Source organism: Muscardinus avellanarius, assembly GCF_963383645.1.
Source record: "Muscardinus avellanarius genome assembly, chromosome: 4".
NCBI lineage: Eukaryota > Metazoa > Chordata > Mammalia > Rodentia > Gliridae > Muscardinus > Muscardinus avellanarius.
Genome location: NC_137789.1, coordinates 45,282,411 through 45,354,499, shown reverse-complemented (window position 1 = coordinate 45,354,499; position 72,089 = coordinate 45,282,411). Strand labels below are relative to the sequence as shown.

Here is a 72,089-nt window from a genome sequence, read left to right as displayed (position 1 = left end):
GTACTATGATTTAAATAGATTAGAGAATGAATAACCAAAAAAACACAGTGTCAATGATTCTGTGTAGCTTTACAAACTGGAACTATAAAATACACAATTGAAAAAGCAAAAGACCAAGACAGGCTTAGTGATGCACACTTGTAATGCCAGTACTTGGGAGGCTGAGACAAGAGGATCATAGGTTCAAGGCCAGCCTCAGCAACTTAATGAGACCATGTTTCAAAATAAAAGGAACAAAAGTGAGACTGGAGGTAGCTCAAGACGTCCTTGGGTTCAATTCCCAGTACCACAAAAAAAAAAAAAAAAGAAAAGAAAAAGACCAAGAATAAGTCAATACAAATTTGAAATCAAACAAGTAAGGTTTTCTGTTCAAATGTCAAGACTTATTATAAAGTTATGTTACAGAGAGCATAATATTTCTTGAAGGTTAGACCAATAAACCAATATAGAAGACAGGCGACAAAACTTATCCATTCAACTGTGGAAACTTCAAATATACAAAAATGGCATTGCATTCCAACCTGGTGGAAAGAATGAATTTGTTCAACTAATATTATTAAGAGAAGCAATTATTAAATCATTAAAAAAAACAGACTCCTAATTCATATCACTTGCAAAAATAAATTTCTAGGTCAATTTAAGAACTAAATGTGGAACAAAAAACTTAAAACTCGCCGGGCGTGGTGGCACACACTTGTAATCCCCGCGCTTGGGAGGCGGAGACAGGAGGATCCTGCAGGTTCAAAGCCAGCCGCTTGCTCTGGCTTAAGAGACCCTGTTTCCAAATAAAAATATAAAAATAGGTCTGGGAGTGTAGCCCAGAGGTAGAAGGGCTTCCAGGAACCCCAGTACCACCAAAAAAAAAAAAAAAAAACTTAAAACTTTAGAAAAAAGTATAGACTCTTTGTGACTTCAGAACAAGAAAAAAAATTTTCTACAAGTAAAAATATGTAAACAAAAACATCACATACTCTAAAAAGAATAGATAAATTTTACTATATTAAATTTAATATTTTTAAGGCCGGACGTTGTGGCAAATGCTTGTAATCCCAGCATTTGGGAGGCAGAGACTAGAGGATCAGGGTTCTTGGACAGCCTCAGCTACTTAGCAAGGCCCTTCTCAACTCAGTGAGACCCTGTTTCAAAAAAATAAAAAGTCGCCGGGCGTGGTAGCACACGCTTGTAATCCCCGCACTTGGGAGGCGGAGACAGGAGGATCGCACAGGTTCGAAGCCAGCCTCGCTGGCTTAAGACCCTGTTTCCAAATAAAATATAAAATAGGTCTGGGAGTGTAGCCCAGAGTTAGAAGGGTTCCATCCCCAGTACCACCAAAAAAAACAAAACAAAACAAAACAAAAACCCTACATATGCCACACTAAAATGTACAGAACTAAGAAATAAATTCACCAAAGAAATAATAGGATAAAAAGTTGACATATCCCAAAAAAGAGAGCTGCATTTCTATAGATTAACAATGACTTCTGAAAAGGAAATTATAAAAACAATGCTATTTATAGCAGCACCAGAAAATGACATACTTAGTTCACTTAACCAAGGAAATAAGATTTATACCATAAAAACTACAAAACATTGCTGAAGGAAATTAAAGACATAAACAAAGCCAGGCGTGGTGGTACACGCTTGTAATCCCAGCATTTGGGAGGCCGAGACTGGAGGAGTGGTTCACGGAGAGCCTCAGCTACTTAGTGAGATCCTGTTTCAAAATAAAAGAATAAAAACTAGGGCAGGGGGTGTAGCTCGGATGTCAAATGTCCCTGGGTTCCATCCCCAAACCCACAAAAAATAAATAAATAAATAAATAAATAAATAAAGACATAAATAAATAAATAAAGACATAAATAAATAAATAAATAAAGACATAAATAAATACATAAACAAATTGAAATGCATCCCACATTAGAAGACTTCATATTGTTAAGATAGAAATTCTGCCTAAAGTACAAGTCCAAAGTAACACAATGCCCATGAAATTACCAAAGTCCTTCCTCACAGACATAGAAAAAGCAGTCCTTAAATTTAGTTGGAACAACAAAAAACCCAGAAGGGCCAAAGTAGTTCTCAGCAACAAGAACCATGCGGGAGGCATCACAATATCTGACCTCAAACTATACTACACAGCCATAGTAATAAAAACAGCATGGTACTGGCACAAAAATAGACACATAGACCAACAGAGCAGAATAGGGGACTCAGAAACAAATCCGCACACTTACAGCCAATTGATTTCTGATAAAGGGGCCAAAAACATATACTGGATAAAAGATAGCCTCTTCAACAAATCATGTTGGCAAAACTGGTTAACCATATGCAGAAAAAAATGGAAATAAACCCCACTTTCTCACCTTGCATAAGAGCCAATTCAAGATGGATCAAAGACTTGGAAATTAGACCAGAGACCTTAAGGCTCCTTGAAGAGGATATAGGTCCAACACTGCGACACATAGGCACAGATAAAAACTTTCTCAACAAGACCCCAAAGGCAAACATTGCATTAAACTGAAGAGCTTCTGTAAAGCAAAGGAAACTATCAAGAACCTCAACAGAGAGTCAACAGAATGGGAAAAAAAAATTTGCCAAATATTCCTCCAATAGAAGACTAATATCTAGAATACCCAGAGAACTCAAGAAACTCACCACTAAGAAAACAACCTGCCAGGCATGGTGGCGCATGCTTGTAATCCCAATATTTGGGAGACTGAGACAGGAGGATCGTGGTTCACAGCCAGCCTTAGCTACTCAGTGAAGCCCTTTACAACTCAGTGAGACCCTGTTTCAAAATAAAGAATAAAAAATAGAGCTAGGGGTATATCTCAGAGGTAGAATGCCCTTGGGTTCCATCCCAAGTACTGCAAAAAAAAAAAAGAAAGAAAACAAATAACCCAATCAAAAATGGGGAAGTGAACTAAATAGACACTTAACAAAAGAAGAAATTCAAATGGCCAATAAATGTATAAAAAATGCTCAACATGATTAGCAATCAGAGAGATGCAAATCAAAACTACTCTGAAATTTTACCTAACTCCAACTAGAATGGCAGTCATTCAAAACACAAACAACAGCAAATGCTGGTGAGGATGTAGAGAAGTGGGAACTCTAATACATACATTATTGCTGGGATTGTAAATTAGTGCAACAACTTTGAAAAACAGTATGGAAGATTCTCAAAAGAATGGGAATGAACCTACCATATGATCCAACAATATCACTTCTGGGTATTTATCCAAAAGAATGCACACCAAATTACCAAACTAATGTGTGCCTGTTGATAGCAGCACCATTCACAATTGCCAAACTATGGAACCAGCCAAGATGTCCAACAACAGATTAATGGATTACAAACTATGGCAATATATACACAATGGAATTTTGCTCATCCATAAAAAAGAACAAAAGTACATCATTTACAGGAAATGGATGGAACTAGAGAACATTATGGTGAGATTAGTCAGTAAAAATAAAATTAGCTGAGGGTATAGCTCTGAGATATAATACCGCTGAGTTCAACCCCCAGCACCACAAAAATAATAATAACGATAAGTAAATAAGATAAGATCAACACAGTAAAAGAACAACCCACAGAATGGAAGAAAATATTTGCAAATTATGTAAGTGATAAAGGATTAAAATACAGAAAAAATAGAGAACTATAACTCAACAATAAATAAATTCCAATTAAAAATGGACAGAGGAAGTGACATTTCTCCAAAGACAAATGAATGACCAATAAGCATATGAAGAGATACTCAACATGAGATACCACTTGACATCCACTAGGATGGCTACAGAAAATAATGTGTTGACAAAGATGTGGAGAAATTAGAACTCTTGTGCACTGTATGTTGGAATGTAAAATGGCACATCCACTGTAAATACAGAAAGGCAGTCTCTCAAGAAATTAAAAATAAAATTACCAGATAATCAAGAAATTTCACTTCTGTGTACATAATCAAAAAAATGTAAAAAAATGTAAAAAAATGTACATAATCAAAAAATGTACATAATCAAAAAAAAAAAAAAACTACTGACCTACATGCTTGCCAGTGGTTAAGACTGTAAATGTTACATAATTTTAACACAATAAAAAGTTGAAAGTTTAAGCAGATAGGCAATGTGCTATTTGATTATTTGATAGAATTATTAACAACGTATTTGTAATCCCACCTGTGTTTATTGCACCTGTGTTTATTGCTGCTTTATTCACAATAGCTAAAAGATGGAAGCAAATGTCTATCAGCAAATAAATGGATAAGTAAAATGTGGTATATACATACAAAAGAATACTATTTAGCCTTAGCCAGAAAGTTCTGACACACGCTGCAGTATGAATGAACCTTAAGAACATTGTGCTAAGTAAGACAAAACAGTTACATTCACCACACACTCACACACACACACACTCACACTCACCACACACACACACTCACACACACAACACTGTATTAGTCCACTTAGATGAGGTACTTAGAGCAGTCAAAATGAGAGACAAACAGAAGAATGGTGGTTGCCAAGGTTGGGAGGAGAGAGAAGTAAAGAGCTGCTGTGTAATGGGTATGGAGTTTGGGTTTTATAAAACGAAAAGCATTCTGGAGATAGACAGCGACAATGGCTGCACAATGTTAAGAATGGGTTTAACAGCCGGTCGTGGTCACACACACTTGTAAACCCAGCATTCGGGAGGCTGAGACAGGAAGATCGTGGTTCGCAGCCAGCCTCAGCTACTTAGTGAGGCCCTCTGCAACTCAGTGAGACCTGATTTCAAAATAAAGAATTAAAAATAGGATACTGAGTGTAGCAGCTCGGAGGTTGAATGCCCCTGGGTTCCATCTCCAGTCCTGCAAAAAAAAAAAAAAGAATGCGTTTAATACTACTGACCTACATGCTTGCCAGTGGTTAAGACTGTAAATGTTACATAATTTTAACACAATAAAAAGTTGAAAGTTTAAGCAGATAGGCAATGTGCTATTTGATTATTTGATAGAATTATTAATAGTTAGGAAGATCACTCTGAGGAGGCAATGATAAGCAGAGATACAAGCCAATCAAGGGATTCAGTGATGATCAGCAGTATCTTCTTTTTTTTTTTTTTTTTTTTTTTTTTTTTTGGTGGTACTGGGGGCCCTTCTACCTCTGGGCTACACTCCCAGACCTATTTTTTAAACAGGGTCTCTTAAGCCAGCACATCTGGCTTCGAACCTGCGCGATCCTCCTGTCTCCGCCTCCCAAGCACGGGGATTACAAGTGTGCACCACCACGCCCGGCTGCAATATCTTCTATATGAGGCAAACAACAAATTTTCTACAAACATGAAGAAAATGAATATCTAAGGACACATACCAGACTAATACTGTAAATAAGTCATATTTTTCTCCAAATTAATTGACAAAATAATTCTCAACTTATTCAGAAAATTCAGATAGTAATCAATAAAATATTGAAAAAGAAGAGTACTACAGATGAATTTTATCTATTAAATATTAATCTTATAAAGCCATAGTAATTAAAATGCTGCTAAAAAATAGACAAATCAATAGATAAAATAAGAAGTTCTGAAATGTGGGAGACCGAGGCAGAAGCATTCCAAGTTTGATGCCAGCCTCAGTGACTTAGCAAGACCTTTTCTCAAAATTAAAAAAAAAAATACAAAAACATTTAAAGGGGCAGAGAATATAGCTCCCTGGTATATCACCCCTGCACTCAATCCCAAGTACCAAAAACATTTTTAAATTAAATAAACCTAATGTGAAACGTAACCTGGTGACCTGTTTCCTAGGTGACATTTCACATTAATGAGGGAAAATGAATTATTTTAAGTGCTGTTGATACAATTAGCAATTAGACATTTTCTTTCTTTTTTTTTTTTCTTCAGTACTTGAGATGCAACCCAGGGGCATTCTACCTCCAAGCTACACCCTCAGCCCTATTCCTTATTTTTTATTTTTGAAACAGGGTCTCACTGAGTTGCAAAGGGCCTCACTAAGTAGCTGAGGCTGTCTGCAAATCCAGATCCTCCTGTCTCAGCCTCCCAAATGCTGGGATTACAAGTATGCACCACCACACCCGTCTGACAAACATTTTCTAAAACATTGATTCGTAACTCATTCCTCACACCAAAATTATAGATGACAGAACCCACAGAAATAGAAACAATTGGCTCAAAACCTGGGTGCTTAACAAAAATACCGAGAATATAAGCTCTCAAACACTATATGACAAAGAACAAATAAATGAGCATATGCTCCTTACTGAAGGAATGAAAGGGAGTTTTCTCACATTTTACTACTTGTTTGACTCATTCATTTGCCCATTTAACCCACTCTGTTGAGCACGTGCTTGGTGCCAGCATCATCCCAAGGTACAAACTGAAGGCTCCATCTGTCCTGGGAATCAACCCCATTTCTCCTGAGACAGAGCTCTGTCCAGGTCCAGCTTGTGGGCACACCCCCTTTCACCTACCAGGTATTCAACAACTTCTCAGCCTCAGTATTTGTTCTTCCCATCAGCAGAGCCCACATTGTAGTTGGCTGCCATGGCACTAATAGAACAGAGTGTCTCTTCAGCCAGGCATGGTGGTGCACACCTATAATCCCAGGACTCGGGAGGCTGAGACAGTTTCCAGGACGGCCTTAGTAAATAGTGAGTCTCTCATCAACCTAGTGAGATTTTTTTTAAGGGATAAGGATGTAGCTTGGAGGTAGAATGACCCAGTTCAATCCCCGGTACCTCAAAGGAAGGAAGAGAAGGAGCTAGGGAGGGAGGAAGGGAAAGGGAAAAGGGAAAATGGTAACTCTTCTATCTCATCTTCCTCAGCAGAATGAGCCCTTCCCTACGCTAGAATCAGGAAGCAGGCTCAGGGGTAGAAACGTCTATGAGCCTGAGGTGCCCAGAGGGAAAGCAATGTCCAGGTCAAATAGCCTCACGGTACCACCACATGAACCTTCTACACAGGCCTCCGGCGCTCTGCTGGGAGCGAGACGGCTCCGGCAGGTGACCCGGGCTGCCTGTCATTAAATGCTGCGGCAGTCAGGAACTTCTCTTTATGAGCAGTTCCTCGGGCATAAATACCGCAACCAAAACATATCTTCATTTTCTGCTACTTATGGAATAAACATTGTTTTGTGTTTTCAAAGCCATTTGACAGTCCAAAAAACAAAAAACCTTTAATGATATTTATGTAGGAGAACTGAAAAGTCATCACTGGAGGTCTCCCAAAACAATCACAGTAAAATAATAAATGGTTCATTCTATGTAACAAATCAGCTTATTAAGCCTATATCCATCTTCTGACAAAAATCAGAAGTTAGTAACTAAGGTGTTACTGACTCAGTAGACCATTCCCATTCATTTTAAAAAGGTTTACTCACTTTTCATTTAATTAATAATTTAAAACCCATCCATCCTACCCACAGAATCCCTGGGGAGAGAGAATTAGTGTAAAACTCTGGCAACATAAAATGTTGTGGAAAATAACACTGTCAATCATATTGATAGCTCAAGTGATTTGCCAATTTTTATAGCTATCATAATGGCAGCCTGTGATTTAAATTATAAAATCAGGAAGCCTTGTGCCTGGAATGCCTGAGGAGAAACAATTGTTATCTGCTGCTGCCACCAGCAGGTCAGCCTCACAAAGTGGTATTCTCCTCTTTCATTATTTTTTTTATTTTTATTTTTTTTCTTTGTGGTACTAGGGATTGAACCCATTCTACTCCTGAGCTACCCTCCCAACACAATTTTTTAATTTTTATTTTGAAACAGGGTCTCATTAAGTTGCTGAGGCTGGTCTTGAACCTGCAATCCTCCTGTCTCAGCCACCCAAGTACTGGGATTATAGGCACGCACCACCACACCTAGCTATCTACAGCTATTTCTTAGCCACCCAATTGTTTAACCAGAACAATCAGATAAAATAACAAATCTTTTTTATCCTCAGTAATGATTGCTTCTTTGTGTGTGTGGGGGGGGGCTGGGGATTAAACCCAGGGGTATGCTACCTCTGAGCTATACCTCCAGCTTGATTTTTAATTTTTTAATCTGAAAAATTAAAAAATTACTAAATTGCAGAGGGCCTCACTAAGTTGCTGAGGCTGGCCACAAACTTGCAATCCTCCTGTCTCAGCCTCCCATGTACTGGGATTACAAGTGTGTACCACCATGTCTGGCTATGACTCCTTCTTTTAAATATACTATACACAATCTTTTTTCTTTTAGAAATAGGCCTAATAATCTTTTTCCTTGTTTTCTATTTCTACAACTTATCCACATACCCCCAAATCCTTGCTTTTTTGACATTATGTTTCTGGTAAATATATCTTAATATAAGTGATCCTGGCAAAGAAAAGTTTAGGCTCCTAGGTCATCACACTGATGACTCCTACGATATAGTCCCTAACTTTTCATTTAGCTTTGAATCTAAGGTTGGTACATACAAGCAACTTTTAAAATTGTATCAACCTGGAAATAAATCTATCTTCTAAGCTGGGCACCATGGCACATACCTGTAATTCCAGATTTGGGGAGGCCGAGGAAGGAGGATCATGGGATCCAGACCAGCGCACACTAATTCAGTGAGAATTTATTCAAAAAGAAAAAATAAAATAGGGATACGGGTGTGACAAAGAGGTAGAGAACCTCTTGGTTCAATCCCCAGCACAATACATGTATACATATATAACCCAGCTTCCACCATGAACTTGAATTGTGCTCTTAGGAAGTATTTAGACTTCCTGGGCCCCGAGTTTCCTCTCCTGTGAAAGGAAAGTAATAATAATATCTAAGTCTTAGCCTTGTCAAGAGGAATGATGAAACGCTGCACATAAAGCATTTAGCAAAATGGCACAGAGGAAGCGATCGATGCATGACTCATTGTTATTACTTCTATTATAAGACAGTGCAAACTGTGACTTCCATATCTTCAGAAGCCTAATCACTGACAGAGTTCTGAAAACTTGCACATCTGATTATTTCAAGCCAACGGCTTGGACCATCAAATGCATTCGCGTTGGCCTTCTATTTCCTGAATTAATATAAAGGCTCTGGTTTCCTTGGGAGAGGCCCGGAATTATGAAAACGGGATAGCCCTCCCACTGCTATAAACTTTCTTCCCATTGGACGACAAAAGTGGGATTCCCGTGGTAATGTTTCTTATAAGAAACAAGTACATGAGATTTGTCTCTCAGTTCTGAAATTTTCTTCTTTAGTAGAACTTCAAAGAAATAAAGCAACTGTCTGTCACTTGTTTCTGTCAAGTGATGCCGTAAAATGTATTCATGGTGGGGTACAACCCGAGCGTCACTCCCAGTACAATCCGAAATGATTTCCAGTCAAGGCCAAGGCAGTAGCTGAAGTCACAGAGCCTCCTGCTTGAGACTGGGTGACGCTCGCTGCTCTAACATCTCACTGAGGAAGCGTCTATACAGCACAAAACAGGACACTGTGGATTTACAGCCGACCTTGTTGCTAAAGATTTGTGGATTCGGGAACATCAGAAATGCCAAAAAAAAAAAAAGGTCTACTTAGCTCACAGAGAGAGGGAGCGGAGTGTTTGTGCCTTAGTAACTCTCATACCGATACCTTTAAAACAAAATCCTATAATTAGATTCTCATTTTATCTCCTTTACTGTGTGTGTGTGTGTGTGTGTGTGTGTGTGTGTGTGTGTGTGTGTGGTACTAGGGATTGATTCCAGGGGCATTCTACCTCTGAGCTATACCCCTGACCCTATTTTATTTTTTATTTTGAAACAGGTTCTCATTAAGTTGCTAAGGCTGGCCTCAAACCTGTGATCCTCCTGTCTCAGCCTCTCAACTGTTGGAAGTACATTCATACACCAGTGTGCCCAGATACTTCAGAGGTTTTTAACCTTCTACATGGAAACTAAATATTAAAGGTGAGTGATTTGCAAACCTTGAGAAAGAATTTACAGGGTTCACATCCCACATTAACTTGGGTATGGAGCCGGGTGTGGTGGCGCACGCTTGTAATCCCTGCACTTGGGAGGCTGAGACAGGAGGATCGCACGGGTTCGAAGCCAGCCTCAGCTACTTAGTGAGGCTCTCAGCAACTTAGTGAGACCCTGTTTCCAAATAAAATATAAAAAAAGGTCTGAGAGTATAGCCTGGAGGTAGAAAGCCTCTGGGTTCCACCCCCTGTACCACCAAAAATAAATAAATAAATAATCGGGCTGAGGCTGTCACTCAGAGAAAGAATTCCCCTAGCTTCAATCCCAAGCACCACAAAAAAAAAAAAAAAAAACCAACTTGGATATGTGTATATATGGTACTGGGGATTGAACTGAGGGTGGGTCTACCTCTGAACTGTACTCCCAACCAATTTTATTTTTTATTTTGAAATAGAGTCTTGCTAAATTGCCAAGGCTGGCCTTGAAGATGTGCTTGTCCTGTCTCAGCCTCCCAAGTATTGGTATTACAGGTGTGTACCAACACACCCAACTCCAAATTATCTACAGGGACTAGAGAGCAGTATAAAGGGATGTGGGTCGTTAGCAAGTGATAGAAAAATCTGGCTATTGATCTCAACCCACCTCAGCACACAGCACCGGAGTCTTCTTGTTTCTCACCGTGTTCTTTGAAGGCTCTAGTTCTGCACAATTAATGGTGGAACAAAGGAAAAGGAAGACAAATGAGCGGCTGCGCCCTTGACGTCAGCTCTGGTCCACTTCTGAGCCAGTTCTCTTTCCTAATTACCTTGTAAGCACACAACCACACACCTCAGAACGCTGTCTCCAGAGACAATATGACAGTATATATAACGATATCAAAAGCCATGTTTGAATGTCTTCACTACAAAGAATACTCTTGGAATGGCCTTTTCCTGTCCACATTTTTTGTTTCATCAAAAGGTGAGACATCATTGAGCACTTTCTTTTTCAACTCAATTCCCCCAACAAGTTGCTAAGCACCTACTTACTGTGGGCCCGGCCCCAGGACACCATGGGAGAAACTGAGGCAGAAGCATGCCTAGCATTTAAGGAGTGGCCAAGAGGGAGAGTGGACATGGAGTGAGAGGGAGATGAGATCAGGAAGACAATGGGACCAGACCATGCCGGGCCTGCAGGTCACCGTCAGGAGTTTGATTTCTTTTCTAAGTGAGGAAAGAGTAAAGTTGGGATAGGAAAGCTAGTAAGTAAATATTTCCATTTGTAGTTAAGAGCAAAATTACCAAATAATTAAAAGTGAATGCAACAGTATTAGGGACCATGCATCCATCACCCCAGCATTTGCCACAGACTTTCTACAGACACCCCCAGGTGCCTTAACTAAGGCACCCACATCTTAGTCTTATGAGTTAGTCCATGAACTAGGATCTGAACAGGAGCTTTGGCCCTGCACTATTCAGCCCTTCTTGCAATTTCTCATGAACCCCGGTATTGAACAGGTAATAGCTGCTTGATGGGACAAGCTGAGTCCTTCATGCCAGCTGGGATGCCCTTGACTTTGCCCAAGTGGCAGGCTCTCCCACTGCCTGTGAGCCCTGGTGTGACCTTGAGCTGCCACATTTAGCTTTGCAGAAGAAAGTGCAAATTTCAGGATTAAAGGAAAGAACAAGCCGGGCGTGGTGGTGCACACTTCTAATCCCAGCATTCGGAAGGCTGAGACGGGAGGATCACGATTCACGGACAGCCTCAGCTGCTTAGTGAGGCCCTCTGCAACTCAGTGAGACCCGGTTTCAAAATAAGAAATAAGCTGGGCGTGGTGGCGCACGCTTGTAATCCCTGCGCTTGGGAGGCAGAGACAGGAGGATCGCGCAGGTTCGAAGCCAGCCGCGCTGGCGTAAGAGACCCTGTTTCAAAAATATAAAATAGGTCTGGGAGTGTAGCCCGGAGGTAGAAGGACTTCCAGGAACCCCAGTACCACATACACACACACAAAAAGAATAAAAAAAAATTAGGGCAGGGATATAGCTCGGAGGTCAAATGCCTGTGGGTTCCATCCCCAGACCCACAAAAAATAAAATAAAATAATTAAATTAAATTAAATTAAAAATTAAATTAAAAAAGTAAATAACAACACTCATAGCAGCCTTTATGCAACTTTTTTTTTTTGGTAGCCCCTGAATTAAAAACTTTTCCAAGGCTGACTCTGGGGGAAATCTGGCTACATTTCCATCATGATCATGTTTAATGAGGCCTTAGGATGAAACACAAGGCTTCTCTTCAATGATTTCCTCCAGGGGTAGAGGGTCCAAATGGCTAAAGGGAGAAAGACTGGAACAGCTGGCTTAGTGTAATAAAGTTACCAGTGATTGAATTTTAAGATAGGAACAGGATTCAGGGGATAAAGGTTAATATGACACCCTATTGCAATGGTTATTGCTTACAGTAGAAATCAGTCATTACCATGTTAACATTTCCAAAGTGCTGATATAAGCCAAAGGCTATTAGCATTACTGCTACTCTCATTATGACAGATTAAATAACAGTCCTATAAGTAATAACACAGCCTAAAATTTGAAAACAAATACAACAATGCCAAAAAGAGACAAAAATTAAAAAATATTTTAGCCTAAATGTACAATAGCCTCCTTTGCAAAGCTCTCTTATGCATTATCTTTTCAAATCTTCCTGCATACCACAATGCATTCCCAATGTGGGAATACCACGCCATTCCCACATTGTCCAGTGAGTGATTCTACATACAGTGATGCTCTTTGGGATTGCTCTGCTGTCCACGATGCAAAGGACACGCTTCCTACCCACGCCACTGGTGAAGAGGGCTCATTTCACGTAACCTCTGGCCTCCTTAGCTCCTTTGTTTTCCCTAGCCCTCAGAAGGAGGAGTGACTATCTCACTGGTAAGTTTCTCAAGAATGAATTAGAGCTGGGTGCAGTGGCACATGCCTGTAACCCCAGGACATGGGAGGCTGAGACAGGAGGATCACAAGTTCAAAGCCAGCTTCAACAATTTAGCAAAGCCCTCTGCAACTTGGTGAAACCCTGTTTCAAAATTAAACAATAAAATAGGGCTGTAGGTGTAGCTCAAAGGTAGAATGCCCCTGGGTTCAATCCCCAGTACCACAAAAAGTTAATTAATTAATGGGAACTAAGTGAAAGGGTGGTATGCGACTTTGAGAAGGGAAGGCTCGTCATTCTCTTTCTGTTGACTAATATGCAGATGGGATTGTGGGAGCCGGTCTGGGCAACAAGTTTGAGGCCAGCACATGATAACTTGTTTTCAAAATAAAAAGAGATGAGTATGTAGCTCAGAGATAGAATGTCCCTAAGTTTAATCCCCAGCACCACAAAAGAAAAAATAAAAAAGAAGGCACAAGCTCTCCTCCACGCCACCTCACTATCTGGTTTACCCAGGGAAGCTTCTCCTCATGGGCAGGACAGAGTTTAGTATCAAAAAAGCCCTCTTGGGTAACAGACACGAAGCCAAGTCCATCCTGGTAAGCTGTTAATAATGAAAGGGATATTTGACCTTCATATTTACTCTTGGTTTCCCAACCTTACATGGTATAAAGCTAAAGGAATCCCAGAACCTATAACATCAGCAACTGAGGTTGTCCACACCCAGCCCTGTCTCCCATAACCACATGTGACCCAAGCACACAGTCACGGGGACATTTGAAAGCCTTACCTGGAATCGTAAGACTTCCATTCAGCGTTGGCAATTCGTGCTTTCTTGATGCCAGTTCTGTGTGTTTTCTTAACGATAAGTACCCTTAAAGCTGGGTGCAGCCCACAGTATCTTATGAGTTGACTGGCAAGCTGAACAGGGTAGGTGATGGAACTGAACCAACCACACCAATTGTAAACTGTGATTTCTATTATTCTGTGACAAGAGAAACACTTTTGCGTACCATATATTTCCAACAAGATAAAAATTAATATCAAGATGAGGGAAAAGATGTTGAGGTGGTCTTCTACTCCCAACCTGCTATATTGCCACTCTTCTCACCTCTGTCTTATAATGTGGCTCACCCTTAAGAGGAAGCTGGGTTGTCACTGCCTCAGTAAACCTGTCCAGAACCCCACAGCCATTGTTAGGTGCCCTTGTCTTGTGATTTCAGAGTTGTCTGTGCATATCAAAGCCATATATAAGCACACTTGTAATCCCCATGCTTGGGAGGCTGAGACAGGAGAATCACACAGGTTCAAAGAAGCCTCAGCTGGCTTAAGAGACCCTGCTTCCAAATAAATATAAAATAGGTCTGGGAGTGTAGCCCGGAGGTAGAAGGCCCTTGGGTTCCATCCCTAGTACCACCAAAAAAATAAAAAAATTAAAAACCATATATATATATATATATATATATATATATATATATATATATATATACAGTCTGTCCACCCCAATAAAATGTGAGTGTTTTTGTAGGGAAAAGGCTATGTGTTAGGCATTTTGGTATTCCTGGAACACAGTTCAGTACCTGTTACTTAGACAATAGTCAATAAATGTTATCAGATTAGTAAAAGTCTCAAAAATAAGGTAAGTCCATTACAAATCAATATTTTTTAGACGGGCGTGGTGGCGCACGCTTGTAATCCCAGCATTCCGGAGGCTGAGACCTGAGGATTTCAGTTCACAGACAGCCTCAACTACTTAGTGAGGCCCTCTGCAGCTCAGTGAGACCCGGTTTCAAAATAAAGAATAAGAATAAAAAACAGGGCAGGGGCTGTAGCTTGGCGGTCGAATGCCCCTGGGTTCTATCTCCAGACCCGTCCAAAAAAAAAAAAAAAAAAAAATCAATATTTTTAAAAGACTTCTGAAAGTTCACTATCATCCTATTCCCAAAGATACTAATTTACTTATGCAAAATCATTTCTCTTCTTCCGTCTGGTTAGGACATGAAAGGTGTTTTTTTTGTTTGATTGTTTGTTTTGTTTAGTTTTACAGGTCTGTCACTGAATGGTTTCAAATAATCATTTCAGCTGTCTGAGCCTTCAACCTATACAATGGAGATAGCAGAATACTCATTAATTCTCACTCCCAGCACGATTGTAAGAAGCAAAGCAGATGTAAACTTAAAAGAGCCAAGTAAGCCGGGCGTGGTGGCGCACGCTTGTAATCCCCGCGCTTGGGAGGCAGAGACAGGAGGATCGCGCAGGTTCGAAGCCAGCCGTGCCCGCTGGCTTAGGAGACCCTGTTTCCAAATAAAAAAAAGTATAAAAAGTAGGTCTGGGAGTGTAGCCCGGAGGTAGAAGGGCTTCCAGGAACCCCAGTACCACCAAAAAAAAAAAAAAAAAGAGCCAAGTAAATGTAGGTTATCACTATTTTGCAAGCACACTCTTTTCAGATGTCCATTTTGGTCTGTTTTAGAAAAATTAAATCCCATCTTGAAGTACAAACCTCTCATTTATTTACATTAGTGCATAATGGCTATATAACATACATAATAAAATAGAGTTTTATAAACACTAAATTCTAACTTAGTACCATTATTTACCTGAGAAACAGATGCATTAGATTGGCATTTCTATACATTTTCTTTTAAAAAAAAAATAACAATTACAGGCAGGGCGTGGTGGTACACGCTTGTAATCCCAGCATTTGGGAGTCTGAGACAGGAGAATCCAGGTTTGTGGCCAGTCTCAGCTACTTAGTGAGGCCCTTTGCAACTCAGTGAGACCCTGTTTCAAAATAAAGAATAAAAAAAAATAGGGCTGGGGGTGTAGCTCGGAGGTAGAATGCTCCTAGGTTCCATTCCCAGTTTTGCAAAAAAAAAAAAAAAAATTAGCAATTATAAATTTGCTCTACTCAGATGCTAAACAATAGTATAATTTATATTAGAGCTTTCCAAAGAAACAGGACCGATATATATATATCATATGTATACTATATATAGTATTAGTATTTGTAGTATATAGTAATAGTATATATAGTATACACATACTATATATAGCAATAATATAGTAATATATACACATATGCACACTATTGTTTCCTTTTATCTGGAAAATTCTAGATAGATGATAGATAGATAGATAGATAGATAGATAAACAGACTTATTATGGGAATTGACTTACTTGGTCATGGGAGCCAAGAAGTCCAACAATCTGCCACCTACAAACATGACAGCCAGGAAATCTGGTGATATAATTGAGTCTGAGTCCAGACCTCAGAACCAAGACAGCCAAAGATATAAATTCTGGTCTGAGTCTGAAGGAAGCCAAGAGGTCTGAACATGTTTCCCCAAAATTCATACATTGAAATCTAATTATCAATGTGATATTGGAAGGGACAGCCTTAGGGGTAGTTAGATCATGTGGGCAGAGCTCTCACAAATGGGATTAGTGACCTTTCTAAAGAGATATGAGAGCTGGGCATGGTGGCTCATGCATGTAATCCCAGCATTCAGGAGGCTAAGACCTGAGGATTGTGGTTTGCAGACAGCCTCAGCTACTTACTGAGGCCCTCTGAAACTCAGTGAGACCCAGTTTCAAAATAAGAAATAAAAAACAGGTCAGGGGTTCCATCCCCAGACCCGCAAAAATAAAAAATAAAAAATAAAGAGATACGAGAAACATTCCTTGCCCCTTCCCACCATGTGGACACAGGTAGAAGGCACTGTGAATGAGAACGCAAGCCCTCACCAGACACCGAACCTGTCAGCATCTTGAGGTTGGACATCCCAGCCTCCAAGACATGAGAAGTAAATTTCTGTTTTTAACTTAAAACTAAAAAGCCACTCAGTGTATAGAATTTTTTCAAAGCATCCCGAACAGACTAAGACTAGGGTGATGGTGCCAATCCCAGTCTGACTCTAAGGGGCCGAGAACCAGGGGCTCTCCATCCAAGGGCAAGAAAGATAGATAGCCCAGTTCATGCAGAAAGCAAATTTGCCCTTCTTCCTCTTTTCAGGCCTTCAACAGATTGGATGATACTCACCCACATTGGTGAGAGTAATCTTTACTCAGTTTACCATTCATATGCTAACTCTTCCAGAAACACCTTCACAATCATATCTAAAAATAATGTCTTACCAACTCTCTGTTCATCCCTTAGCCTAGTCAAGTTGACACATGAAATTTACCATCACAACATCCTTGTTTTTCAGTTAGATGTGGCTCGGTTTTCCTCACCCCATCAGGGTTAGTGAAAAGTTGAAATCTCAGTTACTTGAGAACACTCCTTTCCCTACCTAGCCCCATCAAAGAATCCTGCAGGCTCATATAACTATACAAGAAGAAGGAGGACTAATGATTACCATGGTTCCCTTACTTCCTACCATAGGGAAAGACAGCTTTCTTCCTGTTGATGACCAAAAACTACTATTCTCTGAATACATTATATATATCTATATTTATATATACTGTATACTAGTATATTTACTATATACTAGTATATTACTAGTATATTTACTATATACTAGTATATTACTAGTATATTGGTTGTATTTCCTCTGGACAACTCTAAGATTTGAATAGATGGAAGATAGATAGATAGATAGATGGATAAAAGGAGAGAAAAGTTTATTGTGGGGATTGCTTCCATGATTATTCCTCCTAAGTTCAGACATGGGCCAGCCTCCACAAGAGTCCTACAGTCAGACACTCTCAAGATCCATACCCATATGAACTCAACATTTTGTCATTTCTATAAACTTCCATAGCCCGGGCCAACTTTCTAGGGAGCTATCTCCTAGTATCAATTTTGTTTTCTGGCATTCAGCTTCCTTTTCCACCCCTTCTATTTTCCCCCTAAATAATAGGATGTCAGTTGGCTAAAATCATTATTCCTCAAACTCTCTTATCTCTTGGATTCTAGATGTGATTTTGCTTCTGCACTCATGGGATTTGTAAGGTGAAAGAGACAGAGATCACCCTTCTTTCTATGACAGTGAAATTGATGGGTGGACTCGCACTGACTAGTTCTTGAAGTAGCCAAATTCCATGATCCACTGACTAGTCACCAGCTTCAAGCATGTGCTGCAACTGTGATGCCAGCTGTGGTTTTCTGAATTTTCCTAATGCAGGCAGTAGAATGGCCCCCAAAAGATATTCACATCCTAATTTTTGGATTCCTGCAAAAATGTCATTTCAGGAGGAAAAAACTTTGCAGATATAATTAAGATCTTGACTCTTAGGAGCACCAGAGCACACCTATAATCCCAGTATTTGGGAGACTGAGACAGGAAGATTGCAAACTCTAGGCCAGCCTCAGTAACTTGGCAAGACCCTTGGCAACCTAATGAGGCCCTGTTTCAAAATAAAATAAGGCTGGGAGTGTAGGTCAGAGGTTTAACGCCCCTCAGTTCAATACCCAGTACCTCCAAAAACAATACAAAACAAAACTTTATTCTTAAAATTAAATTATCTGGGTGGCCCCAAGGTAATCACATGAACCCTTAATATCAGAGAACTTTCTGTGGCTGGAAATAGGCACAAATGTGGCAGAAAGCAAGGTCTGATTCAAATTGGAGTGTGATATAAGAAGCTGTGCACATGGCTTTAAGCAACTGAGAGAAGCTCCCAGCTGACAACCAGCAAGGAAACAGGCTCTATGGAATTCCGTCAACAGCCTAAATGAGCAAGAAAAAAAATTCTCTTGAGAGCCTGTGAGACCCTAAGGAGAAAATCCGCTGAGCTGCACTATGCCTAAACTCTGCTGTGTGTGTGTGTGTGTGTGTGTGTGTGTTGCTGAGGATTGAAGCTGGAGGGGGGCATTCTAGCTCTGAGCTGTACTCCCAGCCTTATTATAATTTTTGGAAACAAGATATGGCTAAGTTGCTGAGAGCCTCACTAAGTTGCTGAGGCTGGTTGCAAACCTGTAATCTTCCTGTCTCAATCTCCCAAGTACTGGGATTACAGGTGTGCACCACCGTGCCCAGCTATGCCCAAACTTCCAACTAAAAAAACAAAATCTGAGTCAAAATAATTGGAGTCAGGCATGGTGGCCCATGCCTGTAATCCCAGTACTTGGGAACTGAGACAGGAGGATTACAAATGCAAGGTCAGCCTCAACAACTTAGCAATGCCTTCTGCAATTTAGACCCTGCTTCAAAAAATAAACAAATAGAAGAGCTCGTGATGTAGCTCAGAGCTGAACCACCCCTAAGTTCAATTCCCAAAACCCCTCCCCACACACACATGTACACACAAATTGGGTGCTGCATTAAGCTTCTGAGTTTGTGGCGATTCACTATGGCAGCAATAGAAAATAATACCACTGATATCTGGGCTGCAAATGCAGTTTTGTGATTTTTTTAAATTTGTTTTGGTTTTTTTTTGGGGGGGGGGATTCTGGGGATTGAACTCAGGCCTTGCACTTGACTAAGCCTGCACTCAACCACTGAGCTACTCCCAAGTCCCTATTTCCTGGTTTCTGATCAGCATTGGAAAGACCCTAAAACTTAGCAGTAGCCTCCTAAAATCTACTCTGCCCTTCCAATGAAAACCCTGTATTAAATCCCTTTCTGCTTGAAATGCCTGGGTGGTTTCTGTTTCCATCACTGACTTCTGGCTACTACAATATTTGGTTCAGTCTCTTCTGCATGTCCTTGAAACAAGGATCATCCAAGGTCTTCTGGTCACAAACCCGTCTGTCCTAAGAGGGAGGGTTAGAAAAATACCTCCCATTATTTTTACTCATTTCCATGAGGCTTCATAATAGTAAGAGTACATTTCCCCATCAGGCTGTCATATCATAAAGTTTTAAAATTATTTGAGGGGATCTAGTCATCCTAGATCTAACCTGGATCTAGTCATCCTAGATACCAACCAAATATTTTTAATTTCTGTACACAAAAAGAAATGTGTACATTTTCATGAGCCTAAAAAAATGTACAAAGATTAAATTACATTTAACACTTAAGGTTCACAAGTAAGTGTAACAAACCCCAAAAGGCTTCCTCTACACACAATTTTTTATCATAAAAGTTGATCTGAATTGGTATTGATTTTGTGGACAACAAAGAGTCTTAGGGATGAAAGTTTGTAATGGCTAGAGGCAAAAAAAAAAAAAACAGGCTAGCTATAGAAAAGTGCCACAGGAAACTAAACTAAACCAAGAAAATATATATCATACAAGGTAGAATAAAGCAATATCCCTTTGTACCAAGCCAGGTTGAATTCTTTCTTGAACATCAACAATAGCATATCTACAAACCCCTCTAGGACACAAGATAGTTATTTGGAAACAAATCAGAGAAACAGCGCCATCTGCTGATTATTTCTACTTATTACTGCAAGTCGCAGTCAGAATTTCAATCCTGCCAACATATATTAAGACACTAAGTCACCCAGGCAGTGTGACTGTAGACCATGATTATACCACTCAAATAAAGTGCCAGCTGGGCTTTTTTATTTGATCCTTTATCATGCACCCTGTTACATGGATGCATAAAGGACGGGCTGTCCAAACGTTGAATTATGTGCAACAGATCTGTTCACATTTTAATTCGTTAGTGATTCAGTCCTAATGAGGACATGATTGAGATATATTTACATTGTCATTTAGAGCACGAATGTTATTACATAAAGCTGTGTTAAAGGTGTATTCATATAATTAGAAATGAATTATGTATGTGACTGAAATTATTACCCATTACACTGACAGCTTTGTTGTTTTCAGTGGTGCACACAAGCCTATGCTCAGGATTGACCTAGTAAACACCTTGACACTGAGGTCTATAGGCAAGGAATCTAATCAAGGTAGTTGAGGAAGAAAAAGGTAAACTACCGCATTCATTCTTTTTTTTGGTGGGGTGCAGTTCTGGGGTTCCTGGAAGCCCTTCTACCTACAGGCTACACTCCCAGACCTATTTTTATTTTTTTTTACATTTTTCTTTGGAAACAGGGTCTCTTAAGCCAGCGAGGCTGGCTTCAAACCTGCGCGATCCTCCTGTCTCCACCTACCAAGCGCAGGGATTACAAGCGTGCACCACCACGCTTGGCTCATTTATTCATTTTTTAAGTTGCTGTTTTGCTCCAGAGATCATAGAAGGTCCTCAGAAATCTAGGATGAGTAAAATGAAATCCCTGTCTTCAAAAAAATTTTAGCCTAGTAAGACAGGAAGGAAAATATACCAGAAGTTACAGACAACATGCTAAGAGCTACACAGCAGAGCTACTGGCTGGAAGTAGAAGGGGAAGGGCGGAGAGTTCTTAAACAATGAGCAGCTGTAAAAGAAAAGATGCCTTTGTATACATAACCCAGATGTTAACTGGGATCCCCTTAACATCTGGCTTGAGTCTGAAACTCCACAAGTACCTGGCCTATCAAACCCCAAGCCTTCCATGATTCCCAGAGGGCTGACCGCCTCGGACACTTCTCAGCCTGTAGGCGCTAGTGTCACCTGTGTGACCTTTGGGCCACATGGGTTCTCTCATGAAACTCAGCATCTTCCAAAAATTCTACTATAAATATCACTAACATCCAGTAGACATGAGATCGTATCCCTTGGAGTCAGATTGGGACTGTGACGTAGCGAAAGTGACTTCCCAACTACTTAGCATGCAACTTCGTGGAGGAAAATAGGCATCTCAGTTATTGAAACATCTCCCCTGGTATGGTTTGAATATGAAGTTTCCCCAAAAGACCCCTCTGCTGGAAACTTGGTCCCCAGTGCAGCAAGGTGTTCAAAGGCAGGCTCTGGGGAGTGATTGGATCACATCAGTAGACTAATCCAGCGATGGCGGAATGGACAGCTGGGAGCTGGTGGGACCTGCTGAAAGAAGTAGGGCACTGTGGTCACTCAGGGGCCATATCTCATCCCTGGCCCCTCTGCTCTGCCTTTCTCTCCCTTGCTTCATGGCTTTCATGAGCTGAGCATACTCATTTGCCATGATGGTCCGCCTCACCTCAAACCACGGACTGAAACCTCTGAACCCTGGAGCCACAACTAAAGCTCTCCTCCTTTAAGTGCTTTATGTCAGGGATGTTGGTCCGGCAATGAAAAGCATTAGGAGCTTCTTATCTAACCTAGTCCCAGCCTCCCTCTCCATCCTTTTCTGTCCTTCCTCTTACTCTACCTTCTCAAGTTGTCTTCAAAATTCCAAAGCTTCCTCCCTTGATTGCTCTTGTGTATGAAGGGCAGGGGGTTGCTGAGAATTGAACCAGGACCTCACTAAGCTGCTGAGGGCCTCGCTAAATTGTTTGAGACAATCCTGTCTCAGCTTCCCAGTACTGGGATTACATTTGTACACCATACTCAACTCAATTCTCGTGTGTGTGTGTGTGTGTGTGTGAGAGAGAGAGAGAGAGAGAGAGAGAGAGAGAGAGAGAGAGAGAGAGAGAGAGAGAGAGACAGACAGACAGACAAGGGTTTGAACCTTGAGCTAAAAACCTGTGATCCTCTTATCTCTCCCTCCCAAATACTGGGATTATAGGCATATACCACTGTGTCCAGTTATTTTGATAGCAACAAACACCCAAGGTCTTGAGAGGCTCACTCAAAGTTTTTGTTTTTTTGTTTTTGTTTTGTTTTTGTTTTTGCTTTTTGTTTGTTTGTTTGCAGTACTGGGGATGGAACCCAGGGGCATTCTACCTCCAAGCTACACTCCCAGCCCTATTCTTTATTCTTTATTTGAAACTGGGTCTCAAGGAGTTGCAAAGGACCTCAGTAAGTAGCTGAGGCTGTCTGCGAACTGCTATCCTCCTGTCTCAGCCTCCCGGTTGTTGGGATTACAAGCGTGTGCCATCATGCCCAGCTTCTCACTCAAGTTTTAATAGGATATTTTACCAAATAAAGACTAAGGAGCCAGGCGTGATGGTGCATGCATGTAATCCCAGTACTTGGGAGGCTGAGACAGGAGGATTACAGGTTCACGTTCAGCCTCAGGTACTTAGTGAGGTCCTCTGCAACTTAGTGAGACCCTGTTTCAAAATAAAAGATTAAAATAGGGCTGTGGGTGTATAGTTCAGAGGCAGAATATCCCTGAGTCCAAACCTTAGTACTGAAAAAAAAAGACTAAGAGAATTTTGTTGTAATAAGTTAATATCATTCTATATAATATCATTCTCTATTCAACCTCCCTATACATTTCACGTAAGTTTCAAAACTACCCTTGGACATTTCATTGACCAGATTGGGAAACTTAGTTCATCTACAATAAAACTAAACCTATCTCATAGGGTTGCTAATACAATGCAGAACACTTACAACTTAATGTTAACAAAATCTTATCACTATATTTAGTGGCTTTCTTTTTTCTACCTATACTTTACCATCTAGGTAGTATCATCAAAATCATTTGATTTCCAATACCAGCTAGATGCTAACAACTCCCAAATTTATCTCTAGCCTTGACCAATGCTTCCGAACTCAACTGATATATCAAATTGCTTATTTGACATCTCCACTGGATATCTAAAAGGCATATCAGACTTGACACCATCAAAAATGAACTTCTAGGAGTGGACAGCCTCAGCTATTTAGGGAGGCCATTCACAACTCACTGAGACCCTGTTTCAAAAAATATAAAGACTAAAAAAATAGGACTGGGTCTATAGCTCAGAGGTATAATGTCCCTTGATTCCATCCCCAGTACTGCCCAAAAATAAAAAAAAGAACTTCTGGGACTGGCGATATAGCAAAGTGGTAAAGCACATGACCAGCATGCATGAGGCCCTAGGTTCAATGCCTAGCAACACACACACACACACACACACACACACACACACACACACACACAGATTTTCCCCATAGCTTCTCCTCCTAGTTTTTATCCCATTCTCCCACAATTCCATTCTTCCATTTGTTCAGACCATAAACCATCGTGTTATTCCTGATTTTCATTTTTTTATACCTTAGATTTAATTCATTAAAAAAAATCTTGTTTCTAAGCTGGGCGTGGTGGCACATGCTTGTAATCCCAGTACTTGGGAGGATGGCAGGTTTGCAGCCAGCCTCAGCTACTTAGTGAGGTCCTCTGCAACTTAGTGAGATCTTGTTTCAAAATAAAGAATAAAAAAATGGGCTGAGGATGTAGCTCAGAGGTAGAATGCCCCTGAGTTCCATCCCCAATACCGCCAAAATAAATTTTATTTCTGCTGCCAAAATCTCCAGAATCCAACTGCTTTTTAACAGTTGCATGGCTATTACCAAGCCTAAGCCATCATCGCTCCTTGCCTGGACTGTCATAACAGCTTAACTGTTCCCATCCTCTATCCTAGCCATCTGCTCTCATCAGAGTGCAATTCAGGCCATGCCATTCCTCTGCTCAAATCTAAATGGTTTTCCATCTCCTCAGAGTAGACGCTAAAGCCCTCACGACGGCCTTCAGTGCCCGCAACATCTGATGCCCCACCACCGTCACCTCTCTGGCCTCTTCTCAGTCCTCACCATGGCTTCCTGGCCGTTTCTCAAACATGTCAAATCCTCCTTCTTGAGGCCTTTGTATTTGAGGCTTCTCATGTCTGGAACATTTCCCCAGGGAAAGTCATGGTTCTCAATCTCTTTTCAGGTCTCTGCATAAATCCATAGGAGTCCCTATCCCCACTTTAATATTTGTCATTTTGCTTATTTTTCTCCCTAGCTTTTATCATCGTGTGTCATACTATATGTGTGGCTTATTCCCTCTGCTTCCTGGAAGGAAAGCAGCATGAGAGCAGACTCTGCCTGCTGAACTCCCTGCTGTGTGCACAGCACTTACAATACCTGACATGTACGTGGTGCTCAATAAATACTTGCGGAATCATGAATGGCTCCAATCATTTGATCAAAATTAAGGAAGACAACAGTTTAAATAAGTGATCACCAATGTCTAATGTAAGTAGAAGCCCTGATATGGATTAAAGAGTTCATTGCATTTGTCAACTAGGAAGTCACTGAGATGGGAGTCTTGAATGGTGGGGGATGGAGGTCAATAACTTTGGGTTAGCAATTATTGGAAAGTGTGAAAGGAACCACTGAGGATTTTCTGGAGCTAGATGTGATCACGCACACGTGTAATCCCAGTACTTGGGAGGCTGGAACAGGAGGATCACAGGTTTGAAGACAGCCTGAGTAATTCAGCAACAGACTCAAAAACCTAGTGAGACCCTCCCACAAAATAAAGAATAAAAAGAACTGAAGGTGCAACTCAGAAGTAGAATGTCCCTAGGTTCAAGACCCAGTTTCAAAAAAAAGAACTTTCTGGAAATGTATAGTGATGGTTACACAGCATTGTGATTTATGCTAATCAGCCTTCATTACTATAACAAAAACCTGAAAAATATCAACATATAAAAAAAAAGACTTACTTTGGCTCAGTTTTGGAGGTGCCAGTCAATGACCAGAAGTGCTCTCTCTAGGCCGCACCTCATGCAAGTTCTACTGTCTTCCAGTAGTGCCACTGTAGAGAACAAGTCTTTAACACATAGGCCTTTGGGGGATCATCCAGATCCCAAACAGAGAACAAAGGTACTGCATTGTATGCTTTAAAATGGTTAAAATGAGCCAGGCATGGTGGTGCACGCCTGTAATCCCCATGCTTGGGAGGCTGAGACAGGAGGATCGTGCAGTTTCAAAGCCAGCCTCAGCTACTTAGTGAGACCCTGTTTCCAAATAAAATATAAAATAGATCCGGGAGTAGAGTCCAGAGGTAGGAAGCCCCCGGCTTCCATTAAAAAATAAATAAATAAATAAATAAATAAATAAATAAATAAAAACACCTTTAAAGGAATTATCTGGAATTAATCAGCCAGAACAACTCACTACTATCAGTCCTTTCTGATTACCCACAATTTTCCTGGATCCCTTCTAGAGTATGGCTAATGCAAATTTTTTTTTTGGCGGGGGGAGCTGGCTAAGTACCCTATTTATTCTGCAAACAAGGCTCAGAAATGTACAGACACACCTGCGGGCTCACACCCCTGCTGGCTACTTCACGACTGCGGGCACCACAGGGCAGCAGCGGCTCCGGCTGGCCAGGGCCACGCCTACTTCTCCCGAGGGCCAGCGCTGGCACTCTGGTCTTTGAGGATGAGCAGCGCCTTCACCTGGTCGGCCACCTCCTTGCGGCTGAGATACTCCACGATGGCCAGCGCGAACTCGAAGCTGGTGCCCGGCCCGCGGCTCGTGAGGATCTGGCCGTCCCTCTCCACGCGGCTCTCAGAGTAGCTGTAGTGACCTCTACTCATCATTTTGTCTTTAGCGAGAGGATGGGTTGTGACTGTGCTTCCAAACCCTATTTCATGAGCCAAAAGAGCCGTGGGACCTGCACAGATGGCTGCAAAGAGGCCCTTCCTGCCCTCCTGCTCCTTCAGGATCTCCTTCACGGCGGCGGACTCGGATAAATTCTGCGCACCCAGATTACCTCCTGGTAGGACCACCACATCATAAGGGCCCTGCTTTCTTGCATCTTCAAGATTGGCATCAGGACAGATGAGAACGTCACGGCTACACTGCACTGGTCTTTCCCAGACAGACCTGCAACAGTGACCTTGATCCCAGCCCGTCTCATGACATCCACAGGGATGACTGTCTCCATTTCCTCTGCTCCTTTGGCCAGGATGACCAGCGCTCTTTTTGAGGCCATTTTTATGTTATATTTTTCAAAGACCCAACCTAAGCGCAGACACCGCTAATGCAAATATTAAAACCAAACAATTGAGGTGAATAAAAAAAGAATATGCCATAATGAACATTCTAACCATTAGCAAATCAGTACCAAAATGCCTCCCATCTCCTAACCACACTTAAGAAATGAGCAGACACTTACTGGGTGGTAAAAAGTGCTCAATTTTAAGTTCCAGCTTAGCTGAGATAAGCCATGATGTACACTGAAAATTTTACAATAGAATAAGTCTCACTGAGCCGGGCATGGTGGTGCACACTTGTAATCCCAGCATTCGGGAGGCTGAAACCAGAGGTTCACGGACAGCCTCGGCTACTTAGTGAGGCCCTCTGCAACTCAGTGAGACCTGGTTTCAAAATAAAGAATTTAAAAAAATAGGGGAGGGAGTATAGCTCGAAGAAGTCTCACTGAATGTAAACTGCCTCACAGCCAGGATCCAAATTGTAACAGCTATATGGCAAACCCACAATATCTCAACAGAAACCACTAAACTCTCACACCAGATAGAGAGTTCTATAAGAAAAAAAAGGAATTCCCTTCCAAGAAGCATGGCTCCTCAATACCTTGAACAAATGAGTGCTTACTCAAAAGGCATTAATAGTCAATACAAACTGGACATGACAGCACATGCCTGTAATCCCAGCACTTGAAAGGCTAGGACAGGAAAATCATAGGTTCAAGTCCAGCCTTGGAAACAGTGAGGCCCAGTTTCAATTTTTTAAAAAATAAATAAAAACCCAGCCAGGCATGGTGGCGCACACTTGTAATCCCAGCATTTGGGAGGCTGAGACCTGAAGATCACGGTTTGCAGACAGCCTCAGCTACTTAGTGAGGCCCTTTGCAACTCAGTGAGACCCTGTTTTAAATAAAGAATAAAAAATAGGGCTGGGGATGTAGCTTGAAGGTACAATGCCCCTGGGTTCCATCCCCGGTACTATAAAAATTAACAATAATAAAAATTAAAAATAAATTAAAACCCAGCATTTAGGAGGATGAGACAGGAGGATCACAGTTTGCAGACAGACTCAGCTACTTAAGTGAGGCTCGTTGCAACTCAGTGAGACACTGGTTTTTGTTTTGTTTTGGTTTTGGTGGTACTGGGGGTGGAACCCAGAGCCTTTCTACCTCCGGGCTATACTCCCAGACCTTTTTATATATATTATTTGGAAACAGGGTCTCACTAAGTTGCTGAGAGCCTCACTAAGTAGCTGAGGCTGGCTTCGAACCCGTGCGATCCTCCTGCCTCAGCCTCCCAAGCGTGGGGATTACAAGCGTGCGCCACCATGCCCGACTCTATTCTTTATTTTTTAAACAGGGTCTCACTGAATTGCAAAGGACCTCATAAGTAGCTAAGGCTGGCGGTGAACGGGCACGTGGTGGCGCACGCTTGTAATCTCCACACTTGGGAGGCAGAGACAGGAGGATCGCGCAGGTTTGAAGCCAGCCTCACTGGCTTTAGAGACTCTGTTTCCAAATAAAATATAAAAAATAGGTCTGGGAGTATAGCCCGGAGGTAGAAGGGTTCCATCCTCAGTACCACACACACACACAAAAAAAATAACTAGAATATGTGGCAATTCTTTTAGGCATGGACTATTTTGTAAATGTGCTTGTCTTCTTTCAGGCTGCTATAACAGAAAACCTTAGTGCTTAAACAAGGGAAATGTATTTCTCACAGTTCTGGAAGCTGGGAAGTCTAAAACTAAGGTGCAGCAGAGTCAGAATGGTGAGGACTACTTCTGGTTTGTTTGTTTGTGGTTCTGGGGATGGAACCCAGGGGCATTCAACCTCCAAGCTACATCCCTGCCCTATATTTATTTTTTATTTTGAAACCAGGTCTCACTGAGTTGCAGAGGACCTCACTAAGTAGCTGAGGCTGTCCATGAACCGCGATCCTCCGGTCTCAGCCTCCCAAATTCTGGGATTACAAGCATGCACCACCACGCCTGGCTCAAAGCAAACTTTTAAAAAGCTTTTTTTATATTATCAATTTTTACAATTTGATGCCATGCATTATAACTATTAAAATGCTTTTCTTCAGTGATACCCCTGTGGATGGTATCTTAGGCCAGGTTCCTTGGAAAACAGACCAAAGCAGATTTGCATGCAGCGGATTTATGGGAAAGTGCTCGTAGGAACAGTATCTATAAGAGCATGAAGGAAGCAAGGCTATGCTGAGAAGGTAGCTCAATAGCAATGAAGTTGGAACAAAGGACTTTTTTTTAAAGATCTATGGAACTGGAATTGCTGCTTAGAGTTGCCCAAAACCTTGGGAGAGCCCGTCCCTTTCAGCTGAGGGCTATTCTTGAGGAGAGATTTGGCTTGAAGTGGTCAGCAGCCAACAAAGCAAGCAGCTTGGTCACACCCTAGCATCCACTACGGTTAAGATATGCAGGCCAGGCGTGGTGATGCACGCTTGTAATCCCAGTACTTGGGAGGCTGAGACAGGAGGATCGCAGGGTTCGAAGCCAGCCTCAGCTATTTAGTGAGGCTCTCGGCAACTTAGTGAGACCCTGTTTCCAAATAAAATAGAAAATGGCCTGGACTCCTTCATCTCCTGCCTCAACCTACGACTATTCTCTCTCTCAAACTGCGCTGCAGCAACTATTACATCCAATGCCTTCACTATTTGCAATTCTAGCCTCAGCTTCTTTCTCCCTTGAGTATAAATGTATTATTCATGTAATAATACATTTTTTATTAAATGTATTAGATTTTCACTGGTCTATATCTAATGTTCCTCATCAAATTAGATTTCCCAAAGACAGAGACTACATATTTTATTTTATTTATTTATTTGGGAAGGGCACTGGGGATTGAATCCAAGGACATTCTACCTCTGAGCTATATCTACAGCCCTATTTTTATTATTTGTTTTCAAACAAGATCTCACTAAGTAGCTGAGGCCAGCCTGCAATCTTTCTGTCTCAGCCTCTCAAGTACTGGAATTACAAACATGTATTACCACACCTGGCTTCTATTTTACCTTTTTCTATTCCTTATAATGAAAGTGTATTAATCCTAAAATTATTTAAAGAACAGTTGTAGACAGGCATGGTGGCGCACGCTTGTAATCCTCGCGCTTGGGAGGAGGAGACAGAAGGATTGCGCAGGTTCAAAGTCAGCCGTGCTGGCTTAAGAGACCCTGTTTCCAAATAAAAGATATAAAATAGGTCTGGGAGTGTAGCCTGGAGGTAGAAGAGCTTCCAAGAACCCCAGTACCACCAAAAATAAAAAAATAAAAATAAAAAACAGTGGTATGCTGACAGAAGTACATCTTTAATGTTTCATTTCCAAACTTTAGAAATAAACACAAAAAATTAACTCAAATGATGTATCAAACTATGACACATTGTATAGCAAAATATATAATTTAAATAATTCTATTGACTTTCAAAAATTACACTTAATTACCATATTAAATTTTACACAGGGAGCAAGGGAGTGTCGTGAAGTAATCTTTTTTCATTATTCAGCAGTAGCTTGATTGGTTATGTTCTGAAAGAAGAATGACACGTTTCCTCTTATCCTTTCAAGAAAAGGATCTGTAAGATTTACATTATCTCCAGAAAAATGTTTCCATTGTTTCAGCTGTGACATGGAAAGAGATTTCAGGGAGTCTGATTTCTGGTACTGTGGACCAAGCTGACAATGTCTAGAGACAGCACATTTTTCCAAAGAGTCATCTGAAATAAGAAAACAATAAGAAACGCTCAGGTCAACCGATGGTTTACTGTATGCAGTACTTCTTTGTTTCATGACAATAAGCTTATATGATTTATTACATCTGACCATAGTTCAAGTTAAAACATTCAGTTCATTCTTTCTACAAATATTTACAAATTGTTTGCTATGCGCTGATTTAAAGCACTGTGGGCAAAAATAGTAAATAAGCATAAGCCGGAGCTCTGAGTTAAAAACCTTATTGTCAAGCCGGGCGTGGTGGAGCACGCTTGTAATCCCAGCATTTGGGAGGCTGAGACTGGAGGATCACGGTTCTCAGACAGCCTCAGCTACTTAGTGAGGCCCTCTGCAACTCAGTGAGACCTGGTTTCAAAATAAAGAATAAAAAATAGGGCAGGGGCTGTAGCTTGGAGGTTGAATGCCCCTGGGTTCCATCCCCAGACCCGCAAAAAAAAAAAAAAAAAAAAAAAACCTTATTGTCTAATGGAAGAGACAGACATTAAACAAATAATCATCCAAAGAAATGAACTATAAGCTTATAATCCTTTATCTAGATCTATGGGACCAGGTACGTTTATATAATTGAATAAAGTGAGTCAATGCTCCATAATCAAACTCATTAGAATTCTGCAGCAAATCACAGAAATAGTTTTATAAAATAAAAGAGACTACCAAGAGACTCACATCCATGTAGGTTAAGGGTTTTGACACCAAATAATTTTGTGGCAAAGTTATGAAGTAAAACACTTTTCGTTGTTTGAGCTTTCTAAAACTTCAGAAATTAAGATAAGGAACTGTAGAGTTTCCTTACAAACAGAGATCGGGCATTTAGAAACAATACAAGAGACTGAGCACAGATGAAAAGAGGCTGACTTGGTCTAGAATGTAGGCCCTGTTTTGAAATAAAAGGGATGGGGCTGTTATCTCAGAGACAGAATGGCCCTGGGCAAAATACCCAGTACCCACTCCAAAAAGAGCATATCTTGAGACCTTTTCACATTAGTGTGGGAAGAATTTCCTTATTATTTTTCCCCTTAGCTATGTAATCAGTCATTGTGTTGACATATCATGATTTATCTATCCCCCAAAGATGTGTAAGTAGGGTTTTTGATTCAGTGTGTATTTTTATTATTCATGTATTCAATCCCTATTACCACACACATAAAGAGGGCTACACACAAAGTCTCTGTGGTTACCAAAAAAGCCATATTGTATACACCATTATTTCTGACTACAGTGCAGTAGCTGGAATTCAGTAACAAAAACTAAAGTACATTTTAAAGTACACTTTTAAATAGCTCATAAGTAACAGAGAAGTTATAATGGAAAATATAAAATATTTAGGATTGAATAATGTAAAATATGTTTCAAAAATATGAGATTCGGCTTACAGGGAAATTTACAGCCTTATTCATTTTAAAAAAACTAGACTGAAAATCATTAGGCTATCATTAAGTACTTAACTGAAAAAGAAAAAATAGAGCATCAGAATATATACAAGTAAAAATAAATTATAAATAAGAGAAATATTATTAAAATAAAATTTAATAGGGTCAATTATTAAATTATTTTATTACCAAAATGATTATTAAAAAACACTGAAAATATGTATCTGAAGTTTAGAATATATCAATAAAAATAGCTTGGCATGGTAGCACATGCTTGTCATCCCAGCATTTGGAGGCTGAGACAGGAGTATTGCAGGTTTCCAGCCAGCCTCATGTACTTAGTGAGGCCCTCTGCAATTTAGTGAGACTCTGTTTCAAAATAAAGAATAAGCCAGGCATGGTGGCCCACGCTTGTAACCCCAGCATTCGGAAGGCAGAGACTGGAGGATGGCGGTTCGCGGACAGCCTTGGCTACTTAGCAGGGCCCTTTGCGACTCAATAAGACCCTGTTTCACACAATAAGAAGAATAAAAAATAGGGCTGGGGGTGTAGTTTGAAGGTACAATACCCCTGGGTTCCATCCCCAATACCGCCAAAAAAAAAGTAAAATAAAATAAAATAAAATAAAGAATAAAAAATAGGGCTGGGGATATAGCTCGGATTCAGAATCTACCTGGTTTCAATCTCTGGTACCACAAAAAAGAAAAAAGTAAAATTCCTATGAAATATTTTGCTCATATAAAATATTCTGTTTATATGAAATAGAAATTATTTCATGTAAGCCTATTCAATATAACCTCTTAAACATATCTCAATATACATTTATCAAGTGACTTTCAGCCACTGGGCACTGAGTGCTCAAGTTCTACTGTTCCAGTGGCTTTCTGAATAGTTTCTAATCCTGGAGAGCTGACACTTTCGCTTTACTTAAGCAGCACTAACGCTTCACCAAATACTGAGAAGTATGGTAATCCGTGCTAATGCCTCAGAAAGTCTAGCCCCATTTGAGCAAGTTCTACACAATATAAGCAAACAGTAGGATTATTCTGTCAAGTGTATGGGGGCTTTTGGGGGTTTTGTTTTGTTTTGTTTTTGGTGATGCTAGGGGTGGAACCCAGAGGCCTTCTACCTCAGGGGTATACTCCCAGACCCATTTTATATTTTTATCTGGAAACAAGGTCTCACTAAGTTGCTGAGAGCCTCACTAAGTAGCTGAGGCCGGCTTCCAACCTGTGCGATCCTCCTGTCTCAACCTCCCAAGTGCTGGGATTACAAGCGTGCACCACCATGCCCGGCTACGTGTATGTTTTTTTATAAAACAAAAACAAGGATTAAAAGCATTTTTCTAACTCCAAGCTATTATACTAGGATTTGAAAGATCTTTCTTAAGTTCATTTTTCACAACAGATTCAGAGATAAGAAGCTAAAGTGAGAGAATATGCTTCTATTGAATATTTTTTCAAATATCTCTGACAGTTGCCCTGTGGCCTCAGATAAAAAAGAAAACTAACATATGCAAAGGGTAACTACTTTAGTTCTTCCTTAAATATGTTTGACTGCAAAAGAGAGACAAATTAACTTTACTACAGTAACAGTAACAAAATTAAAATACAACTAACCTGTAAGATCTTCTGTACACATACAGTCGAGCAGGTCATGAGTAATACAATGTGAACTTTCATGAAATGTGAACAAATTTTTAAGTTCCTCTACTGAAAATTGAATATGTTCAGATGTCTTGGCGAGGTCTACAACTGCCCCAGAGAGACTTTGTTTACTAATCTGCCTTTGATATATCTTTTCTTCTATTGTACCTGAAGAGAAAACATACATTGGATTTCCTTCGATCTTTATGTCTATTATTTTTGTATGGTAAAATATGTCTATTACCATTCTAGTTAGGAAACTGAAGTACAGGAAAAACATTATAATTACTCACAATATACAATTTTTGTCACACTGAAATTTTATTACCTGTGGTTAGCAGTCTGTAAATATGTACAGAATGTTTCTGACCATCTCTCCAGACTCTAGACATAGCCTATAGAAAAGAAGTGAGAATTCTGAGTATAATAAAAACTAATGACCCTTGCCATATAAGCAATTCATAAGAATGTATTTTAAAATTGGGAATTCTGGATTTTACTTCAAGTTTCAAAAAACAAACCCAGCCATGCCCAAACATCCCCCACTTCAGATCTTTGTCTGGTATAGAGAAAGCTGAGCACTCATTCACTGAGGTACCCTAAAATAACTGCAGGGTTGCCATGCAACAGTATGAGAGTATATCTTGATAAAGAAAGAGACAATGAGTTTGGGCAGCAAGAACGTAAAGAACCAAGTACAGCAGGAGTATGGAAGGTCACTCCTAACCCAGGCAGCTAACGATTCACCCCGAAAATTCCCTAGGATATAAGCAACCAGCTCAAGATCTATGTAGATCCTTGTGATTTAAGGATTAAAAATAATACTGTGCACACCAGGCGTGATGGCACACACTTACAATCCCCGCGCTTGGGAGGCAGAGACAGGAGGATGACACAGGTTAGAAGCCAGTCACACTGGCTTAAGAGACCCTGTTTCCAAATAAAAATATAAAATAGGTCTGGGAGTGTAGCCCGGAGGTAGAAGGGCTTCCAGGAACCCCAGTACCACAAAAAAAGAAAAAAAGATACTGTGCAGTAAAGGGTTAGTGTTCAAACACTGCACATTCCAAAAGAAGTCTGGCTTCTAACCAGCTCCTAAAAGATCATTTCTAAGCCTTTGCAATATCCTGCCTGATACATGTATATTTGTTTACCAGGAGTCTTGGACCACATTGGACACTTTATGCTAACAGTGTGATACAGGTGAGGGCCATTCATGTAAGTCTGGTCTCTGGAGAGGCAGAACACTAAGCAATTACAGCCATTCATGCAGGTGCTCCATGCCCACAGGACTGGCCCCCAACAAAAACTGCACACCAGAGCTTGGACGGACTTTCTTGGTTGACAATACTCCATATGTGTCACCAGTCATCAATGCCTGCTTCCTCCTGGACTCACCTGCATGCACCATTTTCCTCTGCCAGGTTTAGCAGCTTTTACATAATATGACATAACTGAATATAACTGCTTTTCTCAGTTCTGCGACTCTTTCTAGTGAATCATTAAACCTGAGGGCTATCTTGGGATTCTCTAATGCACATACCATCTAAGTTACATATCTGTAAGTATAAATCTAAAATACTTAAAAATGGTCTATATGCTAAAGAAAATTTGTAAGAATTTTTCCTCAGTTTCCTGAGTAAGTTAATTTTACACCCATACTGTAGCTTATACAAATTGATCATAACATCCACAACACTTTATTGACTTCTCCTGATGATGATGAGCATCAAATATGCAGTGAATTAGGGCCTAGAGACGTTAACGTTTGAGATTAAGTTTTATAAGAGTTCTACCTCTTATAAGCTGTGAGGTCTACAACAAGCCTCCATTTCTTCATCTGTAAAAAGTAGGGCTATTAATATCTATACTTATAGGGATACTGTGAAGATTAAACAGTAAATGAAAAGCACATGACCAAATAAGGATTCACATCATCATCTTTGTATCCTCCAGGCATTCAGTGATACCTAATGCATATATATTCCTACCTGAATATCAGTGGCTGGATTCCAATCAATGTCATAGAGAATTAAGTGAGAACCTCCAATAAGGTTAAGTCCCACACCACCAGCTTTTGAACTTAACAAAAAAATAAAATCAGTAGAGTATTTACTATTGAAGCCATCAACAATTTGTTGCCTTTGAGAAATTGGTGTTTGTCCATCAAGTCTTGTGTAAGCATAACCATGACGCTTGCATACTTCTTGTAAAACATTCAAGGTTTGTGTATAGTTGGATACCAACACCACCCTGTAATCAAAACAAAACATTCTTTATGTATAATATAAAGGCAATATCAAATTTTTTAGTTGAAGGAAAAGACCCTAATAATATTATCACTGATATCTGAAGAACATGCAATAATGACTTTATACAATTAAAACACAAGCCGGTCGTGGTAGTGCACGCTTGTAATCCCCGCACTTCGGAGGCAGAGACAGGAGGATCCCACAGGTTCGAAGCCAGCCGCGCTGGCTTAAGAGACCCTGTTTCCAAATAAAAATATAAAATAGATCTGGGAGTGTAGCCCGGAGAAGAGTTTCCAGGAACCCCAGTACCACACACACACACAAAAAGTAAAACACAAGTACTCCTCCTCCTTCGTTTCAATTTTAAAGTCATTATCTAAACTTCCAGGTTTTTTTGGTTTGGGTTTGGTTTTTTTGTGGCACTGGGGATTGAACCCAGAGGCATTCTACCTCTGAGCTAAACCCCTCGCCCAATTTTATTTTTTACTTGGAAACAGGATCTCACTAAGTTGCAGAGGGCCTTGCTAAATTGTCGAGGCTGGCTTTGAACCTGTGATCCTCCTGTCTCAGCCTCCCAAGTACGGAGACTACAAGCATGCACCACCACGCCCAGATCTACACTTCCATTTTAGAATAGAAGACTAAGCTGGGTGTGGTGGCACATGTTTGTCATCCCAGTACTTGGGAGGCTGAGACAGGAGGATCACAGTTCGTGGACAGCCTCAGCTACTTAGTGAGGCCCTTTGCAATTCAGTGAGATCCTGTTTCAAAATAAAGAATAAAAAATAGGACTGGGCCTGTAGCTCAGAGGTAGAATGCCCCTGAGTTTAATCCCCAGTACCACAAAAAAAAAAAAAAAAAAAAAAAAAAGCTGAATAAAGACCAACTGCCTTCCTCCTTTCTCTGAAGTCACTCTCAAAAGGGGAAGAGAATGAGCAAAATACAAAATCTATCTTTTATAAAAGGAGACATTTATATATGAAAATCTGAAGACAAAAAGAGAAGAGTATAAGCAGTGTGACCTGGTTAGGAGGACAGAGAAGATAACCCCAAGCCCCCAAAGTGGAGGATTCCAATGCGAGTCCGCTCACACCATAGAATCTTGCTACGGCTCCTCAGAAGTAAAGAATCTAGAGGAGAGCTGGTAGAGAAGCATTGATAGAGGAGCCCAGCAGCCCCCCATGTGACCAGGTGGTTCCTCCAATACCAAAGAGCTTTATTCTCTGGAGAAAGTAAACCACGGAAACTTAGACCAGATAGATGTTAAGTATCAAAATATATCACCAGGTTTATTTGTTTTGTTTTATTTTGGTTTCTGGTACTGGGGATAGAACCCAGGGCCATTCTACCTCCGAGCTACACCCCTAGCCCTATTTTCTTTTTAAGTTTTTTTTTTTTTTTTTTTTTTTTTTTTTAGGTTCTGGGAATGAAACTCAGGGGCATTTGACCTCCAAGCTACACCCTCTGCCCTGTTTTTTATTCTTTATTTTGAAACAGGGTCTCATTAAATTGTGGAGGGCCTCACTAAAGTGGCCGAGGCTGTCTGTGAAATAGGATCCGCTAGTCTCAGCCTCCCAAATGCTAAGATTACAAGCGTGCTCCACCACTTGTGGCCTTAATTATTTATTTTGAACCAAGGTCTCACTAAGTTGCAAAGGGACTCGCTAAATAGCTGAGGTGGGCAGCAAATCATGATCCTCCTGTCTCAGCGTCCCAAATGCCTGGATTACAAGTGTGCGCCACCACATGTGCAGCTATCACTAGGTTTTTAAAAATAGACATATATTACATTTAGTTTTTCTTAAGTAAAAAATGTATACATTGTTATAAGTTTACAAAATACTGGCAGCTGACTTTGCCCCCAAAGAAACATGTTTTTTTTTAAGATGTTTTAAAGATGAAGAGGGAAAAAGAAGAAAAAAAAAACAGTGCAAAGTAAAATTCAGTGAGGACTTAGAGGTAGTTATTAAACTGATTACTTACTTTTCCATGGGACGAAGTTCGTGGATAACGGCTAAGAGCTTTGTCAGCACCTGTAGTTTTCCTGAATCCGTCTCGGTAAACAGGAGAGGGTCATAATCCGCAGGGAACACCTTTAGCAAGCCTTCATACAGACTCCTTTCTTCATTTTTATCACAAGTTGAGCTACATTTTTTTTCCTATTCAAAATGGTGATTGTTAACACTGACTTGTGTTCTGTTGTTTTTCAATAAGGAGTCAAAAATGCAAAAATGATAGGGGAGAAAAAGCTTAATAGCTACCTAAAAAGGCCAAGCTAACTCTTAACCAATTCTTTATATATCACGATTTGGCCACTTTTGAAAAAAGTATCATGCATCCTACTACGTTAATTACTGAGCAGTTCTAATGCAATCTCCTAATGGCTGCTCCTGCACCCTAAAATGCAGTATTATATCCCACCATAACTATGAAGAGAGGTAGAGGGCAGAGAAAGAAAAGAGAGGAAAATAAAGAGCAAAGAATAGTGCAAAATTTATCTTCTCCCAAAGCCACATCTCCCATCACCAATAATCACACTATTTACTCTCCTTTCCTCCTTATTACTTTTTTCACCTAATTTATGGGCTATATACAAATCTCCCAGGTGAAAAAATTTTTAAAGCACCATACCACAATACTTTATTTAATCTTATTAGTTTCTTCTATAAGAAGTAACAATTTGGCCAGGTGTGGTGGTGCATGACTGTAATCTCAGTACTTGAGAGGCTAAGACAGGAGGATCACAGGATCAAGGACAGACAGACTCAGTAAATCAGTGAGACCCTCAACAACCCAGTGTGACGCTGTTTTGTAGCTCAGAGGTAGAATGGCCCTGGGCTCAACTCCAAGTAGGAAGAAAAAAAGTAATAATCTTACCAATAATTAACAAAGGAATTTATTCTTACAATGTTTTGTTTATTTTGCCAAATTGTCTCTTTGGTTGGGGGTGCTGGGGGTTGAACCCACATTCTCACGTATGCTAGGTAGGTGCTCAAATACTGAGCAACAACTTCAGCCCCTGTTTTATTAATAGTTTTGAGAGTAATATTATTTCCAAAATCATTATAAGCACCTCTGAAATTCATTCTCCAAAACAACCTAGCTAATAAATGAACATGTAAGTAGAGATTAGAGTTTCTAATGACCACTTTTTAGATTAAATTCCCAAGTGGCAGGTCTCCTCGCTCTCTCCTACATTTACCATATAAATCACTGTTTTCAAAACTGTTCAGTCTACACTCACTGCCTGAAATGCATGCTCATTATTCTGCCCAATTATCTCAATCCTATAAATACTTGAGGACCCCATGCAAATTCCCCAATTGTTCAGCTTTTTTTTTTTTTTTTTTTTTTTTTTTTTGGTGGTGGTACTGGGGTGGAATCCAAGGACTTTTCTACCTCCAGGCTATACTCCCAGACCTATTTTATATTTTATTTGGAAACAGGGTCTCACTAAATTGCTGAGAGCCACACTAAGTAGCTGAGGCTGGCTTCGAACCTGTGCAATCCTCCTGTCTCAGCCTACCACGTGCGGAGATTACAAGCATGCACCACCACGCCCAGCTCTCCTTTTTTCCTTTTCCCCACACTTAAGTTCAACTTTGACCTTATTTAATAAAGCAATAAACTATATACTTCTCCATTGTTTTCATGTGGGTTGTATTACCTCTTTAATAATAACAGGAACACCTAAAGACAGTGAATCCAGCGCGCATGGTGGCGCACACTTGTAATCCCAGTACTTGGGAGGCTGAGTCAGGAGGACCTCAGGTTCACAGCCAGCCTCAGCTGGCTCTCTGTTGTGAAGCTCTCTGCAACTTAGTGAGACCCTATTTCCAAATAAATAATAAAAAATAGGGATGGGGTTGTAGCTCGGAGATAGAATGATGCCCCTAGGTCCAATCTGCAGTATCACAAAAACAAAAGACAGTGAGTGCTACAGTGTAAGATGCTAGGCACAATGTATTAACTTTAATTTGGCTTATTACCAATACATAGTAACATTTAAATAAAGTCCCTTGATTAGAAATATTTAAAAGTCTTAAGATATTGGTACATAGGAGGACAAAGAGAGAGTTCTAGCTACCTCAGCTTTGGTTTGCTACAATGCCCAGGACCTAGAATCACTGAAGGATCAGAGACCCAGAGTCTGGTCCACAACTTATTCTGTATGTGTGTAACCCTGGGGATTGAACCCAGGCGCACTCTACCTCTGAGCTACACCCCTCAAACTACTTTTTACTTTTTATTTTGAAACAGGGTCTAAGTTACCGAGAGTTTGGGTAAGACTGGCCTCAAACCTGTGATTCTCCTCTCAACCTTCCACATATTAGAATTACAGGTCTGCATCACCACACCTGGCTAGAATCCACAACTCTTCATGTTTAAAAACTTGAATATAAGCTGGGCGTGGTGGCGCACGCTTGTAATCCCCACGCTTGGGAGGCTGAGACAGGAGAATCACACAGGTTCGAAGCCAGCCTCAGCTACTTAGTGAGGTTCTCAGCAACTTAGTGAGACCCTGTTTCCAAATTAAATATGAAATAGGTCTGGGAGTATAGCCCGGAGGTAGAAAGCCCCTGGGTTCCACCCCTAGTACCACCAAAATAAATAAATAAATAAAATAAAAACTTGAATATAGCCTGACATGGTGGCACATGCTTGTAATCCCAGTACTTGGGAGGTTGAGATGGGAGGATTGCAGGTTCAAGGCCAGCCACAGCAACTTAGTGAGGTTCTCAGTGACCGAATGAGACCCTGTTTTCAAATAAGAAATTAAAAAAAAAAAAATTGGGCTGAGGGATGTAGCTTGGAGGTAGATTGCTCTGGGTTCAGTACCCAGTTCCCAAAATAACACACACACACACAAGCAAAAAACTTGAATATGTTTAAGCTCTAAGGAATTGATGATTCAAATGAACAAATTAAAAGAATGAGTAAATCAGAATTCAATGTTTTCTGAGAAATGTATTGACCTACAAATGAGATACGCCTATTTAAGTGAATTGGTCTGTGCAGTCTGTCCTATGAAAAGTAATCCAAAAGGGAAGCCCAATTGCTAGCAGAAAGCTGTCTAGTGAATCAGAATACAAGGGAGATGGCTAATTGCGACATACAACATAACCAGGACCATATAATCAAAATCATTTGTGAAAGCTTTAAAAAAGTCCTCATGTCTGGGTCCTACTTTCAGGGATTCTGAATCAGTCCATATGTATTAAGGCCTGGAAAGACAACGGTTTTAAAGCTTCCCATAACAGAATATTTACCACTAACCAATAATCAACTAATGGCCAAAATCTTTATGCTATGATATCTTTATGCATCAGCTCCATCGTAAAGGCTGACCAGTCAGACTTCTCCTATCAGGTAACTGAGACACTCCTGACTTTATGCAACCCTTTGATGATTATGACTACAATACTACTATTGGTTACAGTTCATTCACCTTTCCTCAGGAGATCCATCACCTTGATTAAACATGGGAAACATCCTAATTTCAAAAGGAACATATTTATATTCATAAACTACTGCTTAAAGTTTACTTATACATATAGAAGCCTCGCTTTAGGCCTTGCATATAGTTTCTTATTTGCTATACTGTTAGAAGAAAGGCTCAGCCAGCTGTGGTAATCCCAGTACTTGGGAGGCTGAGACAGGAGAATGACAGGTTTGAGGACAACCTTAGCAGTGTAGCGAGACTCTCAGTAACCTAGTGAGACGCTTTTTCAAAACAAAAAATAAAAAGAACTAGGGGTGTGGCATGGAAGTAGATTTCCCCCAGGTTCAATCCCAGTACCAAAACAGTGTGCGCGTATGGGGGTGGAGGGGTCTTCTGACTATGTCTCAGACCGTAACTGAACTGACCGTAACCTAACTGAAGCCTGTAGTATCCTCGGCCTTTTATTAGTGGCCATATGGAAATAATGGCCCCGTTTTCTTTCTTTAAGAATGGGCAAGCCAGGTGTAGTGGCGCACACTTGTAATCCTAGCGCTTGGGAGGCTGAGACAGGAGGATCGCGTAGGTTTGAAGCCAGCCTCAGCTACTTAATTCGGTGAGGCTCTCAGCAACTTAGTGAGACCCTGTTTCCAAAAAGTATGAAATAGGTCTGGGAGTGTAGTCTAGTGGTAGAAGGCCCCTGGGTTCCATGCTCAGTACCACAAGGGGGGAAAAAAAAAAGAATGGGCAAGGATATTCTAAATTAACTGGTACATTCTGAGCCAATCATAAGGACTTCCTTTTAAGGAAGAATTTCTACTTCATATTTTTGCTGGGCTTCATGCCCAAAGGATTGTTTTTTTATTTTTAACTACTATATATAGAATCTGTTCCTTTTAGATCTGCTTAATAAATTGTTATAATCCTACTTTCTGGAAAGTTACACAAAGCTGACTTCTCCTATGATAAAATAGGTAAATATAATCCACTGTAGGATAAACTTGGAGAATTCTGGTAGAATACTCCATTTTCTAAATATATAGTTAATGACCTCAAGCATAAAGTAGCACCTATCATAGTTTTTGTTTGAAGGGCAGTTTTCTGGCCAAACTTTGATTTTACTATTAAGGGAAAAAAAATTATCAAGGTAGGTTGAGAATAACAGGGAATTAAAGGTTATTGTGAGTCAGGTATGATGGTATACAACTGTAATCCTAGTCGTTGGGAGGCTGAGACAGAAGATTGCAGGTTCAAGGCCAGCCTCAGCAACTTGGCGAGGCCCTCAGCAACTTAGTGAGACCCTGTTTCAAAATAAAAAACAAGGCAGGGCTGGGTGTGGTGGTGCACGCTTGTAATCCCAGCATTTGGGAGGCTGAGACGGAGGATCACCGTAGGCAGACGGCTTTAGCTACTTAGTGAGGCCCTTTGCAACTCAGGGAGACCTTGTTTCAAAATAAAAGAATACAAAATAGGGCTGGGAATGCAGCTCCGAGGTAGAATGCCCCTGGGTTCCATCTCCAGTACTGGGGGAAAAAAAATTAAAAAAAAACAAAAAAGGGCCGGTGGTATAGGATATAACTCTGAGGTAGAATGCCCCTGGGTTCCATCTCCAGTACTGCTAAATAAATAAATAAATAAATAAATAAATAAATAAATAAATAAAAATAGGGCTGCTGGTAGAGGATATAACTCTAAGGTAGAATGCCCCTGGGTTCCATCCCCAGTATCACAAAAAAGAGTATATGTACATATCTCTGATCCCTACTTCTTCATCACAAAACAGGGATGGAAAATAGACATGGTGCCACATGCCACTAATCCAAGGTGCTTGGGAGGCTGAGACAGGAGGATCACTTGAACCCAAGAGTTTGAGACCAGCCTGGGCAACTTACCCTGCCTCTTAAAGGGAGTCTAGGGGTGGTAAAAACAGTACTTATTTTCAGAGTTGTATTAAGAGCAAATAAAGTAAAACTAGCAAATACTTAGCATTTGTATATGGTGGGTGCTGAATAACTTAGCTAATATCATCATCATCATTATTATTAATACCAAGATGTAATTTTTTTCTGGCTAGAAACCTTACATAATTTTTATGATTTTCTGAATTTTCCAAATTTCATGCAATAATTATCTATAGCTTTTATAAATTAGAATAAGAAAAATAAATTACTTTCGATGGTAAATTTCATACTCGTTGCCTTATTATATTAACATAACTGACTATATTAGCATAATAGAGGCAGGGAAACCATGGGTAAAGTATTAGACATGCTCCTGAAGGCATGGGGCACAAGGTCTAGACAGCGCCTCAAATCCTTTTCATCCCAAGAGCAGCCGCAGGAATGCAGACAGGCTCTGAAGAACAAACAGAAGGCTGGAGAAGTTCTACAAAAGATCCACCCTGGAGAAGCTACAGAACTTTCCAAAACACCATAAATGCAGCCCCAGGGAGTAGCCCAACTGCCCTCTTGGACCACAGAACCCTCATCTGATATCCTTGCCGGTTTCATTTACTACTTACCTTTATAGAGTTGAACAAAAGGCAGGGGTGATTGCATAGTTTTTTAAGAGCTCCTATACATATTAGATGAGGACTATTTTCCAACAAGCCTTGAAGACAGAACCTGACAGCCTGAGAATTCAACAGCTTTTGATAAAGTTCAATCTGTAATGCAGCTGGTCGACAAAAGACTATATTCTCTATTTTAGGTGGAAGATACTTATTTATGATTTCCTGGGTTCTTCTAAGGATAAAAAGTCCAGTAAAACAAGTAAGTTCAGCTGCTCTTCTCTCTCCTAACTCCTTTTCTTCCTATGAAAAAATAAAAGACTTAAAAAACGTGTGAGAGACAAAAATACATGTGGTTAAGATAAACATTAACAATTTTATAATGATTAGCCATTTACTGATAGCCTCCCATTCAATATTTTGTAACAGAAGAAATAAAATGAGTATGGGAACAAAAAAAAATCATGATCTTTTTAAATGCTCAATTTAATAGTTTAATTAAGTGAAGCCATAATCTCCTGATTATTGTTTGACTATAGAACCATGATGAACCATCAATAATATATAAATTAAATTGTTCTAAAGTAAGCTTTTATATGAAGACTATAATAGTACAGTCTTACAATCATCAGCAAAAATCATACAACACATTCTTGGAAGCTAATATTTTGACAAGTACTGATCCTAAACTAAGCCTACAAGAAATTACTGACACAAGTCACTACTGACTCTTTCAAAATCATATTATTCATATTATTCATTAAATAATAGACATCTTTAAGCCAAAATACAGTACCGACAAAATCTATGTTCAAGATCTCTATGTAAACCCAGTATGGTGGTGCAGGCCCATCATCCTAGTACCTGGGAGGACCATACTTCCAGGATCCAGCCTCAACAACTTAGTGAAACTCTCGGTAACCTCGCGAGATCCTATTTGCTAGGTTACTACAACAAACACTTTCTCAAGACTTTTATGTATATCTTCTGTCTTATTTCTCTGCAAAAACATGCATATATATTTTAAAAATAATTAATTTTAATAGAATAAATAAAATAATTTTTATTTGTAACAAAAACAGGACCTCAAATTATAAAGCTTTGGGCAAACCTGGATCCAATCAGTTTCACTCATCCATACACCAGTGTCTAGCACTTAGCCTTTGGCCACTCACAATGTTTAATACATGTTTGATAAGTAAATGAACATAATAGATCATGAATAGTTTTCATGCTACTAAATATTGACAGAAACCACACTGGGGATGTAGCTCAGTGGTAGAAACTTGCCTAGCACGCACAAGGCCCTGGGTTTGATCCCCAGCACCCTCCCATCACATAAAGCATCATTTTGTACAGTTTCTGGTTTGCAGTAATGCTCAGTAAATATTTGCTGACAAATTCTGAAACAGAATATTTTTTCTTTTTTTTTTTTTTTGTAGTGTTGGGGATTGAACCCAGGGGGTAATTTACCTCTGAGACATGCTCCCAGCCCTATTTCACTTTTTATTTTAAAACAGGGTCTGGCTAAGTTGCTGGTCTCAAAATTTGCAATCCTCCTGCCTCAGCCTCTTGTGTAGCTAGGATTACACACCTGTGCCATACAATGTCCAGCTCATACTTAAAAAAAGGAAAAAAGTATTTATTAAATTATACCTCAGAAGCAGAAGGCTCTCTAGATTTAATGATGGGTTCTTCATATATTTTCCTATAAGATGACAAAGAACCCAATATTCCTGGATTTACAAAATCAATTAACGCAAAAAACTCTTGCAGGTCATTCTGAACTGGAGTACCTAAACAGAGATAAAAGAGATGAGGTTAGGTTTGTTGTATAATCATAGGTCTTTATAGAAATTTCTGCTTTCTTTCCTAAGAAGAATAAATACAAGAAATTTCCCTAAGATTGAGAAAAAGTAGCCATATCAAGTTTAAAATATTAATAATCACATACATTTGCTTTTGGTTTTTGTTTTTGTTTTTTTACGGGTGTAGGGATGGAGCCCAGGGGCATTCGACCTCTGAGGTACACCCCCTCTGCCCTAGTTTTTATTCTTTTCTTTTATTTATTTTTTGGTGGTACTGGGGTTCCTGGAAGCCCTTCTACCTCCGGGCTACACTCCCAGACCTATTTTATATTTTTGAAACAGGGTCTCTTAAGCCAGCGTGGCTGGAACCAGCACGATCCTCCTGTCTCCGCCTCCCAAGCACGGGGATTACAAGTGTGCGCCACCACACCCGGCTAATCACATACATTTGTAACTCTAGTCTTAACAGCATAGTGGTTGAGTTCAGGGTCTGGAATCTGACTGTTGAGATTCAAATCCTATCTGCATCACTCCTTCCCAGAGTGGCTCTGAGCCAGTTATTTACACCAGTTTATTATCTATAAAATGGGGATAATACGAGTAGCTCCTTGGGTTGTAAGTATCAAAATAGTCAATCCATACACCAGAGCAGTATCCTGGACTTTCAGCCCTAAGGACTGTGGGAAAACAAGTACCTATTGTTAAAACTACCAGTCTATGGTGTTTTGTTATGGCAGCCCTACCACACTAGGCTAGATAATACCAGAAAACAAAATCAAAATTTCTTTCATTTTATTCTTAGTTATTGAGCACCTACAAAACACTGAGCACTGCACATACTCATACACAAACATGGACTTCTGTCAAGAACAAAGAAATCAACCTGGGAGCACTAACTCCTGCCATTATAAAAGTGAAGCATTCACTCATGCAAATCCAAGGACATAAAACCCAACAGTGAGTATTTCTAAATTAAAGAGATTCGCTAGTGCTAGTTTTTACCTAAATTCAGAACCTAGGGATTGAAGCAACAGGATAGGAAATAAAAAACAACTGAAGACTGACAAAGTAAGGATTCAAAGACAACGCCACCACGCCAGCCAGGACATTACTTTTGTTCTTTGTTTGTTTGTTTATTCTTTATTTTGAAACAGGGTCTCACTAAGTTGTGGAAAGCCTCACTAAGTAGCTGAGGCTGGCTGCGAACCTGTGATCCTCCTGTCTCAGCCTCCCAGGTACTGGGATTACAAGCGTGTGCCACCCCCCTACCCGGACGTTACTTCTGAATGAAGTCCTGGAATCGATTTTTCAACTGCAAAAATTTAATTTAATTTGGAATGCCAATTAAATTAGTATTTGCTTGTAACTGAGAATATTAATAAAACTGCCCAAGATGGGCATGGTGGCATACACTTGTAATCCCAGCATTTGGGATGCTGAGATGGAAGGATCGTGGTTTGAGGCCAGCCTCAGCTACTACTTAGTGAGGCCTTTGAAACTCAGTGAGACCCTGTTTCAAAATAAAAGAATACAAAATAGGGCTGGGGGTGTAGCTTGGAAGTAGAACACCCCTGGGTTCCATCCCCAGTACCACAAAAAAATTAAAAAAAAACTGTCCATATTTGCTAAAGAAAGTTATGATTTTCAAGTAGGAAAAATCTTATTTTTATTCTTTATCTTCAGAAGTTTTCAATAACTTTTCTTACTCTTCTTTATTCTTTTTCTCCTTATTTCTAGTTCTAACTAATTTTACTTTATAATTGCAACTACTCTTTAATAAGCAATACTGAGCAATAAAAAGAAACAATCTGTTTTATTTTTCTAAGCCAATACAACTAGATTCCATTTTTTTCAATTGCACTTTCCATCCCAATGATTTTAACATCAAAGGCTAGTCAAGAAGTCTGAGCTATAGTTTTAGGAATCAAGAATAAAGAATTAATAATTTGGCTATATTTCAAATAGCCAAAGACATGAAAGTCACCTATAATGTTTTCAATTCCTTTGATTTTTTTTTTTTTTGGTGCTTTTTTTTTTGGGGGGGGGGGGGTCCTGGAAACCCTTCTACCTCCGGGCTACACTCAGACCTATTTTTTATATTTTTATTTGGAAACAGGGTCTTGTAAGCCAGAGAGGCTGGCCTCGAACCTGCGCGACCCTCCTGTCTCCGCCTCCCAAGCGCGGGGATTACAAGCATGCACCACCACCAACCTGGCTCAATTCCTTTGACCTTTAAAAATAACATTTTATGGGGCCAGGATGTAGCTCAGTGGCAATGCACCTGCTTTGCAGGTGTGTTACTCTGGGTTCAATCTCCAGTTCCAAAAAGACAAAAAATAAAAAAATAACATTTTACAAATACCCAACACCAGCCTTTCTATTCTCTATTCCAGCTCTCCATGTCACTATTATTTTCAAACATTTGTTGGGCATCTACTAAATCGTTGTTTTTTTTGTTTTTGTTTTTGTTTTTTTGCAGGTCTGGGGATGGAACCCAGGAGCATTCGACCTCTAAGTTACACCCCTGCCCTATTTTTATTCTTTTTTATTTTGAAACAGGGTCTCATTGAGTTGCAAAGGGCCTCACTAAGTAGCTGTGGCTGTCCACGACTGTGATCCTCTGGTCTCAGCCTCCTGAATGTTGGGATTACAAGCGTGCGCCACCACGTCCAGCTCATCTACTAAATCTTTAGGATAGAAGTAACTATAATATTTGATGCCAGTCCTTTCTATCTTTTTTATCATTAAGTGACTAAATTCAGAAAATAAAAAGGTCATTTAACATTTCTTAAAATTATTTCTTAAAACATACTTTTAAAGTCATTTCTGATCATGGTTAATACAATCCTCCTAGACAAGTTGAAAGTCAGGCAACCAGGAATTACTTTTTTTTTTTCCCTGTGGTACTGGGGTTCCTGGAAACCCTTCTACTTCTGGGCTACACTCCCAGACCTACTTTTTATATTTTTATTTGGAAACAGGGTCTCCTAAGCCAGTGCGGCTGGCTTCGAACCTGCGCCATCCTCCTGTCTCCGCCTCCCAAGTGCGGGGATTACAAGTGTGCGCCACCACGCCTGGCCTAACTATGAATTACTTAATGATGGGTTTCCTCCTCACCCCAACTCAATAAAACAGAATAGGGATATTTCTTCATCTCTGTTGCTTTGGAATAAGTTGTTGTTCACATCCCTTTTCTCTCATGTTAACTTCAGAGAGTTCTGACATGTATAAAAAAACACACGAAGACAGCAGCACAACTCACAATAGCCAAATTATGAAACCAGCCTAGATGTCCATCAACAGATGAAGAGGTCACGAAACTCTGGTATATACACACAATGGAATTTTACTCAGCCATAAAGAACAAAATTATACCATTTTCAGGAACTCAAGGATATTATGCTAAGTGAGTATCCCCAGTCCCAAAGAACACATAGATGCATGTCCTCTCTATATGTGGAAGCTGGAAAGACACTTGGCAATAAGGGTAACATCAGATACATGAGCAGAGAAACTCCAGGTTGGGGGTGGGGGTGAAGTCATAAAGAATGCAGTTATAAAAATAATGCTATGACCATATACAAAATTGCCAATTCCAATCTCAAAGACTTGTGGGGTGATAGGGGGACCCAGTGGGGACAGCTAAAAGAGTGTGTGCATGTATTTTTTAACACTATATATACCCCAAAATGATGTAAAATTACAATGCACCCAATTTTTTTTTTTTTTTTTTTTTGGTAGTAGGGATGTAACCCTTCTACCTCTGGGCTACACTCCCAGACCTATTTTATATTTGGAAACAGGGTCTCTTAAGCCAGCAAGGCTGGCTTCAAACCTGCACGATCCTCTGTCTCTGCCTCCCAAGCGCAGGGATTACAAGCGTGCACCACCACGCCTGGCACTGCACCCAATTTTTTAAAAAGAAGCAACCCATGAAGGTATTTGAGAGGCTGAAATAGGAGGATCACAGGAGGATCACGGCCAGCCTCATCAATTTAGCAAGGCCCTCCACAACTTAGTGAGACCCTGTATTAAATACATACATACTTACATAAATACATACATACATACATACATACATACATACATACATACAGCAAACTGGGGGAATAGCCCAGAGGCAGAATGCCCCTGGGTTCAATCCCCAGTACCACAAAAGAAAAGGAAAGAAAAGAAAAGAGAGGAAGAGAGAAAAGAACATGAAGAACAAAATGACATAAGAAATCATGATATAGCAGGAATAATCATGGGGCTTGGGATGTGGGAATATAGCTCAGTGATAGAGCACTTGCTTAACAAGCTCCAGGCCCAGGTTCAAATCTCCAAGATAGAGATAAATAAATTAACGAATACATGTGTGTGTACACACACACACACACACACACACACACACACACACCCCTCCCTATCTTGAAGTGAATGAATATAGAAATGAAAGCCAGAGATCTGAATAAGCTAATTCTTAAAAAAAAAAAAAGCCAAGTTTCATGGTATATTGTCGCGTCCCTAGGGCTCCGGCCCGCAGAGCCCCAGGAAAGAAGACACAAACGCTGAGTCTGTTGACGATGCTTCCTCTTTAATGCTTCCCTTTAATGCTTCCCCGGCGTTCCCCTGCGTTCCCCAGCATTCCCCTTCAATGCGCACAGCAGGCAAATATATCAGTCTCATAACCCCTCCGTCATCACTCCACCAACCCCAAGCTTCCCACAGCTAGGGCATGTGCATTTCTAACCCTCTCATAGGCGGGCTGGTGGTAGCACGAGGCGCTGCGTCACTAATCATCCGTAGGACACCTGATAGGGCTCACTGCGCAGGCTCAGGGCACTGCCAGCCTCGTGAGCCTCGTGACTTGGCAACATGCCTAGGCACCATCTTGAGTCCACGCTGGCAACAAGCCTGGGTGCCATCTCGGTCCAGACGAGTGGGCCCCGACAGTATATGCCTATAATCCTAGTACTTAGAAGGCTGAGATAGAAGGATCACATGTTTAAGGGCAGTTTCAGCAAGTAGTGAGACTCTCAGCAATCTAATGAGAACCTGTTTCAAAATAAAAATAAAATAGAGCTGGGGGTGTAGCTTGAAGGTAAAATGCCCCTGGGTTCCCCAGCACTGCAAATAAATAAGTGAGGAAAGAGAAAGAAAAAGAAAGGAGAAGAAAGAAAGAAAGGAAGGAAGGAAGGAAGGAAGGAGGGAAGATTGGTTGGTTACACCCTATTACTGCCATAAAGACTAAAGATGATAGAGAAATGGGGCCTCGAGAAGAAAATGGAGGGTCTTTAAATATTAGTGATTAATACCATTCTCTTCCTTCTGTTGCTGCAGAATGGCAAATTTGAAGAAACATACAAGACCAAGGTGAGGTATGGGAGAAAAGCTACACTGAGCTATCCAGACCTGACTCTAGGCTAGGTTTTAAGCTAAAAAGGAGTGGGTAAAAAAGGATTCATGTATTTACACGTGTTTCATCTACCTGTCTCTACAGTCTAGAGCAGAAGCCAGCAAAAATCCAGGCTCACAGAGCTTAGACATAAAAATAACTCATATTAAATGCTTACCATGGATCAATAGTCTCAAGAATATTACATAGATTAACCCCTTTGAACCTCACAACAACTCTGTCAAGTAGATGATATTATATCCCTGTTTCACAGATAAAAATTGAGGCACAAAGAAGTTAAACAACTTGCTAAAAGCTGCATATCTGTAAATGTCAGACTCGGGAACCAAACATATGCAGTCCAGCCCCATCCCCTATATTCTTTTATGTTTCTTTTTTGGTTCTGTTTTTTATTTTGTTTTGTTATTGATTTGTTTGTTTGTTGTAGTGCTGGGGATCAAACCCAGGGCCTCACCCCTGCTAGGCGAGCACTCTACCACTGAGATACATCCTCAGCCCCTTTATCTCCTATGTTAATAAAGAAAACCATTGCGTTTATTACTCAAAAACTCCCAAAGTCAGAGATGCAGAAAATTATAAAAGAATTTAAAGAGTCAGAATCCTGCCAAGGTTCAATTAACACAGGTTGATTAGTATGAATTCTATCCACCACCACCAGTTCTTTGGATGTTAAGCACCAGACTACAAATCTTTCGTGTTCACTAAACAAAAATTCCATTATCTCCCAAGAAACAAATACTAACCAGTTAGAATTATTCTTTTCTCACAGAAGAGACTAATGAGGGCTGAGGTTGTCTTAATGGTGCTGTTCTTCAAACGATGCCCCTCATCACAGATTAGAAGATCAAATTTTACATTCTTAATTTGATCCAGGGAACGAAGTAACATTTCATAACTGATGATAAGAACAGAATACAATGTAGACTTGATGAATTCATCAACTTTGTGGTCCTGAGGAGAAAAAAGATAGCATTTAACAAACCATGAGTAGAAACTATGTAAAATCAAATTTAAGCAGTTTGTTTCTTATAATCATTTAATAAGTATTAGAATATGTTGATTCTATCTTGATCAGTGCTGGCTATGATAATAAAATATCATAGATTGGACAAATTAAACAATAAACACTTATTTCTCACAGTTCTGGGAGATAAGAAGCCTAAGATCAGGGTGCCAACACAGTAGGCAAGGGCTTTCTTCCTCGCTTGCAGTGGGAAGCCTTCCAAATGTATGGTGCAGAGAGAAAGCTCTGGTGTCTCTTTCTTTTCTTACAAGGGTACTGATCCCATCAGGGGTTCTGCTCTCATGATCTCATGTAAGGTTAATTATCTCCCAAGAGCCCCACCTCCTTAAACCATTAGAAGAGACACCTGACTTATGAAGGTTTACTTTTTTTTTTCTTTTTCTTTTTCTTTTTTTTTTTTTTTTTTTTTTGGTGCGAGGGGTTTGGACGCAGGGGCATTCTCCTCTGAGCTATATCCCCAGAAGTTTTTTATTTTGAAACAGGATCTCACTAAGTTGCTAAGGGTCTTCTTAAGTTGCTGAAGCTGGCCTTGAACCTGTGATCCTCTGTATCAGTCTCCCAACTACTGGGATTACAGGTTTGCATTACCATGCTCAGCTGACTAAATATTTTTTTACTTTACAGTGGTACAAAAGTGTACCCCAAAGCCAGACGTGGTGGCGCACGCTTGTAATCCCTGTGCTTAGGAGGCTGAGACAGGAGGATCACACAGGTTCGAAGCCAGCCTCAGCTACTAAGTGAGACCCTGTTTCCAAATTAAAAAAAAAAAAATAGGTCTGGGAGTATAGCCCGGAGGTAGAAAGCCTCTGGGTTCCACCCCTAGTACCACAAAAAAAAAAAAGTATACCCACATGACCATTCTGTTTCTTCCTTTCAGTATTCAATACAACACAAGAGATACCCAACATCCTTAAATAGGTTTTTGTTAAATGATTTTGCGGCCACTGTGGGCTACCATAAGTGTTCTGAGCATGTTTAAGGTAAGCTAGGCTGGGCATAGTGGCACATGTCTTTAATACCAGTACTTGGCAGACTGAGACAGGAGAACATTGGGCTTGAGGACACCCTGAGCCACTTAGTGAGACTCTCAGGAATCTAGTGAGAGCCTGTTCAAAAAAAAATTTTTTTTACCCTGGCCCCTGGCCCGGCCCCGCACCCTGACCCTGAGGCCCTGCCCTGCCCTGCACCCCCTGGCCCTGCCCCGCACTCTGACCTGGAAGCCCTGCCCTGTCTGGTGCCCCAGACCCCGGCCCGGCCCCTGCTGCCCCTCTGACTCCTTGTCCTGCAGCTCGGCCGTTACTCCGCCCAGGACCTCGGCATGGCCTACAGAGCCAAGCACCAGTTACCTAAAACCTCGGGCAGAGGAGGAGAGAAAGGTAACAGCGGAGGAGAAAAAGAGGCAGGATGAGCTGAAACAGATCGAGAGAGAGCTGGCAGAAGCCTGAGATGACAGCATATTAAAGTGAAAGGCAGGAGCCAGTCTTCCCTTCCCTAACCCCTGCAGATGAAAAAAGCTTTCCTGTTGTGTGAAAAAAAAATTATTTTTTAAGGCTGAATATGTAGCTTGGAAACAAGATTCCCCTGGGTTCAATCCCTGATACCACAAAAATTAAAATTAAAAAATAAGCCAGGCATGGTGGTACACGCTTGTAATCCCAGCATTTGGGAGGCTGAGATGGGAAAATCGCAGTTTACGGACTGCCTCAGCTACTTAGTGAGGCCCTTTGCAACTCAGTGAGAACATGTTTCAATATAAAGAATAAAAAAATAGGGTTGGGGTATCACTTGGAGATAGAACCTCCCTGGGTTCCATCTCCAGTACCACAAAAACTAAATAAATAAATTAAGTAAGTAAGTAAGTAAAGTAAGATAGGCTAAGATACAAAGTTCAGTAGGTTACATGCATTAAATGCATTTTTAAATTCACATTATATAACCCCTGACAAGTCAAGGAGCACTTGCATATTAAGAGTTAGACCTTTAGCTGGGCATGGTGGCTCACACCTGTAAGCCTCGTACTTGGGAGGCTTAGGAGGAGGATCAGAGCTTCGAGGCCAGGCTCAACAATTTAACAAGGATCTCAGCAACTGAGACCCTATTTCAAAAAAAGTAATACAAGCCAGGCGTGGTGGCGCACGCTTGTAATCCCCATGCTTGGGAGGCAGAGACAGGAGGATCGCGCAGGTTCGAAGCCGGCCACGCTGGCTTAGGAGACCCTGTTTACAAATAAAAATATAAAAAAATAGGTCTGGGAGTGTAGCCCAGAGGTAGAAGGGTTTCCAGGAACCCCAGTACCACCAAAAAAAAAAGTAATACATGGCTGGGGTGTAGCTCAGAGGTAGAATGCCCCTGGGTTCAATCTCTAGTACCAAACACACTCACAAAAAGAGTTTCAAATTATAAATTTCATTTATGATCCAAATGCGCAGTCCATCTAATTAAAATGCAAGCCACAAACTGTATCATAAAGAATTAAAAGCTGAATTAGTGATCTGAAAAGCTAGAGATTTAAAGAATGACTAAGGCTAAACTTACAAAAGTCTCTTACCTGATCCACAGTAAATATCTTGATCCTTTCACTTCCTAGCCACTTTTGAAATTCTTTCTTCCAGTTCTTCACCAGGCTTCCAGGTGTGACAATGAGTGTCTTCTTGATCACTGGCTTGCCTCCATAAGGGCCCTGACACTGTAGGGTCCAGATGAGTGAAATGCATTGCAGTGTTTTCCCTAAACCCATTTCATCAGCAAGAATAGCTCCACATCTGCCACTCATTCTGTTAAAACAATTGTACTTTCTTTACTAACAATAGCAAAATATTTTATGCCCTTAAAATAATCAAGAACCAACAGGTATTTCATAATTTTGACATTAAAGACTCTTATTGTGTTTAATCTTTTTTTCATTGTTGTTTTTCCTTTAAGATGGAGTGCTACTGTGTTACCTCGACTGGTCTCACCAAGTGAACCAGCCTCTGCCCTCAGCCTTCACAGAAGCCTTGTCCAGCTCACTTAGGGTTTCAATCAGCTGATTTACAACGCAGCTCTTTTGCATCTTTGATAATTATATCTATTGCATATTGTTATCTAAATTATCAAAACATAAATCTAAAATTAAAGAGCTGAATCTAAAAATATGTTACTATAACATATTTGGAATCCAGAAATAAACCCAATTTTACATATACATTTGGATAATTTAACTGTTTCTTAATAATAGTTGAACAATTCTTACCAGTTTCAATACTAGATATTAAAAGAGTTTCAAAAATAGTAAAAATTTTTTTGGTAGGTGCTAGATTGAACCCACTGGCATTCTACCTCTGAGATATGGCCACAATTCTCCTGTCTTATTTTATTTTGTTTTTTTTTTTTTCTTTTCTTTTTTTTTTTAATTTTATTTTATTGGTGCACTGTATTCATACATCATAGTGGGATACAAACTTTTGTAGACATACATGCACACATCGCCCAGTCAGCCCCCACCCAATCCCCACCCCATTCGCTCCCCATCCCTCCTTCCCATGCTTGGCTTAGTGGTTGACATCTAGTATTATAACAATTTATCCAAAATTAAGAATGATAATCTCACATAACAGTTTCATTTGTCTGATACCAAGCGTTTGATGATTTAAAGATAGCATTTCAATATTTCTTTTTGCTTTCTTTCTTACTAGAGCATATTTTTTCTGTTTTTTTAGGTGAAACTATCATATATTTATATATTTATTTTTCAGAAAAAAATCTATCCTAATATGGAATATGAATTCTAGATACCCAAAACGATCTTGAAAAAGAACAAAGCTAGCAGATATATATTTTCTGATTTCAAACCATATACAGCTACAATAATTGAAACAGCGTAGTACTATTCTAAAGGCAGATATATAGACCATTGGAGTTAAATACAAGCCTAGAGCTAAATTCTTCCCTATATTGTCAAGTTATTTTTGACAAGGTTTCCATGAACATTTGGTGGTGGAAATAATAATCTTTTAACTAAATATTGTTGAAAAATAATAATTACATGGAAAAGAATAAAATTGGACCTTTACCTAATCCCATATACAAGTATTAACTCAAAATAGATAAAAGACCTAAATATAAATCTTAAGACTATAAACTTTTAGGAGAAAATCTGGGTCATAAAACCTCACAACATTGAAATTGGCAGTGATTTCTTGGATATGATTTCAATGGCACAGGCAACAGAAGAATATACAAACTCCCTAAAAAATAAAAGAAAATATTGTATATCCAAAGACAATGTAAACAGAGTTAAAAGTTACTAATAGAATTGGATAAAATATTTCCAAATGCTATATCTGAAGGTATATTAATATTCCAACTAGAAATCCTAAAAATTAACAACAATAAAGGCAAACAATACAACTTAGAGATAGGTAAAAGACTAACATAAATAATGAATCTCCACAGATAACCAATCTTAGTTGTCTGTTGGATGGAAACTCTTGTTTCTCTGGTTCTGGTGAGTGTTACCTATTTCTTCTTTGTAGTTAATCTCTTTGAGTATTTTCTCTAGCGCTGGTTTTGAAGACATAAATTCCTTCAGTTTCTGTTTGTCATGGAAGCTTCTTATTTCTCCATCTAATTTGATAGAAAGTTTTGCTGGATAGGAAATTTTTGGCTGGAAGTTGTTTTCTTTCAGAGTTTGGAATATGTTACTCCAAGCCCTTCTGGCTCTCATGACTTGGTTTGGGAAGTCTGGAGTGATTCTAATTGGTTTGCCTCTGAATGTCAGTTGGCCCTTTGTTTTTGTTGCCTTTAAGATTCTCTGCTTGGCTTCCACATTGGTCATTTTGACAATTATATGGCGTGGGGATCCTCTTCTCCGATCCTGTCTAAAGGGAGTTCTATAAGTTTCCTGGATCTGTGTATCAACCTCTTGCTCTATATTTGGAAAATTTTCTGCTATTACTTCCTTGAAGAGATTGTTGATCCCTTTGGTATCACTTTCTTTTCCCTCCTCTATTCCAATTATTCTTAGGTTAGCTCTCTTAAGATGGGCCCATATTTCTTCAATGTCAGATTCCTGCTGTTGGATATTTTTTTCTAGATTAGAAACTATGCATTCATTTTTGGATTGCTCATCTTCTAAGAGCGAGATTCTGTTCCCCATGTGGTCTAATCGGTTGTTTGTGCTTTGAATTGAGGCCTTTACTTCATTAATTGCATCCTTTATCTCTTTTTGGCTCTCTCTGAGTTCTTTTCGAAGCACCTCTATTATTTCTACAGTTACTTTCCTGATTTGATCTTCTAGAAATCTCTGATTTTCTGTTTTATCAGGTTCTGATGTTGTGGGGTTGTGCACATTCATTACTCCAGTGTTATTCCTCTTTCCCATGATTTCGGAGGTTTGTGCCTTCTCTGGGTTCTTCCCTTGGGTCACTATGGCTTCACTTAAGGTGCTCTGGATCTCGAGTCTGTATTATCTCAGACCCCACTGCAACCACTAACCAATCCTTTACTGGGTTGTATCACAGAGTCTCCGACCCAGAGAGTCGATAGAGGCTGCTTTAGACTGTGGGGGGTGCCAGGTTGCACGTTCTCCTATGGTGTGATATCTCTGCCACCACCACTCCCTCACTGGGTCAAGTCCCAGGAGGCCCAATACTGCGATTTCTCCTCTGTGGCCCGCAATTTGACTCACTGTTCTTGAGTACGCAGATGTAGCTGTACTGGACTCGGTGAATTCACTGCTGCTGCCGCCGCCGGTGGCAATATGGCGCCTCTGCCACGCCCTCGGCCATGAAGCTGGCGTATTTTTTCTTCTCTGGTTTTGATTTCCACTCTGAATCCCTGCAGCGTGTGCTGAGCTCAGCCACTGGGAGCTTTAAATGCTGTCTGCGCCGAAAGATCCCGCCTGGCTGTTCCGCAGCGGCTCTCCTGGCTTGCTGTAGCCGTCCGTTGAGTTCGCCGCTGCCGCCGGCAGTATGACGCTGCTGCCGCGTCCTCGGGCGCGTGTGTCTCCTCTGTGGCCCTGAGCTCTGTTCTCAGTCCGCTTTCTCTCTGGAGCCTGGTGGTTTTTTTTGTTTTTCTGGTGATGTTGTTTTCTGGCTATGAAAGGCGCTCTTTTTGTGGTAATGGAGATTGGTTGTTAGCGGGACTCTTAAGCCCCGCTTTTCTCGGTCGCCATCTTCCCGGAAGTCTTATTTTATTTTGGAATAGGGGTCTTGATCAGTTGCCGAGACAGGCCTTGAACCTGTGATCCTCCCGTCTCAGCTTCCCAAGTACTCATATTATAGGCATATGCCACCATGTCCAACTTAAAAAAAAAATGTGTGTGTGTGTGTGAGTGGTACTGGGGGTGGAACCCTAGGGCATTCTAACTTTAGACTATACTCCCAGTCCTATTTTATATTTATTTGGACACAGGGTCTCACTAATTTCCTGAGGCTGTCCTGAACCTGTGATCTTCCTTTCTTAGCTTCCCAAGTATTGGGATTACAGGCATGTGCCATCATGCCCAGCTCAAATATATTAAAATTTTAAAGCCAGGCATGGTGGCACACACTTGTAATCCCCATCCGTGGGAGGCTGAGACAGGAGGATCGCACAGGTTTGAAGCCAGCCAGCCTCAGCTACTTAGTGAGGCTCTCAACAACTTAGACCCTGTTTCCAAATAAAATATAAAATAGGTCTGGGTGTATAGCCTGGAGGTAGAAAGCCCCTGGGTTCCACCCACAGTACCACCAACAACAAAAAAAAAAACTAAATACTTACTTTCCGTGTGTGTGTGTGTGTGTGTGTGTGTGTGTGTGTGTACATGAACCCAGGAGAATTCTACCTCTAAGCTACTTTCCAGCCCTATTTTATTTTTTAGTTTGAAACAGGATCTCACTAAGTTGCTGAGGGCCTTGCTAATTTGCTGAGGTTGACCTCACACCTGTGATCCTCCTATCTCAGAGTACTCTGTCTCAGAGTATTGGGATTACAAGCAGGCACCACCAGGTCCAGCTTTAGTCCGTATAACTTGATAAAGGTATGCTATCCTAGAAATGTACTAAAGTAATACATTTTAAAACTAACAATAAGCCGGATGTGGTGGCACACGCTTGTAATCCAAGTACTTGGGAGGCTGAGACAGGAGGATCTAAGGATCTCAGCAAATTGTGAGGCCCTCCACAACTTAGTGAGACCATTTGAAAATAAAGAATAAAAAATAGGGGTGGAGTGTAGCTCAGAGGTAGAATGCCCTTGGGTTCCATCCCCAGTACCAGAAAAAAAAAAAAAAAACCTAACAATAAGATCAGCATCTTTCTATCTCTTTATATTTTATTTTATTTTACTTTTTGTGGTGGTACTGGGGGTAGAACCCAGGGGCTTTTCTACCTCCGGGCTATACTCCCAGACCTATTTTATATTTTATTTGGAAACAGGGTCTCACTAAGTTGCTGAAAGCCTAAGTAGCTGAGGCTGGCTTCGAACCTGTACGATCCTCCTGTCTCAGCCTCCCAAGCGCTGGGATTACAAGCATGTGCCACCACACCCGGCTATATTTTAAAAGCCCTTAGATATATCCATGATATCCATTGGACAGTTATGAAATCCAAAGGAATTAAGGATATTACCAAAAATAAGTAATTAGTTAACTGTATAAGTAGAAATAAGAAACAATAAATATTATATGTTTTCCATTTCAAGATGTAGAGAAAAAGTTACAAAATTTAAAGCAACTCTTATTGCTGGGTGGGGAGGTAATTGGGAATTGGGAATTCAAACCAGGGGCATTCTAGCTCCAAGCTATACCCTAAGTTCTTTTTATTTTTGTTTTGAAACTGGGTCTCACTAGGTTGCTGAAAGTTTTGAGGATGGCTACTTGCTGGGGCCATCCTCAAACCTGCAATCCTCCAAAGTACTGGGATTACAAGTGTGCAGCACCACACGCAGCACTATTATTGTTTTAAATAAACAACTAGCCAATGGAGACCAAATGAGATATGTATAATGAATAGATGACAGAAAATAGAAACCCATCCTTTCACGGCAGAGGAGACGGATAAGAGCAGGAAAGTTTCACTGAGAAGATGTGCCTTGCACAGAATTTTTTTTTTTTTTTTTTTTTTTTTTTTTTTGGTGGTACTGGGGTTCCTGGAAACCCTTCTATCTCCGGGCTATACTCCCAGAAAGCTACTTTTTATATTTTTTTATTTGGAAACAGGGTCTCTTAAGCCAGCAAGGCTGTCTTCAAACCTATGCGATCCTCCTGTCTCCACCTCCCAAGCAAGGGGATTACAGGCGTGCGCCACCACGCCCGGCCTCTTGCACAGAATTTTAAAAGAGTATATCAGAATTTACTAATTGGGCACTTCAATATAGTTGGTGTTTGAACTGAATTTCAAAAAGGAAAATACAAAGACACAAAGCTGGCATAGCAGGGAGAAAACAAAACATGAGAACTTATGCTCAGCGCTTAGACTACATCTTATAAATCAGCAGCTCCCAAACGTGAGTCCTTCATAACTACCATGACTATTTTTCTCCTTATATAATACTATGTTATAATGCATTTTCTTAAATCAACTCACTTTTTAAATTTTTTTTTTTTTTTGCAGTACTGGGATGGAACCCAGGGACATTCTACCTCTGAGCTACAGACCCAGTCCTATTTTTTTAGTCTTTATATTTTTTGAAACAGGGTCTTAGTGAGTTGTGAATGGCCTTCCTAAATAGCTGAGGCTGTCTGCTCCTAGAAGTTCATTTTTGATGGTGTCAAGTCTGATATGCCTTTTAGATATCCAGTGGAGATGTCAAATAAGCAATTTGATATATCAGTTGAGTTCGGAAGCATTGGTCAAGGCTAGAGATAAATTTGGGAGTTGTTAGCATCTAGCTGGTATTGGAAATCAAATGATTTTGATGATACTACCTAGATGGTAAAGTATAGGTAGAAAAAAGAAAGCCTCCGAGCTACACCACCAGCCCTATTTTTTAGTCTTTATTTTGAAACGGGGTCTCACTGAGTTGCAAAGGACCTCACTAAGTAGGCTGAGACTGTCCACGAACCTCGATCCTCCTGCTTCAGCCTCCCAGGTACTGGGTATACAAGCATGCACCACCACGCCCGGCTACAAATTTTTTTTTTTAATTCTTCCTAAGCCGGGCATGGTGGTGCATGCTTGTAGTCCCAGCATTTGAGAGGCTGAGATGGGAGGATAGCCGTTCGCAGACAGCCTCAGCTACTTATGAGGCCCTCTGCAACCCTTTTTCAAAATAAAGAATAAAGTCGGGCGTGGTGGCGCACGCTTGTAATCCCCGCGCTTGGGAGGCAGAGACAGGAGAATCGCGCAGGTTCGAAGCCAGTCACACGCGCTGGCTTAGGAGACCCTGTTTCCTAATAAAAATGTAAAAATAGGTCTGGGAGTATAGCCCGGAGGTAGAAGGGCTTCCAGAAACCCCAGTACCACCAAAAAATAATAAAAAATAAAAAAATAATAAATAATTTAAAAAAATAGGGCAGGGGGTATAGCTCGGAGGTCAAATGCCCCTGGGTTCCAACCCCAAACCTGCCAGAAAAAAAAAACAAAAAAGAACTAACTCATTTTTCCTATCAACTAAATTCATGGTGTGTACCCATAAGAACCATTATATCAGGCTCTTCTTAGAAAATCATAATTATGTTACAGGTTAAATCAAAACTCAGGTTAAACTATTTAAACAAATGATTCGTTTTCCTACCTCATTCCCATTACACTTTCATAAAGGAATATGACCCCTTCTTTCTGATGTGGTCGAAGATGATGTACAAGATGAGGATCTATCACGACATCCACAATAGGGAAGCAGTTCTTATTGAGCATCCACTGGTGATTCTTATCTGGCCGTGGCATAACGAGGGAATCTTAAAAAAAAGGTAAAAAGCAATATTATAAGTGTATTATCATTTCACTCTGTCAGCAACTATATTATCTCATTTTCATTACTCCTAAGTAGAACTCTAAGTTGAATTCTCATCATTTGTGGCAAAAAATAGCTATGAAATATAGTAACACTAATGCTAAACAAGGGTAAAAAAAAAATTAAAAAAGAAACTGTCATATCTTCCTACTGTGAGATTTCATGCAAAGAATTACAAAGAGCTTTTCAAACTTCATAGGCCCCAGAGTGCTCAAACCACTTAAATTCACTTTTGTCTAATAAGCAATTCACTAAGCCACAACTTCAATAGTCAGTATTCAGAACAAAGAGAACTACTTCCACCTGAAAGAACAAGTTGGAATTTTGCCAAGAGGCAGTTGCCAATGTTCACAACTTCTTTCTGAAAAGATGCCCCAAACTTAACACAAAAGCTTTCTTTATTTTCAGTCCTGTACACACTAAAAATGACTGACCCATTATCCTGATTTCAGAATCAAGAATGATAAATTAATTCTCCATTGTCTTACTTATCATTATTAGCTTAAAGTTATTATAATCGTGAATGTCAAGTTCATCAACCTTTGTTAAATACCATGAAGTAACCATTGAATAATAATGTAAGTGACCAGAGCGCACTGGCACATGTCAATTATCCCAGAGACCAGAAAGGCTAAGGCAGACTGATATCAAGTTTGAGGCTGGCCTGAGAAACTTTCTGAGACTCTGTCTTAAAATGAAAAATAAAGCCAGGCGTGGTGGCGCACGCTTGTAATCCCAGCATTCGGGAGGCTGAGACCTGGAGGATTGCAGTTCGCGGACAGCCTCAGCTACTTAGTGAGGCCCTCTGCAACTCAGTGAGACCCTGATTCAAAATAAAGAATAAAAAATAGGGCAGGGGTGTAGCTCGGAGGTTGAAAGCCCCTGGGTTCCATCCCCAGACCCGCAAAAAAAAGAAAGAAAAAAAGAAAAAGAAAATGGAATGGGGATATAGCTCCATGGTAGAGTGCCCCTGGTTAAATCTCCAGTACTACCCCCTCCCAAAAAACAATTATTTAGAAATATGCTAATACGCTGGGCGTGGTGGCGCACGCCTGTAATCCCCACGCTTGGGAGGCTGAGACAGGAGAATCACACAGGTTCGAAGCCAGCCTCAGCTACTTAGTGAGGCTCTCAGCAACTCAGTGAGACCCTGTTTCCAAATAAAATATAAAAAATAGGTCTGGGAGTATAGCCCGGAGGTAGAAAGCCTCTGTGTTCCATCCCCAATACCACCAAAAAAAAAAAAGAAATATGCTAACACAATTTAAAAGATTTACTAAAGTATCGCCCAAAAGTCAAAATCAAATAAAATTTGAGGGTAAGTCTCTTAATAAATTGGAAATAAGATAATAAACCCATCAAAATTTATTTGGGCTGGGTGTGGTGATGCACACCTATAATCCCAGTCCTTGGGAATCTGAGACAGGAGAACTGCACCTTTGTGTCCAGCCTCAACAACTTAGTAAGACCCTGTTTCAAAATTTAAAAAATAAAAAAGAAAAATAGGGCTGGAAGTGTAGCTCAGAGGGTTCAAAACCTAGTACCAAAAACAAAATTACTTAGGGGTATATATGCATATCTATATCATGGCTAAAAACTGAATTAGATCCAGGAAATGAATAAGGAAAAAAAAAAAGGACAGGAGATGAGAAACAAAACAAAACATCTGTCATCTAACAAAAGGCCCATCTGTACAGAAAGAACAGTCACAATAATGAAACTCAAGTTCCAATTTTAAGATGCCTTATTTTTACAATAATGAGGCATCACTTATTGCTAACAAAATCTCGCAGTATTAGTCTGGAGCCTACAGCCTAATTCTATCCCTGGCATCATAAAATAAAATAGAATCAACCATTTACAGAAAGTGCTTTCATATGCACATATCCAAATACACTCCTAAGTATACACATTCACTTACACATAACATGCATAAATGTCATAATAAAGTTTTTTGCTCAAAAGCACTTATTATATTTATACAAATAGGCACTCTAAATCCCTGTTGTAGTTATTAGGACCCACATTTTACACTTGGGGAAGCAGGCATTAGTAAGGTAAGTGACTTCCCTGCAAGAGGTTGAAGAGAGTTCAGAGGAAAAACCATGCCTCAACTCAAATCTTTAAATAAGCACAGTATCCTTTTCATTTCCCCACAGCCCTCACTTGTGTGAGAGGAAGGCAAAGAGAAAGCAGAATCAAGAGGACAGCTGGAAACAATGGCACACAGCTATAATCCAAGTACCGGGGAGGTTGGAACAGGAGGATCGCAGGTTTAAGGCCAGCCTCAGGAATTTAGCAAGACTCTCGGCAACTTAGTGAGTTCCTGCTTCAAATGTAAAAAACTAAAAAGTGTTGGGGGTGTAAATCTGAGGTAGAAAATCCCTGGGTCCAATGCCTAGTACCACAAAAAAAAATGAGGACGATTTTTAAAAGAGCCAGTGAAGCCTGGTGTGGTGGCGCATGCTTGTAATCCCAGCATTCTGGAGGCTGAGACCAGAGGATCATGGTTCACAGACAGCCTCAGCTACTACGTAGTGAGGCCCTCCGCAACTTAATGAGACCCTGTTTCAAAATAAAGAATAAAAAATAGGGCAGGGGGTGTAGCTCGGAGGTCGAATGCCCCTGGGTTCCATCCCCCGAGACCCATAAAAATAAATAAATAAATAAATAAATAAATAAATAAATAAATATAAAAGAGCTGGTGAAAGAGACAAAATATTTAAATAAAAAGGGAGGTAGTTCATAAGCATAAGCTTCTACTCTTCATATTTGTACTAGGTCTTGAGGATAAGGTAATATAGCAGCAGAAATTTTAATTACATGATTTTTGTCCCACTTACGCCACTGATACTAACTTTAGATAAGTCAGTTCTTCTTTCTGGGTCTCAGTTTTTCCTTAAATGCAAAGTGAAGGGACTAATCTAAATGATCAGAAATGCCCTTTAATCTCAAATCTTATGTTTCCATGATAGCTGAAATGGTGAAAAACGGTCTTTTATATACTCTTATTGTGCTATTATAAAAGAAGCCCTCTCTCTCTCTCTCTCTCTCTCTCTCTCTCTCTCTCTCTCTCTCTCTCTCTCTCTCTCTCTCTCTCTTCTCTTTTGGTTTGGTCTTTTTTCTTGCCCCCCCCTTCCTATATCCACTATACTTTTACCCAGATTTATTTGCCCTTCTCGCCATATGAGAAGCTCTGTAATAACAGTTTTATCGCTAGGCCCAACACGTACAGGCAATCAAGAAACACTCGCTGAATGAAAAATCAAGTGAAAGAACAACTGAGAAAGGTTAGGTTTTATTTAGTAACGTGATCCCCCCACCCCACCCCGGTACCAAGGATAGAGCCCAGGGCCATTCTACCTCCGAGCTACACCCCCAGCCCTATTTTTTAGTCGTTTTATTTTTTGAAACAGGATCTCACTGAGTTGTGGAGGGCCTAAGTAGCTGAGGCTGTCCACGAACCGCGATCCTCCCCTCTCCACCTCACGGATGCTGGGATTACAAGCACACACCACCACGCCCAGCTGTAATGTGATTTTTTATTAAATTCATCAGTGTGAAAATTAACTCAATTAAACTGAACTTTTACTGGTAAAATCTGAGTTCAATGCATGGCACATCACCATTCAACATTTACTACGCTAATGCATAGGATCAAAGCACATAATCTTCAAAGCAGAAGTATAGGCATAATCCTGATTCATAAGTTTACAAATTTTTCACCTTAATACAGAAGTCATATTTCATTCAAAATTATACCTGTGTGTATGTACACATCTATAATTTAGATAGTTTTTCTTTAACATACATAAAATATTGTGATTATTTGGGGGATTATGCTTTATCATACATGTATTTACAACATATATTAATTTCCAAACTGTTACATGTGACTTCAACATTATCCTTTATATAAGATTATATAACATCTTATATATTTTTATATAAAAATATATATTTTAAGTTTAACATGCAAACTTAAAAATGTATTGAACTTCAAATCTGCATGCCAAAAATCTTACCACTTGTAAAAGCAGAATATTCAAATTATTTTTTGTTTATTTGGTGCATCATAATTTTAAATCATATTGGGTGTCCTACAAATGCACACACAGTGCTCTTGGTGGCCTCCAAGAGGACACCTCCCTCCACTTTAAAAATCTTACTTGGTGGCCGGGCGTGGAGGCTCACGCTTGTAATCCCCGCACTTGGGAGGCGGAGACAGGAGGATCACGCAGGTTCGAAGCCAGCCGCGCTGGCTTAAGAGACCCTGTTTCCAAAAATAAAAAAGCATAAAATAGGTCTGGGAGTGTAGCCCAGAGGTAGAAGGGCTTCCAGGAACCCCAGTACCACCAAAGGAAAAAAAAATCTTACTTGGTGCATATGGGTCATGGCGTGGTTTACAATTCTGGAAATCATTCTGTCTATTATCCTTTGAACTTGGTTTACAAACACTTTTGAAAGGGTTAGAAAAGCTCTTTCTGGCAGACTGAGAAGAACTTGGGGTAGCAGAACTTCCCCCTCTAAGCTGAAAACACCTGCCACTGTTGAAATCATCTGGAGAGATGATATCCATGATTTCTATTTCTTTTCCAGCAATCATCAGTGTTTGGCCCTCTTCAGTCTTTTCCAGCTCTTTGAATTTATATCCAGTACCTTCAAGTTGAGAAAGGAAAACATTAATTGAACTGACATTCTAACTGACTTAGTAATTCCATAGCTATCTTTCCACAACTATACAGAATAAAAACTGTGCATTTGTATGTTAATATTCTTGTATAACCTGTTAACTTGAACAAAAATATAATTTGTCATTTCAGTATATAGAAACTAAAAATCAGAAGAAATAATAATACAACTATAAAAACGAGCCACACCTTTGAGAAAACAAGACTTTTTCCTTTTTTTTTTTTTTTTTTTCCTTTTCTTTGTGGTACTGGCAATTGAACCCAGGGGCATTCTACCTCCAAGCTACACCCCCAGCCTATTTTTTATTCTTTATTTTGAAACAGGGTCTCACTGAGTTACAAAGGGCCTCACCAAGTAGCAGCTGAGGCTGTCATCAAACCACCATCCTTCTGTCTTAACCTCCAAAATGCTGGGATTGCAACCGTGCACCACCACGCCCGGCTGAGATATTTCTATTTTAAAAAATAATACAAGCCGGGAGTGGTAGCGCACGCTTGTAATCCCCGCACTTGGGAGGCTGAGAAAGGAGGATCGCGCAGGTTCGAAGCCAGCCTCAGCTACTTAGTGAGGCTCTCAGCAACTTAGTGAGACCCTGTTTCCAAATAAAGTATTAAATAGGCCTGGAAGTATAGCCTGGAGATAGAAAGCCTCTGGGTTCCACTCCCAGTAACACACACACACACACACACACACACACACACACACACACACCAATAAAATCCCCTTTATTGATTAAACCAGGGTTCTCAATGCATGTCTGGATATTAGAATCATCTGGAAATCTAAAATACAGCTATGCCTTCAAGACAAATAAATCAGAGGCTGAGGCCAGGATCAGAGGCTGAGGCCAGGATCTAGACATTAGCTTTTTCTTTGTGGTACTAAGGATGGAACCCAGGGTTCCGTCTACATCCAAGCTACACCTCAGCCCTACTTTTTATTCTTTATTTAGAAACAAGGTTTAAGTTGCGGAGGCCCTACTAAGTGGCTGATGCTGTCCACAAACTGTGATGCTTCTGTCTCAGGCTCCCAAGTACTGGGATCACAAGTTTGTGCCACGGGCATCAGCATTTTTAAAGCATCTCAAGGGGTTCCACTGGTTTAAGCCTAATTTGCATGCTTTTTTGCTATCTGCAACTGAAAGGTCATTATTACAAACTCTACATACACAAAACCATGTATACTATACCTTATAGGTAAGATTTTCCAGAGTAATTTTGACTTCTCTAGCTAGCTTTAGAATACAATTTCACTAAACAAGCAACACTGGTACATAAAGTCTGCAAAACTCCAGTCCCAATTTATGTTAATGAACAATATGGAATGTGTTCCAGATATTTTTCATTTTAGTTTTACTAATCACTGGACATAAAATTGTATACACATTAGTTTTCCCATACTTTTATAACAAGGCATCTTTGCATATGCTCCTCCTCCCACACAGCCCTATCCCAGAACCTCCAAAATTATTCACGTTTGAATATAATCTTGAAAAGTGAGCTATGAGGATTATCTTTACCCATCAGCTGATACCCCCATTGTACCCAGTAAAAATTCTCATTGTAATAATTATCTTATTGCTTCCTAATTATGAATTTCATTGCCTTGTCCCTTATAAACTATAAATAATATTCATCTTCAAACCAATTGTATTTTAAGTGAATTAATGAATATAAAACAGATTTGGTAATTTGACCACACACAAAATAAACAATAGGTCAGGCATGGTAGTACATGCCTGTAATCTCAGTACTTGGGAGGCTGAGACAAGAGGATTGCAGGTTTGAGGACAGTCTCAGCAACCTACTGAGACCCTGTTTCAAATTCCTTTTTTTTATTTTCAAGGGGGTTGGCTGGGTATGGTGGTGTACACTTGTAATCCCAGCACTTGGGAAGCTGAGACAAGAGGATCCAGGTTCGTGGACAGTCTCAGCTACTTAATGAAGCCCTTTACGACCCAGTGAGACCCTGTTTCAAAATAAAGAATAAAAAAAGCCAGGCTGGTGGCGCATGCTTGCAATCCCAGAATTTGGGAGGCTGAGACAGGAGGATGACGGTTGGTGGTCAGCCACAGCTACTTAGTGAGGCCCTTTGCAACTCAGTGAGACCTTGTTTCAAAATAAAAAATAAAAAATAGAGCTGGGGGTATAGCTCAGAGGTAGAATACCCCTGGGTCCATTCCCAGTACTGAGGAGATAGAAAGGAAATAGGCCTCGGTAGAAAAAACTTAATTTCCTGAGGGGCGAAGGGCCAAGGTTCAGAGATAAGAAGGACCAAAGCTTCACAAAACCATTTGGTTACTAATCATCAAACCCAGGAGCCATCACTGGAGCAAGTCTGACACTTCTGAAAGGAGACTCTTCAAAGGACTTGCAAATACCCTATGCAAATTCTGAGAGCTGCTTCCCAGAATTCCCAGGATCCCAAACTCACCACAACCAAAAGAGGACATGTGCAGACATTGGCAAAACCTCAGGCTGGCCACCAAATTGGGTTTTTCCCTCTTGGGCACCCCCTCCCCTTTTGGGGAGCTTCTCTCTCTCACACAGGTCGCGTTAGCCTTGAGAGAAGGCAGAGTGCAATTGAGGGCACATGGCTCGGGCTGCTCTCGGGTAGTGACCTGAAGGCCTCTGCTGGACATCAAGGCCGACCAGGGCCCCTAGGGGTGACCTGCTCCTTTTTTCTGGCAGATCGTGTGGACTCTAGAAGAAAGCTGCCTGTAATTGAAGGCATTTGGCTTGGGCTACTCCCAAGTAATGCCCTGAAGGCAGCGGCTGGACACTAGAGCCCCGACAGCCTACAGCCTGAGAGGTGTTCTGCCACTTTCCCTATTCCTTTCTGGCAGATCGTGTGGACTCCGGAAGAAAGCAGCTTGTAATTGAAGGCATTCAGCTTGGGCTACTCCCAAGTAATGATCTAAAGGCAGCTGCTGTACCCCAAAGTTCCGACAGCCCCTTTGGGGTGTTCAGCCATCTTTCCTTACTCTCTGCTGCTTCCAATAAACCATTTACTCCCCTTCCTGCAGTCTGCGGGTGTCATTCTTTGCTCACCGTAGACAAGAACCCAGTAAGGAAACGCCGAGTTTCTTCTCAAGAAACTCCGTTTTATCTTTGATGAAACTCCGGGTTTCTTCTCAAGAAACCCCCCGCTTCATCTTGGGGGCTCAGAAGAAACACCCCGTTTCAGTACTGCAAGAAAAAAAAATTTTTTAATAGGCCTCGAGGTGTAGCTCAGAGGTGGAATACCCTTGGGTTCCATCCCTGGTACCACTAAATAAGTAAGTAAGTAAGTAAGTAAGTAAGTAAGTAAGTAAATAATAAAGGGGCTGAGGGCATAGCCTGAGGTAGAATGCCTCTATGTTGCATTCCCAGTATTCTCCCCAAACTGAACAGTAGGAGAAAACACACACACACACACACAAAAATCTATGGAGTTAAACATTCTGAATTTGTATGGTAACTAATAATATCAGTTATGCTGGCAATATTTTATAATAGAAATAATGGCAACCTCCTATTTGTATATTTGTATGTTTATTTAGTCATTCATTTATTTGGGGGTACTAGAATTTAGCCCAGAGTCTTCTACCTCCAAGCTCAGCTTATTTTTTACTTTTAATCAGGGTCTTGCTGGTTGCCGAGAGTCTCACTAAGTTGTTGAGGTTGGCCTCAAACCTGTGATCCTATCAGACCCCCAAGTACAGGAGTCTGCCACCATGCCATCTTAATTTTGGATCAATCCTAAAACAGATAATATCACAATACCTCTTCCAATGTCTTTGCCTTCCAAATCCTTTAATGTAAATGACCTTCCTTTTACAATAAGAATAGCATCCCCTTCCCACTTTTTGTGTTTTTTCTTTGAAGCCTTACACCAAACAACACTGAAATATTTAACCAGGCTATCAGATTTCTCTTCTTGTCCTGTGGACTCTGTTATTTCTTTAAGTGCTGAATGAGCTAGAATAAAAACATAAAATAAAAATCACATTAGTAGAGATTAATAGCTAAGTATTAAGGTCAAACAAAAAACAGAAACAAGAAAATCAGACTGTATTAAGTATTATAAAAGAATATTTGATCATATCGATGTTAGCATTTTAAAAACTGCCAAGTTCAAAAGTCAGGTATCAGCATTATCATAAATACAATAAATGTAAATTTCTTATCACCCTATAGAAAGTACAATACATAAGTTCCTATATAAAGTAAAATAATGTAATAATCAGCATAAATGAACTCTAGAAAATATATTTATTTCAATGTCTGTAGCATGGAAATAAATCTTAAAGCATGTTTTGACAACTAATTTAATAGTAATATAACACTGAAAAACACTATTTATTTTTTAATTCACAAATAAAATGTTTTGATATATGCTATTTTGATACATGTATACACTGTAGAATAACTAAAGCCAATTAACATCATTTACCTCAAATAAATAACATTTTTCATAGAGATCATTTAAAATGTTAATTTATTAGCATTTTTCTTTTTTTTTTTTTGCGGTACTGGGGACGGAACCCAGGGGCATTCTACCTCCAAGCTACACCCCCAGCCCTATTTTTTTAGTCCTTTTTATGTTCAAAACAGGGTCTGAGTTGCAAAGGGCCTAAGTAGTAGCTGAAGCTGTCTTCAAACCGTGATCTTCCTGTCTCTGCCTCCTGAATGCTGGGATTACAAACCTGTACCACCACGCCTGGCTTCTTAGCATTTTTCAAGGAGATATATATATACTACACACACACACAAACACACACACACACACACACACACACACACACACACACACACATATATATATATATATATATTTTTTTTTTGGGTGGTGGTGGTTCTGGAGTTCCTGGAAACCCTTCTACCTCCGGGCTATACTCCCAGACCTATTTTTATTTGGAAACAGGGTCTCTTAAGCCAGCGCTGCTGGCTTCAAACCTATACCATTCTCCTGTCTCCGCCTCCCAAGCGTGGGGATTACAAGCATGCGCCACCATGCCCGGCATCAGGGATATATTTTCAGTAATTCTAGATACTATGTTTTACAACAGACCTCTAGAATGTATTATTCTTCCTTAAGTGAAATTCTCTATCTTTTCTTTTTTTTTTTTTTTTTTTTTTTTTTTTTTTTGGTGGTACTGGGATTCCTGGAAGCCCTTCTACCTCCTGGCTACACTCCCAGACCTATTTTATACTTTTTATTTGGAAACAGGGTCTCTTAAACCAGCGAAGCTAGCTCCGAACCAGCGCGATCCTCCTGTCTCCACCTCCCAAGCGCGGGGATTACAAGCGTGCGTCACCACGCCCGCCCAGCAATTCTCTATGTTTTCACCAATCTTCCAGCCCCACCACATCCTGCTGGTGACTACACTCTACTCTTGGCTTCTAGTTTAACTTTTTTTTTTTTTTTTTTTTTTTTTTTTTGCGGGGTCTGGGGATGGAACCCAGGGGCATTCAACCTCCGAGCTACACCCCCTGCCCTATTTTTTATTCTTTATTTTGAAGCCGGGTCTCACTGAGTTGCAGAGGGCCTAAGTAGCTGAGGCTTGTCCACGAACCACAATCCTCCAGGTCTCAGCCTCCCGAATGCTGAGATTACAAGCGTGTGCCACCACGCCCGGCTTAGTTTAACTTTTTTAGATTCCAGGTTCATCCATGTTGTCCAAAATAGCAGACTGTTTGTTTCTTTTTTGAGTTGAGAATCAAACCCAGAGCCTCACACATGCTAGACAAGCACTATACCACTGAGCTGTATCCCAACGCCATGGTTTTGTGTGTGTGTGTGTGTGTGTGTGTGTGTGGTACTTGGGGTGGAACCTAGGGGTTTTTCTGCCTCCGGGCTATACTCCCAGACCT

At 40.2% G+C, this 72,089-nt stretch overlaps 1 protein-coding gene and 1 pseudogene across 2 annotated transcripts; both read right to left on the bottom strand.

Annotated features, from left to right (window-relative positions):
- Positions 1-25,840: 25,840 nt before the first annotated feature.
- Positions 25,841-26,439, bottom strand: LOC308262293 (Parkinson disease protein 7-like; annotated as a pseudogene). The gene has a single exon. The product of its transcript is annotated as a Parkinson disease protein 7-like (transcript).
- Positions 26,440-29,946: 3,507 nt separating this feature from the next.
- Positions 29,947-70,185, bottom strand: RAD54B (RAD54 homolog B; the record flags this gene model as incomplete). The annotated part of the gene is made up of 12 exons (XM_080693635.1): positions 69,999-70,185; positions 65,920-66,201; positions 61,324-61,486; positions 54,176-54,401; positions 51,347-51,554; positions 45,054-45,193; positions 43,410-43,700; positions 37,432-37,607; positions 35,188-35,449; positions 33,525-33,591; positions 33,170-33,364; positions 29,947-30,164 (listed from the first exon to the last, which is right to left on the bottom strand). The coding sequence occupies exons 2-12, from the start codon at positions 66,146-66,148 to the stop codon at positions 29,947-29,949; spliced, it is 2,175 nt and encodes a 724-aa protein (XP_080549761.1). The 5' UTR covers positions 66,149-66,201; positions 69,999-70,185.
- Between the last annotated feature and the right edge of the window lie 1,904 nt (positions 70,186-72,089).